The 72,089-nt window shown below is 36.2% G+C and overlaps 1 protein-coding gene across 4 annotated transcripts; it reads right to left on the reverse strand.

Annotated features, from left to right (window-relative positions):
- Window positions 1-14,704: 14,704 nt before the first annotated feature.
- Window positions 14,705-43,498, reverse strand: PWWP3B (PWWP domain containing 3B). Of its 4 annotated transcripts, none has more exons than XM_007992462.3 (4): window positions 43,404-43,498; window positions 40,663-40,790; window positions 19,481-19,666; window positions 14,705-18,430 (listed from the first exon to the last, which is right to left on the reverse strand). In XM_007992462.3, exon 4 carries the CDS (start codon window positions 18,215-18,217, stop codon window positions 16,136-16,138), a length of 2,082 nt encoding a protein of 693 aa, XP_007990653.1. In that variant the 5' UTR covers window positions 18,218-18,430; window positions 19,481-19,666; window positions 40,663-40,790; window positions 43,404-43,498; the 3' UTR covers window positions 14,705-16,135. The 4 variants fall into 4 exon arrangements, with proteins under 4 accessions (XP_007990653.1, XP_007990652.1, XP_072869593.1 ...); XM_007992461.3 differs by having other exon boundaries at window positions 43,345-43,450; XM_073013492.1 differs by lacking the exons at window positions 40,663-40,790; window positions 43,404-43,498 and adding an exon at window positions 33,841-33,920.
- Between the last annotated feature and the right edge of the window lie 28,591 nt (window positions 43,499-72,089).

Here is a 72,089-nt window from a genome sequence, read left to right on the forward strand (position 1 = left end):
AAATCTTTGTTTTTTAATCTTCTTTTTTGTTTTCCTTATTGCAATATCTGGGAACACCAGTATTATGTTAAATATATTTGGTGAGAGCAGACATCCTTGTGTAGCTCCCAAACTTAGGAGAAAAGCACTCAGTCTTCTATCATTTTATATCAGTAACCATTACAAGTTTGAGGAAGTCCCTTTTTATTTCAAGAGATTGGAAGATTTTATCACAAATGGATGTTGAATTTTGTGAAATGCTTCTTATGTATTGGTTGATATTCCCTTGTATATGTATGGATATAGTAAATTGTATTAATTGATTTTTAAATGTTTGAGCAAGTTTGGATTCTTGGGTAGTTCTTATCTTTGATAATATATTATCATTTTATAAGTCCTTTAAATAATTGCACTTGATATTTTCTTAAGGATATTTGCATCTACATTAATAAGAGTTATTGGTCTGTAGTTCTCATTTATTTTAATGTTGTCTGTATGTCTTCAATGAAATTCTGTTCTCATAAAACAAGATGTAAACTAATACTTTCTTTTCTGTTTTACAGAAATATTTCTATAGAATTAGTAATATTTATACCATAAATATTTCATAGAATTCCCCAGTGAAGATATCGGAATCTGTAGTTTTTATTGTTGGAAAGACATTTACTATGAATATAATTTCTTTAGTAAGTATAGAACTATGAAGGCTATAAATTCCTTTTCGAGTGATCTTTGGTAGTTTCTTTAAAGGAATTAGTTCATATCATTAATGTTGTTAAATTTGTTAGCATAAACTTTTAAATAATATTCCCTTATTATATTTTTAATGCCTGTAGTATCTGTAGTGATGTTACACCCTTAATTTTATAATTGGCAATTTGTTTTTTCCTTATAGTTTTTTTTTTTTTTACCTTTTAAAACAATAAGCTTGTGAATTCATTCATTTTCTTTATTGATTCTCTGCTTTTCGGTTCTTACTTTTACTTCTGCTCTACTTTTACTATTTCATCCCTCTTTTTTCTGTAGGTACAATTTGCTCTTTTTTTTCTAGTTTCTTAATGAGGAAGCTTAGATCATTGATTTGAAATCTTTATTCTTTGTTATTCTGAAAATGTAATGCTATATATTTCCCTCTAAGTATTGCTTTAGAAGCATCTCACAAAACAAGAATTGTTATGTTTCATTTTTTTCCTTTAATACATTTTCTAGTTCTCTTATGTCTTCCCCTTTGACATATTGAGTTATTTATGAGTACCACTTAATTTTGAAATGATGAGGATTGTGAAATATATTTCTATAATGTATTTCTAGTTTGATTCTGTTTTGGTCACAGTAGGTACTTTGTACAATTTTAATTATTTTAATTTTGTTGATGTTTGTTTAGTGGTAGAAATAGGGTCTATCTTGGTAAATGACGCATGTACACTTGAAAAAATGTTTATTATGCAAGTTGTTGGGTGGAGTGCTCTATAAGTATTAATCAGATCAGTTAGTTAATAGTTCTGTCTAGATCTGCTTCAAGCTTAAACTCTTTATTCTATTAATTAAGATAATCTTAAGAAAATCTCCAACTATAACTGTATATTTTCCATTTCTCATTTAATTTTTGCTTTTTGCTAAATATATTTTAAAGCTTAGTTGTTAGGCACATACCCATTTAGGATTTTTAGATCTTCTTGATCAACTTATTCTTTACTATTGTTATGTCCGTCTTTATACTTGTTAATGTTTTCTTGTTCTGAAATCTAAGTTTTCAGATGTTAATATATTCACTCTAGCATTCTTTTGCTGAGTATTTGCATGGTATGTATTTTTCATTACTTTATTAAATGGCTTTAAGTGGATATAACTGACATACAATAAACTGTATGTATTTAAATTATATAATGTAGTTTTTGACACAGGTATAAATCCATGAAACTATCAGCACACTCAAAATAGTGAATATTTCAATCATTCCCAGAAGTTTCCTCATTCGTCTTTGTATTGTCTTACTATTTCTAGTCCCTGAAACTCCTGTCTTCTTCCCCAGATACCTACACATTTTGCATTTACTGTGATGTCATATTAATATAATCATATAGTAGCTACTTTATTTTGTGTGGCTTCTTTCACTCATAATAATTATTTCGAGATTCACCTATGTTGTAATATACACCAACAATTCATTTGAATTAATCAGATATATTGATGGATGATAGTTAGCTAACTGGATACATGTAGCTATATCAAAGTTCGTATTTTATTCATCTACTTCTTAATAGACATTTGGGTTGTTCCCAATTTACAGTATTTGGCTAATTTAAGTGAAGTTGCTACGCACGTTTGTGCACAAATTTTTCCCACCAGCAGTGTATAAGAGTTCTAGTTTTTCCATATCTTCACCAGAACTTGGCATTGTCAATCCTTTAATTTTACTCATTTTGATAAGTGCACTGTGCTAATTCATTGTGGTTTTATTTTTTTATTTTATTTTATTTCTTTTTCTTTTTGTTTTTTTTATACTTTAAGTTCTAGGGTACATGTGCACAATGTGCAGGTTTGTTACATACGTATACATGTGCCACGTTGGTGTGCTGCACCCATTAACTCATCATTTACATTAAGTATATCTTCTAATGCTATCCCTCCCTCCTCCCCCCACACCCCATGACAGGCCCCGGTGTGTGATGTTCTCCTTCCTGTGTCCAAGTGGTCTCATTGTTAAATCCCCACCTATGAGTGACAACATGTGGTATTTGGTTTTCTGTCCTTGCGATAGTTTGCTCAGAATGTTGGGTTCCAGCTTCATCCATGTCCCTACAAAGGACATGAACTCATTCTTTTTTATGGCTGCATAGTATTCTATGGTGTATATGTGCCACATTTTCTTAATCCAGTCTATCATTGATGGACATTTGGGTTGGTTCCAAGTCTTTGCTATTGTGAATAGTGCCACAATAAACATATGTGTGCATGTGTCTTTATAGTAGCATGATTTATAATTCTTTGGGTATATACCCAGTAATGGGATCACTGGGTCAAATGGTATTTCTAGTTCTGGATCCTTGAGGAATCGCCACACTGTCTTCCACAATCGTTGAACTAGTTTGGTTTTAATTTGCATTTCCTTAGTAATTAATGATGTTAGGCATCTTTTGATGTGCTAACTTATTGTGTATATCTTCTTTAACAAAATGATTGTTGAAAATTTTCTCCTTTTATGTTGTGTTGTTTATCTTATTATTGAATTTTTAGATATTATTTTATGCTAGGGTTTTAATCTTCATATTGAGTTCTGAGGTTTTTAAAATATATTCTGGATATACGTCCTTTATGTGATACCTGATTAAAAAGTATTTTCTCTCTGCAGCTTGTCTTTACATTCTCTTAACCGTATCTCTTGAGGAAGATAGCTTTAATTTTTATCATGTCCAGTTTGTTTATTTTTTCTGTTTTGAATCTTGCTTTTAGTGTTACACCTAAGAAAACTTTGGCCTATCTTTTCTTCTAGATGTTGTGCAGTCTCAGGTTTTACATTTAATTTGGTGATGCATTTTGTCAAAATTTTTCATATATAGTGTGAGGTATGTATCAAAGAAGGAAAGAAAAAGGGAGATTATCTGTGCTCTCTCCGAATATTAGGCATTTGCAATTCCTTGAGCCAGAACTAGATGGCGTTCTCTGGAGTTCTCATTTTCTGTGCCACAAGGCTCACTTCTCGGTTTCCGAGTACATTACATTTGAGTTGGAGGATGCCAAAACAAGAAAACATTAAACTTGCTGCCAGTTCAGGATACTTTGAATGTGGGCGTTCTTTCCCAAATTGCCTTCTGCTATTTACATTTCAGAGTCCTTACATAACTGCTCCATGCATTCTATTCAAGTTTTATGTTGTAGTCAGCGGCAGAGATGAATGAAGTGTCTTTATTTTATATTACCTGGAATCAGAACTGATATTCTAATTTCAAAACATTTCTACCACTACTTTTATCTCACAAACACACACACAACCAACAAACCAATGCCTTCTTTCCAAAGAGAATGAAATATCAGTGTTGCGCATACCCAGAAGCCAGTAACCAAGGCTGGCATTAGATGACAGAAACCCTGGCAAGTAAAGATATGTAAAATACTCTCCATTGTTCAATGAACAGTCCCAGTAATACAATGGAAGAATTCTGTTTATCACAAATGTGCCACATAAAACTCTCCCTTGCATTAAAAACAAAACCCTCACATTTTATTATACTAAGTAGTTCAACCACGTATTTTTCAGCTGGACTCTCAATCCAGAAGCAAAATGTTTTATTATTTTATGTCAGTCCGTGCCAGTAACTCACTACAAACTTTCCAAATTTAGAGAAAGATTTTTTTAAACTTCTTATTTAATACTTCTTTGTATCCTAAAATCCCAAATAAAATTGAATGTTCCCTTTTAATACAAAGGCAGATTTATATTAAATGATATGTAAATACATCTGAAGATAATTGCTTTTGAAGTACACTTTGGGATTAGAAGTATCTCAGACTAATTGTTTCATCTTGCTCATTAAAGAATAGAACTGACAAAAGCCTCTCAAGGGAAATCCCACAGAAAGAGGAATATGCTCTCATGTCCGGTAGAGTGATTTTTATATTTCAAACTTTGTCTGAAATATCCCCCAAAGTTTCTAAAAAGTAATAATCCACAAAAATTATATTTCTCACATTTCTCTTCATGCTTATTATTTATATTTATATTAAGCCCTTCTGGAAAACTCATGAAATTTAAACTACCTTTTTTTTTTTCTTTCTGAGATTAATACAACAGAGATTTGTTAAATACTTCTGTGTTCCCTAGGTCAGAATCGACTAAAAAATAAGACTTGAGTGACAGAGAGATAGACATAAAAATGTTAACTTTATTGCTAATAATCTATACCCAAAATGCTTGCAAATACTTGCACCCTGAACTAAACAGATTTACTTATCCAGTCTCTGGCACTGCTAGAAAATCACTGCTTTCACCATCTTTCAGATGCACAGGACAGGTCCATTTTAAATTATGGCATACAGAAAACCAGAATGAATCCTCCTTGCAGACAGCCAAAAACAAAAGAAGGGTCTAATCCGGTCATATTTAATTTTTTCTCCTAAAGTTCACCAAGCACTTCAATCATTCTTCCTAAGGAAGGAAAGTTGGGAGAGAGATTAGGAGTGTTACTCTGAAATCAGTTTCCTTCAACAGTGAAACAAGCAGTAAGGACCATGGAGGATCTCCATCCTACTCTCATTCCAATGTTCCACCAGGTTTTTGCTATTTTAACACATATCTTAACCATTAATTAAGTTTTTGGTAAACCAAGTGTGTAGCTGCAACCTCCTGTCACCAGATCTAATTAGAGGTAACTTTTCTTCCTATCCAGCATATTTAAACTTTCCTACTTGTCTGTTGAGCCTTGTGTTTCTGGCACTACAGTCCTGAATTGACTGTGAACTTCATCTAGCCACTTCTCCACACTCTCAGAAGCAAGATTTCCCACATCTCTAGCAGCAGACTATCCATTTACAAGCATAGTCTTACTGTCTCTGTAGTCTCAATCTCTTGCTGTGAGTTTACTCCTTGTTCTACTTCCCATCCTATGTCCAGCTATGCTTCTCAGTGTGGTACGTTAGAGGTTCTAAGATTATAAGATCACATTTAGATAGACGAATAATAAAATGGCAACAATATGGAGATGCTCCAAATTTGGGGAAAAAAAGCTCTTTTTCCTTATGAATTTCCAATAAATAAATTCCAAAAATTAATAAAATTATTCTGCTTTTGTGTGAAATTAAGTTAAAACCCAAAAAAATCTTTTGCACCGTATCTTTTTTTCTATTTACTTTTGGCCAAAAGTTTTCCTGATGCTTGGATGGTGCTGAGCTTGCTTCAGCAGCTACATTCTGAGATGTGTTCTATTGGAATTGGATAGTGCTTTTAAGGTCTCAGAAATCACAGGAATTTTACTTTTTTCCCACATGCAAGAAAGAGCAGCATTCAAGAGATTTGACATCTATACTACTATACTACTCATTCATTCAATTCTTTCAACAAATACTTACTGGGTACCTCTTATGTGCCAGGCACTGTTCAAGGCACTATAGATGGAACAAAACAAAAGTAAAAATCTCTGTAGTCCTGAAGCTGGTATTCTAGAAAGCTCTTCGTGGGTATGAGTAAAAAAAGAGAAGCAACTTCCAGAGTTTAAGACAATTATCCTATGCCAAATTATGTTCCCAGAACATAGTACATGGTTGTTGCCAAAGACCGTAGCAGCAATTGAATGATATATGATGAAACGGGGGTACATGGGCAAAATATTGGCTTCATTATTGCCAAGTTGTTTTGATGATAAAACCTAATCAATTCAGTGTGAGATTCAATTCTAAAGTTCCAAAAAATGTTGATTCTGACAGTTTTTGCTAGCATTTGTATTGCCCCTGTGGGTTGATAGATCTTTGGAGTTCCCTACTCCACAATTTCAGTTATTCCAATAATTTTTTTTTTTTTAAACGGAGTCTCACTCTGTCACCCAGGTTGGAATGCAATGGTGTGATCTCGGCTGACTGCAACCACTGCCTCCCGGGTTCAAGCGATTCTCCTGCCTCCCGAGTAGCTGGGACTACAAGTGTGCACCACTACACCTGACTAATTTTTGTATTTTTAGTAGAGACGAGGTTTCACTGTATTGGTCAGGTTCGTCTTGAACTCCTGACCTCATGATCTGCCTCCTTCGGCCTCCCAAAGTGCTGGGATTACAGGCGTGACCCACTGTGCCCAGCCTCCAATAAATAATTTTTAAACTTCTACATCACATATTGAAATCAACATTGTAAATGTTTATAATGTATTATAATTTTTATTTGTAATTATCTTGAATGAATGTCTGTCTCTCTATTAAAACATTAACTTACTATGTGACAGGTAAGTGGGTAATGTCCCATCAAACAGGAAATGCAATATAATTTTTATTAAGGGAGTTTCTGCAAAGTGAAAGGGAAATTATGAAAGAGGTCTCATTTCCCCCATAAATCCAGGAGGATAGACTTCAACTATAATAGTCATTACTGTGAAAAAAAGAATATGTGTCAATGTCATCACAAATAAGGTGCAGTTGACTTATTCTACGAAGTAAAAATGCAGGTAGGTCTGGGTTAAGACCTTAGCATTTGTTTTCACATTCAGTTTTTTAAATAAATTAGACTTTCTAACATTTATTCTCACAAAAATCTTATTTCAAGTTAGGAAAAACAATTCATTTCAGATTTTAACTTTTTAATTGTGTGTATTTAACTATATTAATTGTCACATTTCCCCAAATGAAGGCTTTTTCTGTGAGCTATTTTCAAAATTCTAGATTCTGATCCATATACTCCTTCTAGCAGTTTGGAATGACTTACTAGTCAACATTTGTATTATTGGAACCAATTCAAACTATTCTACAAATAAGCAAGATGATAAACCTTGCTTGGTTTGGGACAAATAACTATTTGGAGCTAAAAGACTCAAAATAAAGTGCTTGCTTTTTCTACAGTTTATATTAGAATACAGGAACTCTTAAGTCAGCGTGGAGTCATAGGTCAAGAGCAGCCAGTTCATGAATACAATGATGCTAGCTGCCTTCCACATAGGAGTAGATGGTTGTATTAAGAGAATCTCCCTCAGTGTCGGTGAGGAAGACAGCCAAAAAAGGCTGTGTGTTTTAAGAAACAATTCAATTGTTGAATAATGGATACTCCCAAAAATGGAATTTCAGGAAAATGTGGATGAACGATCTTGCTGACGGCTGCCCAAATGATTTATTGCATGCTGAGATTTTATTCACACACATATAGACTGCATACAGATAATGCATCAACTATATCTTTTAATTGCAGGTTGTTTTCTTGCAAAAACTGTTGAAATTAGGGATAATATATAAGAAAGTTTCTCTGCCATTGTTTTAAATTTTCAGAAATTTTCTTAAAAAGAAAATCTAACAGTTTATATCAATGAGGTAAAAAATTCAATTAATATTTCTGAAAAAAATGCATTGAAATTTTAAATTACTGTTGCTTAATATCTGACATCAGTGCTTTTCATGTAAAAAACGTGAATTCCATATTAAAATATCAAGTGTATTTCAATGAAATATAAAATAAAATGATACTTTCTTTAAAAATATTTGAGGACTTGGTCCATTTCGTTTAAATTATTAAGTCTGTGTGGATAATGGTGTTGATAATATTTTATTATTCTTAACAACCATAGGGTTAGTAGTGATGTCTCCTGTTTTATTTCTGTTATTGATAATCTGTGACTTTTCTTTCTCTCTCCCCTTTTTTTGGTTACCCTAATGTCTTATCAAATATATTAATCTTTTCAAAGAAACACCTTTAGGTTTTACTAATTTATTCTATTTTTTCCTGTTTTTAGTTTTGTGGATTTCTGCTGTAATAATTATTTTCCTTCTTCTGCTTATTTTAGATTTAATCTACTCTACTTTCTCTAGATTCCTAAGGTGAAAAGTTAGGTTACTGATTTTAGTAGCAGGAATGGGGTGGAAATGTGTATACTTCGTCTTATCCAGAAGTGGAAAACTTACTAACTTTTAATAGTTTTCATTTATGAATGTTTAAAATGTTTATTATGTTACTATACAGTGGTACCTATTTATATTTTCTAAATTATATACATCATTATTGTTTTTCATCATTGCCTAAGTGTCCATAAAACAGAGCCTGATACAAGAGTTTGCATGCAAATAGTTTACTTGGCAAGTGGTTTTAGTAAGTCAGAGTGAGAAAAATTAGTGGCGAAATAAGGAAAGAAGAAAATTCAAACAAGGATGTGCTATTAATTTAGACATCACTACAGGCAGGTCATGCTCGATCTTATGGGATAGAAGTTGGTATCCACTTTTATTAGGATGAATAACTACTATGGGTGCAGTGCATTCAACATGGATCCAAGTAGCTGGATGGTGTCTTTGAAGGAAGGTATAGAATTGAGGGCACAGCATCAGATGTTGCTCTTGCAAAGATATACATTGAGCAGTGGCAGTAGCTTGATCACCTTTGACAAGAGTGAACCAATGCTGTTGAGCTCATGCTTAGACTTAATCCCTGCCACCAAGACAATTCATGGATTTGTGTGTCAGAAATAAGATAACTGAGGAAAGAAGTTGTTTGACATTCACGGCATGAGTCATTAGATCCACTTGGTTGTTGAGTGCCTTCTCTACAGTCAGTTCTCTTGCATGGCCATTAATATTGAGTCACAGAGATACATATGATTTGTTTCCATTCCTGTAATTCCATCTATGTGCCTTTAATCCAGATTTTCTTTTTTTTTTTTTTCAGTTTCCAGCCCTTCTCATTCCAAGACTCAGACACACCAGCCAAGTTGTTCTCCACAGTCCAGGAAACAACTTCAAGCCACTAGTCCCTTTGTAAAGTGAAGTAGCAGGTGTACTGTTCACAGCTTTGCCAACTAAGAGTTTCTCCTTTGACACTAATCTTTAGGGCTACTCCAACTGAGGCTAAAGTGTAGGAGTAGTACATTTACAGCTATCTGTAGTGCTGACATCTGTGCATTCAGCTTGATATTTTCCTCTTCCGTCAGTTGGTCATAGATGACCTCCTAACCCATGATCACAGAAGTGTTTTGAGAGGGAGCATTGTTGCAACAATGGTCAATGTCATGGCGGTTTTGTGTAATCTGCTGACGTATTGATACCTTCTCATGCTGGATCTCATATGGCATTTCCATCATGGGGTGGATTGCTGTTTACCCTGTCAGACCTTATCACTTGGTGAATCTAAATGTACAACTTATGATGGGCCACTCATGTCACTTGCTATCTCTTGATTAGGCACTCTATTTCTATTATGCCTTAATAGCATATGAGGGTATGTTTTTAAATGGCAAGTCGTTTACAGGAGATATGGGTTTTCTTCAGAACCTCAGAATTCTGTGTTATAGCACCTGTATAATGGCTAGATACTTCATCCTTAACCACCACAGATACCTTAAGCATTATCAGTTATGTTGAGTCATATGGCTTGAGTAGCAGGGCAATTGAGATGGTCTCGATCTCCTGACCTTGTGATCGCCTGCCTCTGCCTCCTAAAGTCACATCTTTTATTTTTGTATGAAAGAAGTTGTACAGCCAGCTGTCTGTACATCTAGCCCTGGAATACTACTATCTATAAGGCATTGTCACAGCTTCTGACATTTCTGTCAGTCAAGTTAGCCAGACTCCACTCTGACCTTGCTTTCCATTATGGTAATGATACCTACCATGCCCCTGAGGTTTTATGCTGTCACCTGAGCCCTACCATCCATTTTAGAATCTTATAATCTCCATTGCAGCATAGTTTACTTCCAACCATGGTTTGCAGAGGAGAGCCAACATCAAGCTTCTAAAAAATGTCAGTATTCCTCCTCATCAACACATTCCTTATCAGAATATCTTCTCTGCCCTCTTAGGGAAAGTAGTTCAGAGATAGGTCCTCTTGTCTCACTCAATAAGTCACTTCTAATACTGCCACTTCATTTCACCTTCTCACCAATTCCTCAGTACTCTGGCAAGGAAGTTTGAGTGGGCTGTCATGGTTAAGGCTTAAAGATGACACCCTAGCAGCGTATTAGGCCAGCTCCAAGTCAGTGAACTCTGAATCACAGGTATGTGATCCCATGCCAATAAGTTCTCCCCTATGATTGCATATTCTGCTCCCTTTCCTTGCTAGTTTACAATCTCAAAATCCGTTCTGACATATATTATCCTAGTTGATGCTAATGCATATTAGCCAGTTCCTGTATTTCCTTCTAAATATAAGGTATTTTCCACCTGTTTAGAGATTATATTTTGCTCCTTGTGCTGTGTAACATGTTACTTTTGTCATGGGTTGGAAGCAATTAAAAATATCAGTGCTGGATATTAACACAAGCTATTTCTTTTGAGGTAGGTGTCTTAGATGAAGTTATTGGCTTGTCTCCAGGAACAGGGAGGCTGCTCTCCAATAGCATGGGTTTAAGGGGGCTGCTTCTGCTTGGCTGTGGGTCGAGGGGATTGATTCTTACACTTGGCTATTTCCAGATTCATGGTTTTATTCTTTCCTTATCCAGGATCTCTATTTCTATGTATCTATGTATCTATGTATCTATGTATCTATCTATCTATCTATCTATCTATCTATCTATCTATCTATCATCTATATATCGATCGATCTATCTAAATCTGTAAGCATTATGTATGTGGTGTTCTTGCAGCTCTGTAGACCTGGGCCAGATTAGAAGCTGGGCCTGATATTCAGCAGTCTGCCTTATGACTAGAAAAGATGAGGGTTTCCTTAACCCAGTGGGTTAGGGTGGATAAGAAGTCAGGCTCTCCAATCAGACACACAAACCTACATTAGAGATCCAGCTTAGGGCAATCTTAGTTGCCTTAACAGCTACTCAGGCTGGAAGGGATCTGAGTCCACAGTGTGTTGGAAGCCAAATTCATCCATTTTCACATCTCAAATGCCATTCAGTGATTCATTCAAAGAGGAGAATGGATGCATGTTTGAGGCATTCCTCCCTTAACTTCAATATGCCCCAAGATAAATGACATCTTAAGAGGGATCAGGTGTCCAATCTTTACCACAAACAAAACAGACACTTGGGAACTCACAAATATGAGGAAACTTGGGCTCTGGTTTTCAAGTACAGGCAGTCTGTGCACAAAGTTAATCAATATTTCTCACTATGATGATGTTGTGCATCCTACTCATCTTAGAAATTAGATTTTCATCTGGGTCACAGAAGTAATATTTCCTTTCTATGGCACCTGAAATCTACCCTTGGAGTGGAGCTTTAGCTACATATCACTTGCTCTCTTGACTCACAATGCTATGAATGAATAAGTGAGGTAATAACACAAGTATTAGAACCAGGAGACAGAGATGGCTCCACTGAGAGAACTAAAGGTGGGTATTATATTGAAATCAGAGGGACACAACATTATTGATATGGTTTGGCTGTGTCCCCACCCAAATCTCATTTTTAATTCCCATGTGTTGTGGGAGGGACCCAGTGGGAGATAACTGAATCATGGGGGGTAGTCTTTTCCATGTTGTTCTTGTGATAGTGCAGTCTCATGAGATCTGATCATTTTATAAAGAGGAACTCCCCCCCACGAGTTCTCTCTTTGCCTGATGCCATCCATGTAAGATGTGACTTGCTCCTCTTTGCCTTCTGCCATGATTGTGAGGTCCCCCACAGCCATGTGGAATGGGAAGTCCATTAAATCTCTTTCTTTTGTAAATTGCCCAGTCTCTGGGATGTCTTTATCGGCATTGTGAAAACAGACTAATACAGTAAATTGGCACCAGTAGAGTGGGGTGTGCTTAGATACCTGAAAATGTGGAGGCAACTTTGGAACTGGGTAACACGCAGATGTTGGAACAGTTTGGAGGGCTCATAAGAAGACAGGAAAATGTGGAAAAATTTGAAACTCCCTAGACTTGTTGAGTGGTTTTGACCAAAATGATGATAATGATATGAACAATGAAATTCAGGCTGTGGTCTCAGATGGAGATAAGAAACTTGTTTGGAAATGGAGCAAAGGTGACTCTTGTTATGTTTTATCAAAGAGACTGGTGGCAATTTGCTCCAGGCCCAGAGATTTGTGGAACCTTGAACTTGAGAGGGATGATTTAGGGTATCTGGTGGAAGAAATTTCTAACCAGCAAAGCATTCAAGAGGTGACTTGGGTGCTACTGAAGGCATTCAGTTTTATAAGGGAAGCAGAGCATAAAAGTTCATAAAATTTGCAGCCAGACAATGTGATAGAAAAAAAACCCTCCATTTTCTGAGGAGAAATCCAAGCCAGCTGCAGAAATTTGCATAAGTAACGAGAAGCAGAATGTTAATCCCCAAGACAATGGGGACAATGTCTCCAGGACATGTCCTGAGGTCTTCACAGCAGCCCCTCCCATCACAGGCTCAAAGGCTTAGGGGAAAAAAGTGGTTTCAGGGGCCAGGTCCAGGATCTCCATGCTGTGTGCAGCCCAGGATCCCTGTGCAGTGTGCAGTGCTGGTGCCCTGTGTGCCAGCCACTCTAGCTATTGCTGAAAGGGGTCAATGTAGCACTCGGGCCATGGCTTCAGAGGGTGCAAACCTCAAGCCTTGGCAGCTTCCATGTGGTGTTGGGCCTGCCAGTGCACAGAAGTCAAGAATTGGGGTTTGGGACCCATTGCCTAGGTTTCAGAGGATGTATGGAAATGCCTGGATGCCCAGGCAGAAGTTTGCTGCAGGTGTGGGGCTCTCATGGAGAACTTCTGCTAGGACAGTGCAGAAGGGAAATGTGGGGTTGGAGCCCCAACACAGAGTCCCTACTGGGGCACCACCTAGTAGAGCTGTGAGAAGAGGACCACCATACTCCAGACCCCAGAATGGTAGATCCACCAACAGCTTGCACTGGGCACCCTGAAAAGCCACAGACACTCAATGCCAGCCCATAAAAACAGCCAGGAGGGAGGTTATACCCTGCAAAGCTGCAAGAGTGAAGCTGCCCAAGACCATGGGAACAAACTTCTTGCATCAATCAGCATGACCTGGGTATGAGGCATGGAGTCAGAGGAGATCACTTTGGAGACATAGGATTTGACTGCCCTGCTGGATTTCAGACTTGCATGGGGCTCATAGCCCCTTTGTTTTGGCCAAATTCTCCCATTTGGGATGGCTGTATTTACTCAATGCCTATACCCACATTGTATCTAGGAAGTAACTAACTTGCTTTTGATTTTACAGGCTCATACACAGAAGGAACTTGCTTTGTCTCAGATGAGACATTGGACTGTGGACTTCTGAGTTAATGCTGAAATGAGTTAAGACTTTGGAGGACTATTGGGAAGGCATGATTGGTTTTGCAATGTGGGGACATGAGATTTGGGATGGGCCAGGGGTGGAATGATATGGATTGGCTTTGTCCCAACACAAATCTCATCTTGAATTCCCATGTTTTATGGGAGGGACCCAATGGGAAATAATTGAATCATGGCGGGATGTCTTTCCCATGCTGTTCTTATGATAGTGAATAAGTCTCATGAATTCTGATTGTTTTATAAAGAGGAACTCCCCTGCATGAATTCTCTCTCTCTTTGCCTGCTGCCATCCATGTAAGATGTGATTTGCTCCTCCTTGCTTTCTGCCATGATTGTGAGGCCCCCACGCAGCCATGTGCAACTATAAGTCCATTAAACCTCTTTCTTTTGTAAAATGCCCAGTCTCTGGTGTATCTTTATCAGCAGTGTGAAAATGGACTAATACAATTATAGAGCAAATAAGTGTGTTTTATCCAGGGTATAAAATCCACATACAGTGTGATGATGGTTTGTTGTAAATTACTTCTTAGGGCAATGAGGAAGGTATGTGGATTGATAGAGGCTGTATGTCTAAGAAGTCTTGGTCTTTTTTAGTCGGGGTCCAGAGAGGTTTTGTGGGACATGCAGCTTATAAAATTCAGTAGGCTTTCTATTAAAGTAATACAAAATCAACATGAAAGGGAATACTTATTTAGAACGACAACTTATAGCAAGTGTTAAGATGATGGCAACTACAAGAACCAAAAATTCCAAACAAATCATATATATACATTTTGCGTGTGTGTGTGTGTGTGTGTGTGTGTTAAATCTGGAGAAACACCACTTATGTAGCTACACAGTTTCAAGTAGGATGATGTAAAAATCCAAGGTGAATAATATAATAGTTTTATTGTAAATCAAAACACCAAATTTTTGCAAACTTTACATAAACGCGTAGCCATGTGAATGTATAACAAGAGCCCAAGGGCGACCATTGTCTAACAGGTAAAAATGCAGACAGCTTCATGTTAAGCCCTTAGAATTTCCTTTCACAGCAAGTTTTTTAAATAAACTAACTTTTCTAACATTTTTTTTTCACAAAAATATATTTCAAGTTAGAATAAACAAGTCGTTGGCTTCAGACTTTTAATTGTGTATATTTAACCATACTCAGACAATTGTCATATTTAGCCAAATGGAGGCTTTTTCTGTGACCTATTTCCAAATTCTCAGATTCTGGTCCATCTACTCCTTCAAGCAGTTTGGAATGACTTGCCAGTTGGCATTTATATCATTGAAACTATTCTACAAATAAGCCATTTTGATAAAGCTTGCTTGGTTTGAGACAACTATGTATTTGGAGATAAAAGACTCAGAACAAAGTGCTTGCCTTTTCTACAGTTTATATCAAACGAGATGGGCACTTAAGCAGTCAGCCTGGATTCATATGTCTAGAGTGGCCAGGCTGTAAATACAATAAGTCTAGCTGCCTTCCACATGTGGTCAGACAGCTATATTAAGAAGACCCACTCACTGTTAGTTATGAAGATAGCCAGGAGCTTGACTGATTTAAGGAACTATTCAGCCATTGAAGGACAGACACTCCCAAAAATTGAATTTCAGGGAAGTGTAGAATGAACAATTCTGTTAAAAGCAGCCAAAATTATTTTCTGCATGCCAAGATGTTATTCACACACATAAATACTACATGCAGATAATCTTCATTTTTGAATTACAAGTTGTTTTATTGCAAAAGCAAGTGTAGTTATAATATATAGCAAAGCAAATCTATCTTTGGTTCTATACATCAGATAATTTTTTTGCAAAAATAAATAGGCATGGCAAGAAAAATAATTCAACTATGTGAGGGAAAACCCAATATTTTATAAAAATTAAGCAAGGAATATAGAAATGATGTATCTTTTAGACTTTTTTCCAATCATCTTGGTTAATATCTAACACCAGTGCAATTTTAACATTAAAATCATTGTGCACAATATATTTAACAATACAGCATAGATTCAAAAGTGTCATAAAACAAAATGGTACTTTCCCTTCTAAATCATTTAGGAATTATGCTTTCTAAAAATGTATGGGAAAGTAGAACTGCTGAAATATGTTGACAAAATTAACTTTGAAGAAGCGCAAGAAAAGGAAATAAAGATGTAATTATAACCACAGATCATAGATATCTCAAAAAAGAAGTGAACACATTATCCATTCTCCCATTTGCAGAAAATATGTATGAGAGAGAATTGTTCAGAGATTTTTTTTAACTAGTATCTATGAGAGCTCCCTGTCATGGTTTCAACTTTCAGCACATTTAGTGAGCTTCATTTGTTGGTGGTTTTCGTCTCTTTTCATATATTATTTTTGCATCAAATAATTCTCTTTCCCTGTAGCCTAGACATGGTCCTTTTAGATACTTTGCTTCAGCTGCCTCGTAATCTAACCCATCAACAGCAGAAATTGAACAAATAATTGCTTCCGGCAGAAGAACTTCTAGGATAAATTTAATTTTGTCATCTTTTATCCAAGTTGGCATTATTTGTTCTATTTGATTGTAGACTTCTTGTAAATATTTCACCACTTCATCCAACTGATCTTCATCCTCAAAGTATGTTTCAATACAGGGTGTGAACCTATTTGCATTCAAAAATGATTTCAGCCATCTGGATCCTTTAGTGCCATTTACAATGGCCAGAAGATGGTTCTCTGCTCCCTTCGCATTCACAATGAAGTCCACCAGGTTCTTGTTGGCTCGGTCCCGAGCAGCCTTCATCCGGTCAGGGAGAATTTTTTGGAAGGACATTTTCTTGGTCTGGGAAGTCACAGCCATCGGTTCCCTGGCATCTTCATTATGCAGCTTTGGAAATTTGTTCCTGAAAGTATCCTGTTTTATTTCTTTCCTAACTGGGTAACTAATATCAGCAGCATAATATTCAAGCAAAGAGCCTGTGAAAGAACCACAACCTATTCTAACTCTGTAGTCACAAATTAGTGAGATGCACCAGTCAATACTCTCACTATAATCCTCCCTGGCTTTCTCCACTAGCATTTGTTTCTCTTTACAATCAAATTTCTTTAATCTTCTAAAATTTACTCTAACGCCCTTCTTTTCAGAATTCATGTTTGCCTCAATAAAAAGCACACTTGCTTTCCTCTCTTTTCGTCTGATACTTTTTATCACTGCTGGCCAAAATGGATATTTCTGATATTTAAACCAGACTATCATTCCTGTTTCAAATGGACGTGTCTCATAATGTAAAATGAAGCGTGGAAGTTCTTCGTCTTCCTCATCATCATCTAATAGAGAAAGATTAATGCGACTTGGAAGCAATGACTTGTCAGAGGCTTGACCGTCTTCCTCAAGTTCTTCAAAATCCAGTCTCCGAAAATTTCTTTCACTATTCATAAGACGTGAATAATCCCAGACAGGGTTAGAGGCACTAAATGAAACCTGGCATTCCCTTGAACAACTCCCAGGGCATGCTGCAGCCCCCATCTCTGATTCCACAGCAGGTTGATTCTGACTGGTATCTAAGCATGGATTTGAGGGACCCTCTCCAGGATCTTCAATATTCTCTGAGAAAGCAGAGCATTCAGAGGGAACAGCCAGGGTCTCTGGGTATGTATCCTGGCTCTCTTCTTTCAAAGTTTTGGGCATAGTGAGGATATCTGATGACAAGGGTGGAGCAAACTTTTCATCTTTAACATATGCACTTTCCTCTTTTACTGCAGAATGCACAGACATAACTGCTGAGATATCAATCTTATTCTTGTTCTCTTTTTCATCATTATCTTCTGAAAGTGAATGGAAAGTCTCGCACCAGCTAGAGTTTTGTAATGACTTTGTTTCCACTTCACTTGGAATAGTATCGGCCATTGTGTGCACTTGTGATTTATCATCATACAAGGAATCATCACTCTCTGAAGATGCTAATAAGCATGCTGAGTTTTCACTTTCCTGAAGACACTCTGGTAAGTCGGCTTCATCCTTCCGGTATTTTTTATGAGGGGGCGAATCAGACTGTTTTTGTGGTACATTTTGAGACAGCATAGTGATCTCCTCTTCATCTGAAGTGCTTGCTTGACTCAAATTTGTTCTCTCATTCAGAATATCCAGTGCCACTTTTAGTGATCTTCCATAGGCAGTTTCCTCTGTAGGCAGAGCACTGTCCTCTGACTGTAGTCCTAATGAGGCAGCAATGGCTTCAATTTGAGATTTATTTAGGATTTCTGTTTCTGTGCTGTCCATTTTAATTTTTTCATCTAGTGAGAGTATTTGAACTTCTAGAGAAAATCCCATTTTCCTCTTACTGTTTGATGAAGTTTCAGATCTGGACAAAACTTTTGCTGGCCATAACTGGTCTTTCCAGTGGCATAGGACATACTCAGACTCCATTATGTTTTATATTTGTGTGCCAAGGGTTATTACCAAAGTTGAGGTGGCTGTCTTTGTAACTGCTAATGCAAGTTCTACCCAAAACAACACTCTTAACAAAGCCTCTTTCGTCTTATGACTACAAAGGGTTTACAGTTTGTGTGGCCTGTTCTCCACCTCAATTTTCCAAGGAAGCTTGAAAACGTTGTTTGAATGGGACAATACCGGAAGATACTGAAATAGGGAAAAGGAAAAGAAGAAAAGTATTAGCAAATACAATTATTTTGCCAAAACAGGAGGTGAGTAATTACAAGTGGAGAGTAGATAAAAGAACAATGCTCAGTGGGGCATGAGACAGAGGAGGCAGTATGATATAAGATTGCGGGGGCGGGGGTGGGCAAAAACCAGAAAACTTGTTTTATAATACCTCAAATTCAAGAATTTGCCCTCATTATTGAACATGCTTACTAAGAAGGGAATGTATGTACATGGAAGGAGAGGTGGGAGAGCTTGTGATGGGATGTCAGGAACTCTATTTATGTAAGTACATATTTTGGTACTTTTGTGTCCCTAATGTCATACCTATAGCAGTGGGTCTCCAAACTTAACATGTGTCAGAATCATCTGGAGGACTTATATTTCTAGGCCCCATCGTGAGAGTTTTATTCAGAAGGTTTGGCTTGTGCTCAAAAGTTTGTATTTCTAAAAAGTTCTTAAGTGCTTCTAATGCTACATGTTTAAAAATAACTCTTTGAGGAGCAGTGTTCTAGTTGAAAACACAGCTTTATGTTTTTTAAGCTGCAAGTGCTCCACTGTTCACCCAGAGCAGGCAGACAAAGACAACAGGGTCTGTATCTCCTGGACCCAGACAAAAATTCAATGACTCTTCTAAAAGCATAATTTTAGAAGGCAGAGAATCAGAATTACTGCTATGAAAACTTGTTGGATAGGATCATTACAAAGGATTGGAGAGTCAGGCCATTGGCCTGAACCTCAGGAAGACACCTGAATAGCCTCTTGGGTGATTTCTTCATAAAGGTTTAAAAAGTGAGATTCTTCTCCAAACTAGAAGTTACGACTTTTAATTATAAAGTGTCATGGCTGCAGAACAGGGAGCAAAATGAATTATACCCCAAATTATCAACCTAACATGATTCTAACAGGAAATATGACTTTTAATTTAAAATGCTAGGATGGCTGTAGAGCAGGAGGCAAATACATTATTCTCCAAGTTCTCAACATGTTTCTACCGTGAAATGTTTTGTGACATTGGAAGAGTCTTACCCACTGTCACGTGGATCCTGGTGGGTCTGGTCCTGTGGTCCAGTTGTCTTGATTCTCACTCCAACTGCTTGTCCAGAAGGGCCTTCACCAGACTCAGCACTTCTGTGGCTGTACTGTCTTCCCCGGGCTTGGCTGGAATCACATGCAGATTGCCCAGGTCATGTGCATCTCTGATATTAACCTATGCTGTTCAAAAGGAAGGCAGGGAATAAAACCAATGAAATGGGAAAGGTGTCAAGAATTTTCCCTACCTAAACTCTAACAGGTATGTAATTCTAAAACATAGGAATGAGGCAAAATTTCATCTGTGATGTAGATGCCATGTTTATTTTCCTTCTGATTTTTATAATTTGAAATGCTCTCTGGGATAAATTTATGCTATTTAGTTTATGTTGAAATCATCTCTGAAGAAAAGTATGGTGGAGTGGAGATAGACAAAAAAGAAGTAACAATTGTCTTGTGTATACTATGAGTCAGCATGTAGATTTTGTTTGAATACTCACATCAGTTATCATGTGGAAGTTTTCTTCTTTACACATACAGTTTTTTTTCAGTGGAATTGCAATTACATGCTGTCTCATAGTTTACTAATACAAAATAGATTCATTGCTTTGTCTGTCTACTTCATAACAATGGTTGGCTGGAGAAAATTTAGAAAATCTGTCATGTGCCCTCTTATGATGACAACCAGAATTACTCATGAGTTGAAGGGAACTTCACTCACTATCAGATGTAGTTTCCATCCTTATTCCATAAGGACTAAATCCAGTTAGCCAGGAGTCTTCTCAGGCTTCTAGAATTTTCTATGTTAAATTTAAGGTTTTGTTGTGTGGGATTCTAACCAGATCATAATGTCTTCAACTACAGTGTTTCCGATTATGAAAACATCCAGAAGCTTATTAAAAATTGAGAAGATGCAGAAAGATATATGCAAAATAAAGTACAACCCTAGACAAATAACTGCTAGGAATATTTTCTATATGTATTTCTAGAACATTTTTACATATAAAGATAAATGTATCTCATTTGAAAATTTGAAACCAGCCTCAGATCCCACTCAAGAGCATAGCTTGAACATCTTTCACCTCAAGATTTTCCACATAATTTGATATAAATTACTTTAAATGAGGTTTTCCCCCAAGCCTGTAGCATTTTATCTCAATATTTCTCTGAAGATGTAACAAACCCCAAATAAATATATATAAATAATTTTAAAGAGCAGAAAATGGTAAAGCCATCCCTGTCTCTACAACTATACAAGTAATCCTGTTAAAACTTTCATAGATATGTTTTTCCTGATTTGGTTGTAGTAACATACATAGGTATACTAACATACATATTTTTTCTTAAGTGAGAACATATAGTATGTGCTATTAATTTTTTTACCTTATACTGTTTCTCAGACATTTGCCAAATGCATAGTATTTCATTGTATAGATGTACCATGCCATATATTTTGAAAACTGTGTATAGAAATAAACCAAATCCTCTGTTTCTCACTCTTAAACTTAGATGATACAGAAAAATGGCTCTTCCTGACCACGCTGGTATCTGTGATCTGAAAGAATAAACTGCAGGGAGGACACATGCAGGACTGTAGTTGACATGGCAACTACACTACCCACTTGATCAGGTCCAGGAAAATTTCCACTATTGGCAGAAGATGGGGGGATATGGGAGCATGTCTTTGTGTGTCTATGTGTGTTTATGTACTTGAAACAAAATGGGTATGCTGTTTCAGCTTCGTTTTTCTTTCATGATTATAAAAATAATCACTGAGTAATCTACTCTAAAGATGCTGAAATAGGTTAAAAAATAATATTGCAATGGTGACCTGGTCACACAGAAATGCTGTTAACATGAGAGATTATTTTCTTCCAGATTTTAAAAATCACATATATACATGCATATATTATGTGAAAGTATCTTCACTCAACTACATATTTGATCCCTTTTCCATGCTCATGAACATGTGACACATACAGTCTTTTTATGTATCAATCAACTTATAGGTGTATTTCCCCCCATGTTGTCAAATACTTCTAAGTTATTTTTCTGTGCAAATTAATAAATGCCTAAACAATCAAACAATAACGGAGTGTCTAACAATATAAACAGGGAATGCCAACTCAATAAATTAGCAGGAAAAGTCATGCTGCACTGAAGCCTTAATTTAGAGGCTGTAATCTGATCACCCCTTCTCCCACTGTGGACTTGTAAATCACTGGAAGATACAAAAATTCCAGAGGATTAACTCCTTCAAAATGCCAGCAATTCTCAAAACCACACACCTTTCCCACCACTGCAAGACTGCCACTCCTATTTTTCTCATCTTTACTCTAAGATCCTGAGAAGTCACTAGAAAATAAATAGCTTTAAGACAGCCATTACCTTGAAGCTTCTTGTCAGCTGCAGCCTGGTGAAATGCAGCTCCTCCCCCAAGACTGGCCAGGCACAGCTCCTTTCCTAGAGGCTCAGAGAAGGGTCCGCCCCCTGGCTCTATGAAGAACAGAAAGCCCCTCCCTGAATCAGGGGAGGGGGAATTGCCAAGAGAAACCGCTGAAGTGTTGAACTGCAGATATGTTCCTTTTTAAAAAACTTTTGAGTGAAAGGTCAACAAGTGTGCTTAATTTCTATTCAAACCCTTAGGGTGTGTGATTTCTTGAAGAAAAGAGGCAGCAAATCACTTTATCATATAATCAAAACCCAGGTACTAATATTCCTTACATATTTTTTTCTTGCCATCTCTGGCATCTTAACCCCATAGGTGAATTTTAAATCCAGCCGGTCAAGTTCCATTAAAATAGACTGCTAACGATATTGATTTGGATTACACAAAAACTGTACATTATTTGAGGGAGACTTTATCTCTTTATAATTCTTTTTTTTATCTTTCTGTTTCCAGGACATGGTATGTCTCTACTTTTATTCAGTTCTTCTCTTAAACTCTTCAGGAAAGTTTCAGAGATCTCTTCACATATGTGATTATTTCTTGCTAGATGTTAAAATCATTGGCTTACCAGGAAAGCACTCATTTCATATGTCCTCATCAATAATCGACAATTCTGTTTCTTAAGTTTTGTTGTTTTTACTTGGGTGATTCAATGTGAGGGGAATTAATTTTTTTAGATTTACTTTATTATTTACAGGTCTGAAATATATTTTGCACATTCTGTTCATCAAAATTCTATGTTAAATTTAAGTATAGATTTCTGATTTAACTCAGAAAGTCAATTTTAATTATCACTAGTGATAATTTGGGGAATAAAGCATTTTATTTGGCCTCTGTATCATATAATATGTAGTATTACTCATATATATATAATTACAATTTTAACATTTACCTTTATATAAGCATTAATATTAAAATAAAAATATCAGTAAATCAATGAAAGCCATCTCTAGGCTGGTGTATTACTGGGGACTCTAATAGTTAAGAGTATACAATGCTTTGTGCTACAAACAACCCTTAAATCTCAGAGGTTCAATCCCCCAAAAGTTTATTTTGCTGATGTTAAGGTTCAATGTAAGGCATCACGGGGCCAAATAGGGGCAAGTTTCTCTGTTCTAAGCAGTCATTAAGAGACCCAGTCTTCTTCCATCCTGTGGCTCTACCATCTACTTGGGTCCTAAAGACCTTCATTGCATTCTTCACATCTAGCTAACAGCCTAAACAAGAGCGAAGATGGAGAGCCATATGGAAGGTTTTAGTGGTCAGGTCTGGCAAACATCACTGCTAGTTAACAGTCCACTAACCAGAATTTAGGCATGGAGCCCTAACAGGCATAGATGCTGGGGAATGTAATCTCCCGGTGACTCCAGGAGAAAAATGAGACAGAGGTTGACAAACATGTAGTGTTCTCTCTGCCACAGGAAATTTTCCCTTCCAATCTTTTATAGACTTCTGTTACTGGTTTAATGCTTTTTTTTTTTTTTTTCAATCATATATCATATTTGTAATGAATGAGACAGAAGCTTCTAGTTGCTCACCCAGGATCCACTCTTTGCATTCTTCCTCATTAGCAGAACACCAGTTGTATTGAAGGTGGCAGTTTAATCTCCTAAAATATTGTCTTTTCCAGACTCCCTCACTGCAAGCCATGGTCATGTGATGGAATTTCTTGCCAAAGAATGCAAGCAGAAATTTGCTGTAAAGATTCTAGAGAAGGCATCTCTAAAGGGGGATAAATAGCCAGTTTGGGCATTTTTTTTTCCACTTTCCCCCTTTCTCTTGCTTCCCAGAATTTGATCATGATAGAGAGAGTTCAGGCAGCCTTTCTGGACCACAAAGTGACTTCAGAAAAGGATGCAACTCACTAGGGACGTGTGACTCTAAACCACTCAATAATGGGATCACCTCATTCCAATCTCTTTAAGTTAGTGGAACGTTAAACTTCTATCTTACCAAAGTGTCTCTGTTTTCCAGTCTTTTTTTCTAGTACGAGAACAAAATAGTTGATCTTACAAAAATTACAATGAAAAGGCTGGGCACGGTGGCTCATGCCTGTAATACCAGCACTTTGGGAGGCTGAGACGGGTGGATCACGAGGTCAGGAGAACGAGACCATTCTGGCTAAGACGGTGAAACCCCATCTCTACTAAAAATACAAAAAAAAAAATTAGTCGAGCATGGTGGCGGGCGCCTGTAGTCCCAGCTACTCGGGAGGCTAAGGCAGGAGAATGGCGTGAACCCGGGAGGTGGAGCTTGCAGTGAGCCGAGATCAGGCCACTGCACTCCAGCATGGGCGACAGAGCGAGACTCTGTCTCAAAAAAAAAAAAAAAAACAAACAAAAAAAAACCCAAACAAACAAAGAAAATAATATAATTCTTATTATACAATTAATCCTTTCAATGCTTTTGAGGTATTAATATATAATCTAAAGAGGATTATCAGGTCAATATATATATGGCTTTATTTAAATGATGAGATTTATTTTACTATATATTTTATAATGTAATATTTTTCATTCTGTCTTCATTTCACATGTTTAAAAAAACAAATGCATACAGAGTATGATAATTATGTTAAAATTTTTTTTTGCTTTATTTTGGATATTTTCTAGATTGCACATAATTCAGGAAATGCTATACTATGGCACCATTTTCAAAATGAAATGCAAAGGAAAAGATTAATTCCATGAATAATATTTTCTATTTCACCAATTTGTAGAAGGAGGTGGAGAAAAATGATAACCAATAATAGCAAATGCTAATATTGTACTATTAATATTTTTATGATAAAGATAGATATCATTACAGATATAATGATATCTAATACCTATACAAGTTTTCTATATGCCAGGCAATGTTCTCAAGCACTCGACATATGATCTTATTTAATAATTAGATGGTTATTTCCTGGAAGAGAGAGCCATAACCAACTCACTCTGTATAACAACATTAGCATTATTATTAATAATGACAACAATGATAAAAGCCAAAAGTGTTTTCTTACCGTGGGGAATATATAAGGGGTGGGTCACCTAGGGTGTGTTTATAATACCTTATTATTTCATTTATATGACATTTTCAAAAAGACAAAAGTATAGCTGTGGTGAAAAGATCAGTGTTGCCAGGTGTTACAGGTGGGGAAGGGCGTGGCTATAAAAGGACAGGCCAAGGAAGTTGTGAGGGTGATGAAACTTCTTTGACTGTGGTGGTGGTTATATGAATCTTTATAAATGTTAAAATCCAGAGAACTGTATACAAAAAATGGTCAAGTATAGTGTATCATACTTTAAAGTATAATTTTAATGTATAGCAATTCAAATAAAAATTTAAACGAAAAATTGTAGTAATAACCATTATATAAAAAGCAAGTCTTTGCAAGTATGCCTTAGAAAGCATCTGCTTCTTCCTAAAGCATACTTAATAACAAAAAATCCCCAAATAACACCCATACACATATTTTTTCAAAAGCACCAATTGCACTTCCACTTAGGATATAAAAAGCTGTAAGAGAAAGTCATTCATAACTTAATAATGATAAATCTCTAGACAACCTACAAAATCATAACTTTCCTTGAGCCTATCAGGGAACTGAGTTAAAGTGAATTCCAAAGGGTGACCAGCCCCTTTAAAGAAAGACAAAACATATGAACCTTTGTCCAAGCATGGAGACAGAAGTGACTGTCATACAAGCCGAAATTTTAATGAACTTTTAAAAGTAAAGCATGGGTTAGCTTTGTCAGTTTGGAATATCTGGAACCCCAGACACTTACACACTTATTACCAAGTTCTTTTTCACAGTCTTTAACCAGAAGCTCAGAAAAATTACTCGGGACAAAGGAGGAGACCTAAAAGAGTCCACGTCACTGGTTCTGGTATGCAGAAGGTAATCAGCTGTTGCTGGGGGACAGACATACAACCCCACAAAACTCTTCTGTCATGAGAAGCAAAGCCTTAAGACACTAGAGGAGAAGCAGCAAACCCTCTCCTGAACCCAGGCAAAAATCTCTTGCTTCTGGTGGAGGGGTAGAAGCAAAACTTACTTGCCTGGGAGGGAGAGATAGGAAATCCCCTAATTTCCAGGACAAAGGCAGAGATCCATTGCTGCTCCGGGAGAAGTAGAAGGGAAAAACCCCTGCCCTGGAGGAAACCCTCTGTAACCCAGTTCTTACATGAATGAAAAGCAGTGTTCACCTATTGCTGAGAAAGAGGCAAGAAGATATATCTGACCAAAGACCAACCACATATACAAATCAGAGGTTAGCTGCCATGGGGAGAGGAAAGAATGCTGAGAAAGGCTTACCCTAAAGGTCCATGTTCATAGAGCCCCGCTAAGACTGTGGCTAGACAGGACAACAGACAGTAGTTCCTACCTCACCATGAGCCTAGCACCTGATAATAACAGCAGTGAGCTGCTGTCATGTGAACAAGAGTAAGAAGAGAGACCCTCCGCTGGTGGCACAAGTATGAAGAGACTACTGAAAATTTAGAGTAGAGAATCATTGAAAAAAATCCTGTAGCACTCCAGGCTCCAACTGAAGCACAAATAATATAAGTTATGCAAGCCAGATGACAATTGAGTGAGGAAAGGAGGAAAAACTCTCCAACATATTTTATAATACCAGCATTAAGCTGATACCCACTAACAAATAAAGAAAACTTCAGATCAATATCTCTCATAAACATAGACACAGAAGTCCTTAACGAAATGCTATTAATCAAAGCTGATGATAAAGAAAAAGAATAATACATTATGACCAAATGGAGTTTATCCTGGGAATGTATGGATGGTTCAACATTTGCAAATCAATCAATCAATATTATTCACCATATCAACAGATTAAAATGGAGAAAAAAAATCTCAATTTTTACAGAAAAAGCATGAACAACATTCTACAAATAATGATAAAAGACATTTAGCATAGTAAGAGTTTAATGGATCTTCCTCAACCTGATTAAAGGCATCTACAAAAAAATAAATAAATAAAATAAAAAACCTATGATTAACATATAGTGAAACACGGAATGCTTTTTCCCTAAAATCAGAAACAAGGCAAGGATGTTTGCTTCCACTGCTTTTATTCAGCATACATTGGTGATCCTAGCCAATACAATAAGGCCTGAAAAATAAATAAATTGCATATGGATTGGAAGGGAAGAAGTAAAATTGCATTTACAGACAAGATGATCTATGTAGAAAATCCCAATAGATATACCAAAAAAAAAGCTATGAAACTATGAAACCTAATAAATAAGATTAGCAATAATGCCAGACATAAAGCCAATATAAAATAATTTATTTTATTTCTACATAATACAATTTGGAATTTCAAGTTTTAAAAAGTACCATTTGTAATATCATCAAAAACTGGGAAATACTAAGGGAGGATAACTATGTACAAGATTTGTATGCTGACGACTTCAACACACTGATGACATAAATTAAATAAGACCTAAATAAATAGAAAAATATACCATGTTCTTTGACAGAATAATTGAAATACTAATTTTTAGGATGTTGTATCTCCCCAACATTCCTGTAGAATTATTGCAATCTCAATAAAAATCCCAGTAGGTTTTTCATAGAAATTGAGAAGTGAACTCCAAAATGTACGTGGAAAAAGCAAAGGAACCACAACAGCCAGACAAATTTTGAGAAAAAAATACAAAAGTTAGAAGATTCATACTACCTGATTTCAAGACTATGGTAATTAAGAGAGTTTGTTATTGACATAGGACTGACCTATAGATCAATAGAATCCAAACAGGCCATCAAATATGACCAACAGATTTTGGACAAAGGTAATTAAATGAAGAAATGGTAGTCTTTTCAACAAATGGTACTGGAACAACTGGACATCATATGCCAAAATATTCTTCTTTTCCCCTCAGCTAAGAAGATATACAAAATTACTCAAAATGGGTTAGTGATCTGAATATAAAATCAAAAATTATAACTTGTAAAAAAAAAGTAGAAAATCTTTGACATTTTGGTCTAGGCAAAGATTTATTAGGATTTAAAAAGCATGGACCATAAAAAATTAATAAATTGAACTTGAAAACAACTTCTTTTCAAAAAATAAAATGAAAAGGAAACCCAGAGTGGGAGACAATACTTGCAAAACACCTATGTAATGAAAGACTTTTATCCAGAATATATAAAGAACTCTCCAAATTCAAAAATAAGATTATTATTGAATAACCAAATAAAAATAGACAATTTAAATAGACACGTCATCAGAAAAGACATATGAATGGCAAGTGAACACATGAATATATGCTCAACACCATTAGTAATTGAGGATATGCAAGTAAAACCACAATGAGACACCACTAACACCTTTATAAGAATAGCTAATATTAAAAATAAAATAAAATCCTGACAGTATGGACTTCTAGCAATGATGTGTAGCAATTGGAACTCTCATACACTGCTGGTGGAAATGTAAAATGTCACGGCTACTTTAGAAAACAATTTGACAATTTCTAATGTAGTTAAGCACACACCTATCATAAAAACAAGAAATCCCACTCCTAAGTATTTACTCAAGAGACATGAAAACTTGTGTACACACAAAGACCTATTGTAGAATGTTTAACAACTTTAATCATAATTGCCAAAAACTACAAATCTACTGGTGACTGGATACTCAAATTGCAGAACATCCATATGATAGAATACCTCTCGGCTACATTAAGAAATAAACTACTGATATATGCAACAACATTGGTGAATATTTTAAAAATATGCTAAGTGAAAGAAGCCAGATGTAAAAGGCTATATACTTTATGGTTCCGTTTGTATGACATTCTGGAAAACTAAAAACTATAGGGACAGAAATCAAATCAGTGGTTGTCAGGAACTGACAGAGATAGGGATTGACTACAATGGGGCAGGAGGGAACATTTTGGAGTAAAGGAAAGGTTATACAGATTGTCTGTATTGGTAGTTACATGATGGTATATGTTTCTCAAAGCTCATCAAACCGTAAATCTAAAAGAGTGACTTTAACTCTATGTAAACTATACCTCTTTAAACCCCAGTCTTAAAAAGTCATCCAATCAGAATATGACAATATAAGACATTTGTATTTTACTGTGAGAGTAATCTGGATACATATAGGGATTTTGATTTGTACTTTGAATCAATGATTGCCAAAGAAGACTGTGGGTTCCACAAGATATGTGTAAAAATACCCTCTGTAGTGTAGAAATAATATGTTAAAAATGTAAATTATTTTGATATATTTTATTAATTTTTATTAACTTCTATTTCTGAATTGCTTTAAAGCATGGGGGGCATCTACAACATGTGACTTTTGATGCAGTTATATAACTTTTTAAAAATACATGTCTTCACTAATTATCTCTTTCATTGAGAGTTAGCACAGGACATATGTCAAGAAACCAGATGACATCAGCATTATACAGTACATGAAATTTATCCCCACTGGCAGAGCCTCTAACCACACTGAAGTTCTCACATGCCACTAAACCATATGAGTGGAAAGAGAGGAAGGAAGGAAGGAAGGAAATAGGGAGGAAGAAAGAAGTGGAAAACAAAATGCTACAATCTGGAGATAATGATCTAGTTAAGAATATGTACCCAGTTAAAAGCAGAAGCTGAGTAACATATGACAGGGAAACAGAGTGGTTATAGAATAAATAAAAGTCATTATTTTAGTGCATAAGGCCCATACAACAAGCATAAACAGTCCAGTTAGAACACTCCCAAAGACAATGAGGCGGCCACGGACATTGGTAAAGCAAGGAATCTTAGACATTTCATAGATAATCAAAATATTCAATGACCTCCCCAAGGCAGAAGCACAGACAAGTAACAACTGAATCTCACTGTAAAAAAAGAGTTCAATCTTATTAATGTCAACTGGCTGAATATCAGCCCACCTGAAGAGGAAGAACATCAGGAAAACCTTAGTAATAATGAGCATCCCAAGTTTAGAAAATGGTAAGCCAGATATAGTGATTCACTGCCAGGGTGAAAGAGACTCCATAATCCCTGGTAAAATGTATATGAATAAAAAGAAAAATTACCAGCTAGTGACTTAGAGGGATAAAGGGATAAACCTGCCACACTGGAGATTTTATACTTCCCAGGTAATGTGTAGATATTCCCAGGCAAAACTTACACATGCCAATAAATAAAACTATTAGGAGTCAAGACAGGATGATGGAAAGGGAAACATTTTTTAAAGGAATAAAATGGAAACAAGTTTGATGAGGGCCTCACAATCCCATCATTACAGTGCATAGACAAACAAAGCTCTACTGCACGCTGCATATTCCAGTAAACAGACTAAACTGCAGTGTTCTTCCTGGCATAAACAAGCAAGAAGGAAAATCCATCTGGGGTTTGCCCTGGGGAATTTAAAGTAAAAAGGAGTCCTCTCTTAACTCCACCATTCTCTGAGATACCCATAGAAAAAGAGCCAGGACAGGACAAAAATTATTCCTGCCACTGAGAGATGAAGCCAGCTGGACTTCCTGGTTCAAGTGGGGACTTGGATAACTTTTCTGTCTAGCTAGAGCACTGTAAACGCACCAATCAATGCTCTGTGTCTAGATAGAGGATTGTAAATGCACCAATCAGCACTCTATAAAAATGCACCAATCAGCGCTCTGTGTCTAGCTAAAGGATTGTAAATGCACCAATCAGCACTCTGTAAAAATGCACCAATCAGCACTCTGTGTCTAGTTAAAGGATTGTAAACACACCAATCAGCACTCTGTAAAATGGACCAATCAGCAGGACATGGGCGGGGACAAATAAGGGAATAAAAGCTGGCCACCCCAGCCAGCAGCAGCAACCTGCTCAGGTCCCCTTCCATGCTGTGGAAGCTTTGTTCTTTCACTCTTCACAATAAATTGCTGCTGCTCACTCTTTGGGTCCATGCCACCTTTAAGAGCTGTAACACTCACCAGGAAGGTCTGCAGCTTCATTCTTGAAGTCAGTGAGACCAAGAACCCATCAGAAGGAACCAACTCTGGACACACCACCACTCTAAATAAAAGTACTTATCAGTTCTTTAGTAAGGAGATATGAGACACTGTTAAAGATTCAGTGTCTAAACCTCAGAGTTCCTCAGGCAAGTATTATGGCAAAGTTCTTACGTATTACAAATTCACAAACAGATATAGAGACATGGGTTTAGGACCGAGTTCTGACTTTACTAGCAGACTGGAGGGACAACTAGTGCTACCAAATATCAAAATATTTTAGAATAATTTTTTAAAGTTCAGTGACAATTTAAGTGTGAAGCAAGAGGTAGATATGGACATATAAAAGAAGGGGACAAGAAAAAAGTTTCAAATAAACCATAGATCTGAATTATTATCTGGATACAGGTTAGAAATCAGTCAGTGAACTTTCAATCATCTAACAAAAATTCTTACGTCACTAGTCTGTGTTTGTCTGGTTTAACCAGAAATGCAGTGGTTTTAGAGGCCTCTATTGCTTTAGGGCTACTAAATAGTTTTCTTCTTCTGTGGCTTGTTCATGCCTCCCTGAAAACTGACAAGGAAGCTTGAATAAGTAATTTCAAATAGGCAATACTAGAGGGTATACATTTAAAGGAAAGGCAAAGAAAAAAGAATAAGCAAATGAATTTCTTCTCTCAAAGGAGTAGGAAGATGGACAATGGAAATGGAGAAGACAAAAGATGAATAAATACTGGGCACAAGACAAATAAACATATTGTGGTTGGGGGAAAATATTTAAAAATCTAAGAAAAGAAGAGTAGTTCTATAATGCCCCAGTTTGTAGCCCTTATTATAGTTATTACATCTAAGGAATGAATGTATGTGTGTATGAGAGGGTGGTGGGAGATGTCCAGGGAAAGCTGGGGAATATGTTGGGGACACTATTCCTATTAATGAATATTTTTGTACTTTGGAGACTCTTAAGGCTTATTCTAGAGGAATCCTCTTTCGACTCTTCTAAGCTAACAGTGCTGCCCTGTATACCCAATGCAGCCAGACACAGATACTGGGGGTCTGCACCCCCTGGACTAATCCAGACAACAACGACCTTATTAAGAGAATAAGCTTAGAAGTCAGAGACTCAGAATGGTTGCCATGGCCACCCATTGGAAAGGATTGTTTTTAAGGATTTTTTGAGAGTCAGGCAGACGGCTGGGACATCCAAGTCTTCCATAATTAGACATCATTATGACTGGTTGCATACTTTTCCTACAGGAGTTTAGCATATATAATTCTTTCCCAACATTAGAATCTGTAGTTTTTAATTTAAAATGTTATGGCTACTGAGCCAGAGTGAAATCAGTTGTATCCCATATTCTCAACTTAGAATGTTTTTACCATGAAATGCTTTGTGAAATTGGAAAAGCCTTACCCACTGTCACACAGATAGTAGTGTGTCTGGCACTGAGATTCAGCTATCTTAATTCTTACTCCAACTGCTTGTCTGACAGGGCCCTTACCCTGCTTGGCACTTTTGTGGTTCCACTGTTTTTCTGAGGCTCACCTGGCATCACATGCAGATTTCCCATGACAAGTGCATCTCTGATAAAGGCAGGCAGAGAATCAAACCAATGGAATGGAAAAGGTGTAAATAAATTTCCCTGCCTAAACTTTAACAGGTATGTCATTCCAAAACACAGGAATGAGGTGAAATCTCATCTGTGATGTAGATGCCATCTATTTTCACTTCATGTTCTTACAATATGAAATGCTCTCTTTGTCAGTTATGTTATTTGGTTCATGCTAAGATAATATCATTCAGGAAAATTACAAGGTGGAAAAAGGAGAGGAGGGAAAGGACAATTGACTTGTGTCTACTATGGGGCAGATTATGTAGCAGCATTTTTTTAAGATTTCTGTTTAAGACCTCACATCAGTTCTTGAGTGAGGCTTTTCTTCTAGACATATACAATTTTTTGAGTGGAATTTGAATCACACTCTACGTGCTGTCTCACAGTCTGATAATAAAATACATTTCATTGTTTTGTTTGCTCACTTCATAAAAATAGTTGTCTGGAGAAAATTTAGGATATCTTGCAAGCGCCATCTTGTGATGAGAAACAGAACTGTTACTACAACATCCTTTTGGGAGAACGGTGGGAACTACATCCTGCCAGCAAGCAGCTTTCTCAGGCTTCTAGAATATACCATGCTCAAATTTAGTTTTGTTAAGCATTATGTAACAAACGGAATCCGAATCTCTTCACCTACAATGGTCGGATTGTAGAAATATAATTGCATGGTTACTGAAAATTGAAAATATGAGTAAGATATATAAAAAGAAAGTATAATTCTGGAAAGATATTATTTCCTGTATATCTTTCCATATTTTTTCTTTACATAAACATATGAATGCATATGATTTCAAATCAGCTTTTTGTACTGCTTAAGCTCATGGTTTAAACATTTTTGCATACTAATAAGTATTTTCAATGTGATTTTTTTAGTGAATCACTTCAGATGCAATTTTCCCCCAACTTTGCAACATTTTACCTCAATCTTTTTTCCGATTTTGTTTTTGAAAAAGACTAAATATGTATTAAGAATTTTTTTTAAAATAGTGATAGTAAAGCCTGCCCTATCTCTTCAACTGAACAAATAATTCCATTAGCAGGCTGGTTTATATTTTTTCTGATTTGGTTACACATATATTAATGTAGTCTTTTATGTTTAAATGACATAATATGGTGCTTACCATTCTGCAGTTTGCTCTTTTTACTTCTCAGACATCTTTTCAAGTCACTACAAGTTCATACTTTCATTTGTCAGCTATATAACATGCCATTGTATGGATGCACCATAGTACATAATACTTTTAAAACTGTTCATAGAAATAAACCAAATCCTATCCGTTTCTCACTCTTAAACTTAGATGATATAGAAAAGTGGCTCTTGCCGACCATGGCTGTACCTGTGGACTGAAAGGACGGGCTGCAGGGAGGACACATGCAGGGCTGTAGTTTACACAGCAACCAGGCTACCCACTTGATCAGGTCCAGGAAAAATTCCCTATTGGCAAAAGACAAGGGAGTATGGGAGCGTGTCTGCGGTGTCTATGTGTGTCCACGCATTTGAAACAAAATGAGTAAACTCTTTTGGCTTTATTTTGCTCTTATTATAAAAATGAGCACGAATAAAAACAATTCTAAAAATGCTGAAACTAGTGAAAAGTAGATTTTAAAAAAACTTCCATAATCTGAACACTCAGAGATGAACACTCAGAGATGCTGACTTTAACTCGGCAGTCTAGTTCCCTTCCTAAGGAAAACTAATACACATCTTTACAAGTGTTATCACTCGACGGCATATCTGAATCCCTTTCCATGTTCACGTACATTTATATTTGTGTCCCTATATGTCATTCTCTTTGTGTGTTTACATTTTTCTATCATTTTTTTTGCGTAGAATAATGCGTTTAAGTCAAAATATAATAAAATCTGTAACAAAGGTAGAAATATGTAATGCCACGTAAAAAAATTAACAGGAACAGCACGTCTCACCGAAGTCTTAATTTAGAAGCTGTAATCTGATCGCCCACTCCCACACGGAGGACTTTAAAAATATCGGGCGAAACAAAAATTCCAGAGGATTAATTCCGTTCCAATAACAGCAGTTCAAACAAAACCATATTCCATTCCCACCTCTGTCAGGCAACAATCTCTATTTCTTTTTTTTTTTTTTTTCTTTTACTTTAACACCAAGGCCCGAAGAAATTCCCAGAAAATAACTGGCTTTGAGACAGCCATTACCTTGAAGCTTCTTGTCAGCTGCAGCCTCTTGAAATGCTGCCCCTCCCCCAATACCGGCCGAGTACAGCTCCCTTCGGAGCGGCTCCGACGAGGCTCCGCCCCCTCCCAGTGATGGGAATAGCAGGGGGCCTTTCCCTCAAAGGGTGGAGAATCACCAAGTTAAACTGAAATTCCCTTAAAGCGAAAAGATTATCATTTTTAAAGCAATTGAAAGCGGAATGGCAACATGTGTCTGTGTAATTTACATTCAAACTACAAGAGTGGGTGATTTTCTGCGGTAAAAAGAAAGGTAGAAATGCCTTTATCGTAAAGACTCAGTAAAGAACATCTTTTACGTATTTTTCTTGCCAATTTTGGCAACTTATTTCTAAAAACGATTTCAAGATCCAACTGGTCAAGCTCTATTAAAAAACCCCTCTACATTCTTATTTGTACTGCAATGAATTAATACATTATTTTGGGGATAAACAATTCCCTGAAATTTTAATTCTCCTGGCCCTGGCTCATGATGTATGTCTCCCTTTTTATTCAGGTCTTCTCATTCATCTTTCAGAAAGTTTCATCGTTTTTTCAACTAAAGTCATTTCTAAATATAAAACATCAACAAAAATCCTTAAGGAGATATGTATGTATCTGAATATCCTGAAATTAGAAACAAAAAAATTCTTATTGGTAAAAACACAATAAGCCAAATTTGAAAATATAGAACAAACTTGAAAAAAACTGTTTTCAATGCAAAAATATTGCTAAAGTAGCTCTTACATATTAATAAGAAATAAATGGTAGAGTAAACATGGGCAAAAGACATAAATAGACCATTCACAATGTTCTGAGAGAATAATTTTTCCCCACTCCTAATATTTACTTCCTTGAGAGCAAGCTCATATGGTGCCACCACAGGAATCTCTGTCCTTTCCTGTACAGCTACAAACCTCTAGGTTATTTGGGTAGGTTTGCTTAAATTTGGAGTTCTGTTATCACGACTGTAATCCCAGCACTTTGGAAGACCTAGGTGGCAGATTATTTAAGGCCAGCAGTTCGAGACCAGCCTGGCCAACATGGTGAAACCCCAACTCTACTAAAAATACAAAAATTAGCCAGGTGTGGTGGTGGGTGCCTGTAATCCCAGCTAATCAGAGGGCTGAGGTGGGAGAAAGACTTGAACCCGGGAGGCGGAGGTTGCAGTGAGCTGAGATCGTGCCACTGCACTATAGCCTGTGCAACAGAATGAGACTCCATCTCAAATAAAATAAAATAAAGTAATAATTAATAAATAAGCCCATTTGATTCTCACAATAATCAATACCCTGCAACTTCCTCTTCCCCTTGTACTAATGTTGACATTTTGGCTTCCATCTGCAACTCCATTTGTTTTATATCTGTCTATCCAGTTTGTTCAGTGGAGAAAGGGAGGTGCTATATATCGGGACTCCTCAAAACCCAAATATTCAAAATAAAGATGAAAACTAATACATAAAAGATATTCACCTTCCCTAATAATCAAAGAGATGCAAATAGAAAACAGCAATAAGATGGCATTTTTCTACCTAAATTAACTGACAAAGAAGCAAATAAATGATACAACTAATAGAGATCCAGGAAACAAGGAAATGGGCACTCTTGCTAATGACCATGGTCACAAAACTAGGAAGAGGGTGAGACAAAATCAGAGCCAAAGTCTAACTCCAAAACAGGAGGTATGCCCTCTCTCCACCATTATTCACTCCCTCCTGGGCTTGGAATCCTGTCTCTTTGGTAGAACCAAAGATGATGTCACTCACTTTCAAACTGTGAGGAAATTGGTGAATATAACTCCAGCGTGGCCGAGTGTGGGGGGCTCACTCCTGTAATCCCAGCACTTTGGGAGGCCGATGGGGGCAGATCACGAGGTCAGGAGACCGAGACCACGATGAAACCCCGTCTCTACTAAAAATACAAAAAATTAGCCAGGCGCCGTGGAGGGCGCCTGTAGTCCCAGCTACTCAGGAGGCTGAGGCAGGAGAATGGCATGAACCCGGGAGGCCGAGTTTGCAGTGAGCCAAGATCGCGCCACTGCACTCCAGCCTGGGTGACAGAGCGAGACTCTGTTTCAAATAAATAAATAAATAAATAAATAAATAAAAGAAAGAAAGAAATAACCCCAGCATGAGTATTGCTTAGTCTCACGTCTCTGTGAACATATCAGTGAACTACAACCATCTTCGGCAACTACCATACTTACTATCCTTGACCTCTTTCTATCTCTTACATCCATCTACATTCCCACACAAATTAAAATGTATTTTCATGTACTATGCTTTTTTTCTTTTCTTTTCTTTCTTTTTTTTTTTTTTTTTTTTTTTTTGACAGTCTTGCTCTTTCACTCAGGCTGTGGTGCAGTGGCACAATCTCGGCTCACTCTGCCTCCTGGGTTCAAGTGAATCTCTTGCTTCAGCCTCCTGAGTAGCTGAGATTACAGGCATGTGCCACCACACCCAGCTAATTTTTGTACTTTTAGTAGAGATGGGGTTTTGCCATGTTGGCCAGGCCAGTCTCAAACTCTTGACTTCAGGTGATCTGTCTGCCTCAGCCTCCCAAAATGCTACGATTACAAGGTGTGAGCCACCACTCCCGGCCTGCACTATGCTTTTGCACTGACCGTATCTGCATGATAGCATTCACTTGGCCTTAGATCAGTTATGAGAAGTCTCTTATGTGTTATAGGGCCTGGCAGCAACTTCCCTTTCAGATACGGTGATTCCTGGATAGGGGGTTGAAAATCATTCATTATACAGAGAAGTGCCATTTTCATTCTACCCTCATTAACAATCGACAATTCCTTGCTCCTGTGCTTTGCGATTTGCAGCTGCCAATTCAGTATGGGAAAGTTGCATTTTTATCCTCTTTTGCTGGGCTTTTTTATTCGCAACATACTCATGAAATTAAGCTTTAAATTTAGACTTTTATTGCCTTTAACGTTCAGGTGTTATTTCCCAGGAAGCATTAAAACCTACACATTGCTAATGGATAATGATTCTGAGGTTTAGGTCTCTTAAGATAATGTTATAAAAAATCATAAAACTAGGTAAAGTTGGTGAGGCCCTCATAGCCCCATTTATTATCACAGTGAGTGGGTAAACACATCTCCTGCCACATTCTCGCTATTTAGGTTAGAGACACAGAGCTGCATTTGACACATCTCTTCCTGTAATGATGAAATGGAAAAAAAGAAAACTGTCTGTGTTGGGGACTCTAAAGAAAGAAGCCGTCATTCTTTCAGAGACTCATAACAGAAGGGTCAGCCTGGGTCGAAATTTTCCTGGTAACCAAATTTAAAATGACACAGAGTTCTTTGGTCAGATACGGATTTCTGTTGGCAGGACCCAGTGTTTAGCTTTTAAGAGTTTATCACCAAGGCATTATGACAGGGTTATGTTTCTTAAGTTTTCAGACAGACAGCCAAAAAATCAGACAGTGCAGGTTTGAAACCTTTATTAGCTCAGTGGAGAGAAAACTTTCCAATCCTTGACAACAATGCTAGGTTGTCATCTCCCATATCCTAGATAGCATAGTCAGCAAGGATGCATGGGTCACCTGTATCTCTATATTAACCTAGATTGTCCAAATATTAAATATTAAGCCATTAATATATTTAAAAATATAATAATAAAAAGAGTTTTAGCTACCTACTTGTCTAGAAAAGCCGTTTTTTGTTTGTTTTTGTTTCTGTTTTTGTTTTTTAAGAAGGCTCATTCTATTGCTCTGGGGATAGTAAACGTTTCTGGTCTGTTGTAGCCTCTTTTATCCCCCTGAACCTTCACAAAGTAGCTTGAATAAAGTATTTTCAATGGGTGATAATTGGATTGCATTAAAACATGGCAAAGAAGAAAAGAGATCACATAAAAAATTTACTTTCGTAAGTAGGACGAAGGTAGACGATGAGAATATAGACAAGATACAAGTCAGAAGAATGAATAATGGGTATCAGATAGGTGGTTTTAGATATGTGGAATATATTTGGGGGGGTACAAAAAAGAGAAGTATAACACAAACACAATATCCCATCGTTATTTTCTCTGTTGTGTAATAAAAAGGGAATTGTGTGGGAAGAGCTTTGGCGGTAACGGGGACATTGTTTTTGTTCTTGGATAATTTGACCTTTTGCAACTCTCTGAGTTATCATAAGTGAATGCTGGGTTCTAATCTTTTCTAAGCTGCCACTACTGCTCTGTCTCTCCAAGGTAACCAAAGGAGAGCTCACGGACACAATGAGGCTCAGCATCAACAATCTCACTGAGAGCACAACGTTACGAGGCACAGATTTGTGACGGTTGCTGGGAAAGAATTAAGTTTGTCAAACCACTACAAAATATTAAGAGAATATAGTCATGTGGTGCATAGTGACATTTCAGTCAATGACAAACTGCATATATGATGATGTTCCTGTAAGATTATACTAAAGCTGCAAAATTCCCGTTGCCTAGTGATGTTGGTCACAGCCATTGTAACACTGAAGCACAACTCATGACTCACCTGTTTGTGGTGATGCTGGTATAAACAACCTACTACACTGATAGTGGCATAAAAGTATAGCACATACAATTATATGATGTACCTAATACTTGATAATGATAATAAATGACTGCTATTGGTTTATGTACTTCCTATACTATACTTTTTAATCTTATTTTAGTATATTCCTTCTACTTAGAAAAAAAAGTGTTAACTGTCAAATAGCCAAAGAGCAGGTCTTTCAGTGGGTATTCCAGAAAAGGGCATTGTTATTCTAGGAGACAACATCACCATGAGTGTTACTGTCCCTGAAGACCTTCCAGTGGGACGAGATGTGTAAATGGAGGACAGTGACGTTGATGATCTTGACCCTGCGTAGGCCTAGGCTAATGTGTGTGTTGGTGTTTAACAAAAAAAAGTTTGAAAACAAAAAAAAATTAAAAATTTTCAAAAATAGAAAATAAGCTTATAGAACAAGGATATAAAGAAATAAATTTTATTTTATTTTTTTACTGCTGTACAATGTGTTAGTGTTTTAAGGTATTATTTAAAAAGTGTTAAAAGATTTAAAAATTTAAGCATTTATAAAGTAAAATGTTACCATAAGCTAAGGTTAATTTATCATTAAAGAAAGAAAATTTGTTTTAATAAATTTACTGTAGCCTAAGTGTTCAAGTCTGCAGTAGTGTACATAATGTTCTAGGTCTTCACTTTCACTCACCACTCACTCACTGACTCACCCAAAGTAACTTCCAGTCCTGCAAGCTCCATTCATGGTAATTCCCCTATACAGGTATGCTGTTTTTTGTCTTTTATGTCATATTTTTACTGTAACTTTTCTATATTTAGATATGTTTGGATATACAAATACTATTGTGTTGCAACTGCCTACAGTATTCAGTACAGTAACATGGTACATAGGGTTGTGGTATAGAAACAATAGGCTATAACATATAGCCTAAGTGTGTAGTAGGCGATACCATCTAAGTTCATGCAAGTACACTCTGTAATGTTCTCAGATAAAATCGCCTGTTGAAGCATTTCTCATAATATGTCCCTGTCGTTAAGCCATGCATGACTGTACAGGTGATTCAAGAAGGTCGTGAGACCTTAAGCAGGTTCTAAGAAACCTTTAAAACTATGTTATCTAGTTTATGGTATGACAACCTAACATAGTTGTCAAGGACTACAGAGTCAGGCCTCAGGGAGACATCTGAATAGCCTCTTGCATGATTTCTTCATAGTGGTATAATATATAAGATTCTTTCCGAAAACTAGAAGTTATGACTTTTAATTACAAACATGATAGCTGTAGAACAGGAAACAAAATGAAGTATACCCCAAATTCTCAACCTATCATGATCCTTACATGAAATGTGGCTTTTAATTTAAAATGCTATGATGGCTGTAGAGCAGGAAGCAAAATACATTGTTCTCCAAGTTCTCAACATGTTTATACCGTGAAATGTTTTGTGAAATGGGAAGAGTCTTACCCACTGTCACGTGGATCCTGGTGGGTCTGGTCCTGTGGTCCGTCTTGAGTCTCACTCCAACTGCTTGTCCAGCAGGGTCTTTACCTGGCTTGGCACTTCTGTGGTTGAACTGTCCTTCTGGGGCTCGGCTGGCAGGGAATCAAACCAATGAAATGGAAAAGGTGTAAATAAATTTCCCTACCTAAACTCTAATAAGCATGTCATTCCAAAACACAGGAATGAGGCGAAATCTCATCTGCAATGTAGATGCCATCTGTTTTCCTTCATGTTATTACAATATGAAATGCTCTCTGGGTCAGTTATGTTATTTCATTCATGCTAAAATAATATCCTTCAGGAAAATTATGAGGTGGAGAAAAGAGAGAAGGGAAAGAACAATTGACTTGTTTCTACTATGGGCCAGACTTTATGTAGCATTTTTTATGATTTCTGTGTGAGTCTTTATGTCAGTTATTGGTGGGGATTTTTCTTCTAGATATTTACAATATTTTGAATGGAATTTCAATCACACTCTACATGCTGTCTCATAGTCGGCTAATACAAAACACATTTCACTGCTTTGTCCACTTCATAAAAATATTTGCCTGGACAAAGCTTAGGAAACCTGGCAAGCACCATCTTGTGACCAGAACTAGAACTGCAGACACTCAGGCTTCTAGAATTTTTCATTCTCAGTTGAAGAGTTCTGTGCATGTGTTATACAAAAGTGGGATCATAATGTTTTCGTTTTAATATTTTTCATTATAATATATCTCATGCATATTGTATATATATTTCTACATCTTTTGGATTTCCAAAGAAGAAAGGAAATCTCCACAACAATGGTCAAAATGTAACGGTTTGCTCTGTATATGTCTAGATTTTTTTCTGTAGATACTTATCAATGTGGAAGCTTTTTGAAACTAGACCCTTTATTCCTCCAGTAATATATTTGAACATCTTTCCATATCAATAATTATTTTCCATATCATCTTTTTGTGAATTGCTTTACAAAATTTTTTCCACATTTCTAAAATTTTGTTTTTCTCTTGATGAAAATTATTCAGGCTTGCTCTTTTCAAAATGAAATTTTTAAAATGGGGAAATGTAACAGATAGAAGGTTAAAATATTCTATTAATTGGAGATATGTGTGGAGATATAAGAACAATTGTATCTCCAATTAATAAAGTGGTATGTATATTTACAGATTTTTATTGCATACGCTGTACTAATGCATGCACATTTTGTTTTTGGTAAACAAATAGGAGTACATGATACAGGCCATTCTTCAATTTGCTTATTTTTAGAAACCACCTTGGACATTTATTCTAATCATTACATTTAGAGTTAGCTCATTCCTTTTACAGCTGCGTAGTATTCAACATTATAGATATACTATACTATATTATATGACTATATCACAATATGTTTAAAACATTTTATGAATTATTCCTCAGGAGTATAAAGATAAATATGTTCTGCTTGAATCAGAGTCTGGACTATAGCCTCAATAGTTAAATTGCAAGAAAAGCACAAGCAATCAGGTAATGAGCCTTCTCAGACCCACAGAAAAATCCTACTGCAGCTAAAGACAATGGAATGTGTGTGTAGCTATTTGCTCAAGTGTCTGTAACAAAAGTGATTATTCCCTTTTCAGCTCCACTATCATTTCCAAAAGAATCTAAAAGCACATAAAAATCTAAAGATGAAAATACACATCATCAGTACTCAAACTGAGTTGTTCATGGCGTACATTTGAGTCTAATCCTTTTAATTTTTTTCCTCATCACGTACATGTTTGAATATACTATTTGAAATTACATTTATTTAGCCACATATTTGGACACCTTTCCCTGTCTATATGAGTTTACACTATTTTGGGGAAAGTAGCTTTTCCCCCATGATTTTAAGTTCTCATCTCAGTTTCTATGCTGACATAGGAACTGCATGCTAAGTAAAATGTGGAAGAAAGAAGTGGAAAATTTCCTCCTTTTTCCCCTAACATCCTTTTTTATCAGGCATCCTTTATTACTAAGTATATTGTTTGTTGTGTTTTATTATATTAAGGTATGTCTGTTATTGTTATGATCTTTTAGATTTTTTCTATTGCAGTACAAATAGGAATGTACAATTCTCTTGACAGATAAGTAGAAGTACAGACAAAGATCATATTTTGCACATTATTTAAAAAGCTATTATATTAAGTTATTGTGTATCCCTTGACTAATAACCAAACTACTAATTCTCAGAGATACTCAAATTTGTACAGTTATTCATTACTTTAAATTACTAACATACTCCACCAAAACAGTAAGATTTGTTAGAAACACAATCAACACATTCAAAGTAATATAAAAAACCAACATACCCAACCAACAATTTAATTTTCCATTTAAGACTATTATAACCTTTTTCAAAATAAGGAAAATTAACCTCCCAAGTTTTGTTTCATCATTTATCTCAGCCACCACTGCCTTTTGATGGAAACATAAAATGCTCTATTAAAAAGTTAGCTTTTGCTACCTCTTTAAGAATATTTTTCCGCAGGTGTAATGTTGATTACCACCTCTCCGACTGTGGACTTTTAAGATAATCTGAAGGTACACAAAACACAGATATTAATTCCCTCACAGAAACAAGGACTCTCACAAAACGACACTCCTTTCCAGTTATTCCTAAGCAGCACTCTCTTTTTTTCTCACCTTTATTCCAAATCTTCGAGAACTCTCTGAAAATAACTAGCATTTACGACAGCCATTACCTCCAAGCTTCTCCACGGAAGCCTCCGAAGCTTGTGTGTAATGCTGCTCCTCCCCGAAGACAGGCTGGGCGCAGCTTGCTTCCAAGCTCCTAGAGGATGCTCCGCCCCCTCTCCGTGATGGGGAAAGCACGAGGTTCTTCCTTCTTTTAGGAGAAAAATGACCAACTTAAACCGAAATACAGTTAAAGGGAAGAAATGTTCCTCTTAAAGTACTTTAAAGTGTAATGGTAACCTATGTCTGTTCAATTTCCATTCAACCCCCTAGGATAGGTGTTTTCATGGGAAAAAAGAAGCAGCAGCAGCAAATCTTTTTTTCATACAATAAAGTTGTGGTTAAAATGTTCCTTACATGTATTTTTTCTGATCCTCTTTTGTACTTTATTTCTGGGAAATTTAAGACCTACTGGCCAAACTTCACACACACACACACACACACACACACACACACACACACACAAATACGCTAAGTATTTTAATTTGGATTACAGTGAATTAATACTTTATTTTAGGTAGAATTAATTCTTTACAATTTTGAATCTGAACCTGGGACATAATATATCTCTCCTTTCATTCAAGTTTCTTATACTTCTTTCCTTAGGTCATTTCCAAAGAAAAATCCTCAAACAAAATGTGATTATACTGAAATCGGAAAAAAAAAAAAAAAAAAGTATTAAGAGTAAAATCACCATAGGCCAAATTAAAAAATCAGTCGCAAACTTAGGAGTGCTTTTCAAGTGCTTTTGATTGCCCAAATGATTGCATAAACAAAAATATACCCAAGCTAGTTCTTACATTTCAATAATTAAGAAATGAACAACAAAGTAGAGAAAGGGGCAAAGAATACAAGCAGAGAATTCCCAACGTCCTTACCTACTCCTGATATTTACTTCACTGTGAAGAAAGCTAAAAGCAGCATAATTTGAGGACTCTCTGCCTCTTCTTCATTTCACTCTCACAAGCAAAGTCCTGCAATTTATGTTCCCCTCTTAATAAAACTGACAATTTTGGTTTCATCTGCTATTCAACTTATTTTTACCACATTTTCTTCATTGTTTTTAATATATGACAATTGTAAACTTTTTGCACCCACAAAATTACCTCAAAATGTATAATAATGCAAAAATGGATAGAAATGCATTTTTGGGCAAGTAAGAAAATTTTGATGAGCTCTTATAGAAGTAAAAGGAACTGGTGGTCAGTGCCTCCTCCTGAGGCTCTTTTACCTACAAAGTATTTTGATCTCTCCCAGATTAATGTCTGTCTAGTTTGGTCTTGAAATGTCTCATATGATTTGTTTGTACAATTGACAAAAATTATATACATTCAAGATGAGTAATGTGATGATTTGATATATGTGTACACTGTGAAATAATCACCACAATCAAGCCAATTAGCATATCCATCACCTCACATAGTTACCATTTCGTGTGAGATGAGAACGCTTTAGATCTACTTTCTTAGCAAATTTCAAATATACATTACATATTATTAACTACAGTTTTTTCATGTACCTTTTGACCGTTTGTACGTTTTCTTTGGAAAAATTACTACCCAGGTCCTTTGCTCATTTTTAAAATCAGGTTACTTGCTAGTTTTTTCTTGACATTGCATTTTATAAGTTTCTTGTTGTGGGTATTAATTTTATAAGTTTCTAATTGTGGATATTGACTCCTTATTGGATGCATGGTTTGCAAATATTTTCTCCCATTCCATGAGTTACCTTTTCATTCTGTTGACTATTTTCTTTGCTGTGCAGAAACTTTAGTTTGATGTAGTCCCACTTGTTTATTCATGTGATTTCTAATAGCAAGTTATCTCAAGAGCTCTGATATAATTTCAAAGCCCAAAGCTTCTTAATATTGCAATTCTATAAAAACCACTTCTGTTCATGAAAAATTCTGCAAAATTTGGGACAAATTCTGCTAATGTGTAACAAGGACATAATACTAAGAATAATTGTTTATTGAAATACAGCAACATCAAGAACAGAGAACTGATAAACTGTGTTCTATAAAGTCACAAGACCTTGAGAAATATTGCTATTCAGAATGAAAAGACTCTAAAGAGTTGCTTTTTTATTATTGTTGACATTAGTTTTATTTTCTTTGGTATTAAAAAGTGCTCTAAAAAAACAATGGTTGTGGAACATAAACATACCAAAATACAAAATAGTGAAAATACCAAATATTGGTAAGGATAAGGAGCAATTGGAAGGTTCATACACTTTTTACAGAAATGTAAGTTGGAACTCACATTTTGGGAACTGTTTTGGCACGATTTGCCTAAAGTTGAGCATTATAGAGGTTAAGAGAGAATCATTTAGTGCTTTAAGTAGCAGACTGGAATATCTAAATTGGTAATAGAGAAATGGTCTCCACAGAGACCTATGGGTACCCAGATGATGCAGTGGGACATAGAAAGTAAATGTTTAAAATTCAATTTCTTTCATTTTGATTTATTTTATAAGCTTCCACTTTGTAAATATGTTAAATGTAGATAAATACTGTAATGTATTATATATTTTTTAAAAATATCGAACAATTGGGAGATGTCAATTTTTTTTTTTTTACAGTGGTGATAAAAATATATGTGGACATCTCTGCTTTATGGCACTCACATCCCACATAGGCTTCCCACTTGTCCTTTCCCAAGCCATTTGCATGGTTTGGGATTATTTTCTCATAAAAAGACTAATTAAGCTGAACTTGCTAAATTTTCTGTGTACTGTTTTCACTGCTCAGGTAAGCTAACGTTACTCCCATTAAATGTTTAAGGTAATAATGAGAAACTGAATTATAGTAAGCCATGTCTTTGCAAAACTATTGGTTCTCTCAAACTTCAGGTAAAGCCACAAAATATGTGGGTATACAGTAATTCTATTTGGACTATGTAAGTGTTTTCACTGTAATATTGTAAAGCCAAAATTCTTTGTTTTAAGTTCAAGGGTACATGTGCAGGATGTGCAGGTTTATTACATAGGTAAACATGTGCCATGGTGGTTTGCTGCACCTGTCAACCTATCACCTAGGTACTAAGCCTGGCTTGCATGAAACCAAAATTCTAATACCAACAGTGATTGTATTTTTCTTTAATGTCAACCTAAATTTAACTTCTTAGTTCTGTAATTGACTTTGAGACCTTGAAAATAATGAATAAATTTTTTTGGATATCTGGACAATTCCTAAGAAAATCAGAATTCATAAACACAAAGCACCAAACGTACCAATTTCCAATTAACAATTTTTATTTAGATTCTTACGTATAAAAGTATTCGTATAAAGCTCAAAATAAAATAGTAAAATCAATATTGTATATGTATCCTCTACTAATATGTTGAGAGGTTAATTGTATTTTAAAGTTCATATTTACACCTTTCTATGATATGTATTCATGTGTGTGTATTTGGGTCTGTGTTTAAATATACACATATGATGGTACATTAATTTAAATAAGAGTAGTTTAGGAACAATAAAGAGGATTAAATAACTAAAATGAATAATGATTTTAGAATATGTAATCTGACCTCACAATGAGGTTATATAAATTTATTATTATCATTTTATTTATTTATTTATTGAGACAGAGTTTCCCTCTGTCACTCAGGCTGGAGTGCAATGGTGCTTTCTCAGCACACTGCAACCTCCGCCTCCCTGGCTCAAGTCCTCAGCCTCCCGAGTAGCTGGGATTATAGGCATGCACCATCATGCCCGGTGTTTTGTATTTTCAGTAGAGACGGGGTTTCGCCATGTTGACCAGGCTCGTCTCTAACTCCCAACCTCTAGTGAGTCACCTGCCTTGGCCTCCCAAAGTGCTGGGATTACAGACTTGAGCCACCATGCCCGGCATAAACCTATTATTTATATTTCACATATTCTATCATGATGGCGAAAGGTTTAATATGCCTCACCTTCATGTACATTTTCAATCCACACAAGGTTATTCGTACCCTTTTGTGCTACCTCTTGTGCTCACAGACTCTTAATTTCAGGAAGAGCTAAATTTTTATTTATTGTTGTGCTTCTTGCTGCTATGTTTATTTTAAATATTGCATTGTCACTATAGCTAATGAGGTATCCATGGATAAAACTGTTTCTTTCTGTTAGGTGTCTATTTTCTAATTTTCATTAAGCAGCTGATTTCCTCTAGTAGTCTATTTAGTTATTTTCTTCCCCCGAATTTTATCCTAAATTGATTAATTAATTATCAATTTACTTTTTGTAGAGACGGGGTCTCACTATGTCAACCAGGCTGGTCTGAGACTACTGGCCTCAGACAATCCTCCCTCCTCAGCCTCCCAAAGTTCTGGGATTAGAGGCATGAGCCACCATGCCTGGCCTAAACCTAAATTGTCTTTAACCCTAAATTGTCCCATTGTCTTATACACCCAAATCATCTTTGGCAGTTTTCAGATGGCTAGAAAATAATACAAAAGGCATACTCCCTCACCTAATAAAATAAGGAATGAAAATATACTTAGGTATATTTGGCATGCTATTTTAGAAGTAGATTTACAGTGTTAGAAGAGCTACTATCTTTTTTTACACACACATTTTGGAAAAACTGCCAAATCAAAAAAAGAAAATCAGCCTCTCTTAGATTAATTTTGTATAGGTAAAGGGCTATTGATATAAATGTTTCACTGTATGTTTTTCAGATAGATATAAGCATGCTCTTATTCATGTGTACATGCTGACACAATAACATTTTACAAATTGATGTACATTATAAGATTTCATTCCTAGGTTCTTATTCCTTGCTTTTTAGTGATAACTGTGGTCCACACTTTATAGGAAGATTTATAAAGCCCTACAGATTTGCCAATCACAGTCCATAAAACATAGACCGACTGACTTACACTTACTTATGATAATTATTACCTAAGTTCTCAAGAAAAGGTCATGGTTAGGTCCATATATGTATTATACCCTATAGGGAAATCCATGCTCTTCTATCTGATATATTCAATCACGCTACTAAATTAACCCAAACCTGTCAGTCTTGCATCTTTCATTGTGACAGTCACAAGGGCATGTGTCACAAACTACAGGTCAAAGATTGGGTATTATGAAATACAGGTCTAAGAAAGTTAGCCTTAGAGCCGCAATGAAATGCACTGTACGAAGGACCCAAAATTCAAAATTTCCCAGAGTATGTCAGCCCAGAAGCAGGGACTTCAGGAGGTAGACCATGATTCCAAAACAAGTGGAACAAGAATTTGTTACATGAGACTAGGGGAGGGCTGAATGAAAGGAGGGAAAAATCTAATTATGATTATTTTCACGGGGGTGTTTTAGATGCTGTGTTTATAGGTATTCTCTATTCTGATGGTTTTATGCCATAGTCTTTTTTTTTTCTTTCTCCCTCTCCTTTTCCTTCTCTTTCTCCTCCTCCTCCTCTTCCTTTCATATTTTAACTCTCCACATCACAGCATACCAGAAATATCTCACTCTTTAAAGTAAATTTCTTGATCTTTATTCTCTAACTTTGGAGAAAGTAAGTTCATAAAATTGGTAAAGAACATTTCCGGAGTAACTGGGACTTTTTAAAATAGAGCTTTGGATTTTTTCACAATCTTCAGAGAAACAGTTATCAGGGCTTCATAGTTTCTCACCATGAAAGGGTTGGCAACAATATAACAAGGAGGTGTGGGTATGTTCAGTAACACATAATGCACTTATGTAAATATATCAAGATATGTAAATAAAATACTCTAAAAGCCAAGGTGAATTGACAAATTAATTTGTTACCATTAAGATTGATTTACTTGGTTATTTAATTTGGAAATTGCTCCAAGATGTTGGAAACTGAGTTAAATGATTAATATAAACAAGTACAAACCTTGCTGATAATCATGGTTCTAATAACAGTGTATAAAGTAAGACTATGTCTAAGTTTCACTAGATTAAAAAATTAAAACAAACACTTAATCAAGCAATATGTTAAAATGTGAATGATTATTGTCTTTTGGGAGAGGATACCAAAAAAAGAGAGAGTCAAAAGGAAAAAAAAAAAATATTGCCAAGCTAAGAAATAGGCAAACTATATATTCTACATATTTATTTTCAGATTGAAAGAAAATCACTGGTAATAACTCGCATTTTGGTGCTCTGCTTCCTATCTCTATTGACTTGATTTCATGCCTTCTTGTTAGATGTCCCTATTCTACACTGTTGCTGGAGGATGAAAACTTTTAATCTCAAGCAGATAAATTCTGAACGTTTGCTGCTTAAATACAAATGTTTTTTGTTTGTTTTCTGACTGATAGCATGTACTGAAGGTGCTTTTTATTTTCTGACTGATGGTCAGCATGAACTGTACTACCACAAGCTTCCTTTGTAACAACTGGAAAGGACATTAAGTCTTTTAAGACTTTATGAAAGGACACTTTCTTCATTATTATGAAAACCTACTTGTTTATGTAAGCATTCTTAGTTTCCAAATTTTTAATCATTCGATTTCAAAGCCCTTTCTCACCTGGCACGCTCTCTTTTACATGTTTCTGTTGTTTTGCTGGTTCCCTTGCTGGTAAATTAACAAAATTTGACACATGGTAGAAATAAATTTGTCCAAAGCAAATTTGTATCAGGTGATATACAAAGTATATAACAATTCCGAAGGCATAGACTTTCACCTATCTAACACTGGCTATGAACAAACAATATGTAAGAATGCCAGCCAGCTGCGGTAGCTCACGCCTGTAATCCCAGCACTTTAGGAGGCCAAGGCGTGCGGATCACAAGGTCAGGAGTTAAAGACCAGCCTGGCCAATATGGCGAAACCTGGTCTCTACTAAAAATACAAAAATTAGCCAGGCGTGGTGGTGCGCACCTGTAGTCCCAGCTACTCAGGAGGCTGAGGCAGAAGAATTGCTTGAACCCGGGAAGGGGAGGTTGCAGTGGGCCGAGATGGCGCCACTGCACTCCAGTCTGAGCGACAGAGTGAGATTCCGTCTCGGAAAAAAAAAAAAAAAATTCTACTGGCTGAGTGTCTGGCCACCTTAAGCACAAGAGCAAGAAAAGAATGTACTGGAGTTGAGCTTCTGGATACTGAGAAAGGCAAACTAGTCAATGACTGCTAGGGCCAAAGGAGCCTGAGAAATCTCCTGGAAAATGTGTGGGAACAGGGTGGAGAGGGAAGAAGTGCTTCCAGTGCTCCAGTGAAGAGAGATGAGCTCCCACAAAAATCTGCTGACCCACAGGAATATAAGTTTGAGTTTGCCATATTTGGGAATTTTTGTGTTTCTGAGTCAATATGTAAAACCTGCACATTGCCAATGGCTAATAATAATATGAGTTAGACTGCTTAGGTTAATATTATACTAAGATTTTAAAACAAACTGCTAAGGTTTCTGAAGACCTGACAACTGCATCATCACAGTGTACACGTAATTACAAACAAACAGTCCTAGCTCTTGCCACACTCTGAGATCACATGTTAGAGAGACAGAGCTTTAGTGAGACACAACTCTTCTTGGGATTGACAAGCAAAGAGCAGGACCTTCTGCGATCAATCTTGGTGATTCTAAAGCTAGAAAGAGCCATCTTATTCTCTAGGGGATCCATAAAAGAAGGGCCATCTGGACCAGAATTATTCCTGTATCTACTCTGCGTGAAGGTCATTATCATTTTCTAGTGAGGATATTTGGAGACTGTTCACAAGTTGAGCTGTTTAGCTTTAATAAATTGTCAGGGATGCGTATACCCAGATGGTTACATTTTTGATTTATCAATATTACAGGCAGTCTGATAGATAAGAATTTATTTCCCAGCTCTACCACTTGTCATGTCATCTTAAGTTTCTTAATTTCTGTGCACCTCAGTTTCCTCATCTATAAAATGTGAATAATTTTAATATCTAACTCTAGCATTGATAGAACTAATCAAAACAATACTGTAGTTCACCTGAAATAAAAACATGTTGGAATTTCCAGGAAACTTTTGAAAAATAAGTGTAAGTAGGGAAAACTAACACTGCCATATATAAAGCCATATAAGCGAAATTACAATAATTAAAAGTCTTTAGTACTACTAACCCTACCTAGGCATGGAGCAAGCAACTAATGAAGACACAGCAAGAATGGAAGAAAGGGAAAAAGAAATTCAAATGAATCGTGGAGCATCTGAAGATATACATGGTCTGTTGATATACAGTCATGCATTGCTCAATGACAGGAATACATCCTGAGAAATGCATCATTAGGCAATTTCTTAGTTGTGTGAACATTATAAAGTGTACTTACACAAACCTAGATGGTATAGCCTAACATACTCCTATGCTATAAACCTGTACAGCATGTTACTGTATCCTATAGGCAGTTGTAACACAATGGTAAGTATTTGTGTATGTAAACATAACTAAACATATAAAAAGTACTTTTAAATAAAGTATAAAAGACAAAATGTGGTATATCTATATAGGGCATATACCGTGAATGGTGCTTTCAGGACTGGAAGTTGCTCTTGGCGAGTCAGTGAGTGAGTGGTGAGTGACTGTGAAGGCCTAGGACATTACCGTACACTACTGTAGATTTTATAAACACTGGAAACTTAAACTAAACTAAAATTATTTTTCTTCAGTAATAAATTAAACTTAGCTTACTATAACTGTTTTACTTTATAAACTTTTTAATTTTTTAACTTCTGATTATTTTGTAATAACATTTAGCTTGAAACACAAACACATTGTATAGTTGTACAAAAATACTTTCTTCTTTTATATCCTGATTCTATAAGCTCTTTCCTATTTTTAAAACTTTTTTTTTTTAATTTTACTTTTAAAACCTTTTAAAAATAACTAAAACACACGCACATTAGCCTAGGCCTATACAGGGTCAAGATCATCAATTTCACTATCATCCAGCTCCACAACTTGTTTCACTGGAAGGTCTTCAGGGGCAGTAACAGGCATGGAACTGTCATCTCCTATGATAACAAGCCTTCTTCTGGAATACCTCCTGTAGGAACTGCCTGAGGCTGTTTTACAGTTAACTTTTTAAATAAGTTGAAGAAATACACTCTAAAATAACAATAAAATGTATAGTAAATGCATAAATGAATAGCATAGTCATAATTATTATTATCAAATATTATGTACTGCACATAATTGTATGTGTTAAATTGTGCTTTTATACAACTGGCAGTGCAGTAGGTTTGTTTTCACCAGCATCACCACAAGCAGATGAATAATGGTACTACAGCTACTGTGGACTTCACTCAGCCATGGGAAATTTTTAGTTCCATTATAATCTGTGGGACCACTGTTGCATATGTTGTTTGTCGTCGACCAAACCATCGTTACTCAGTGCATGACTTTACATAAATATACACTAGAAATCTATCATAAATTATTTATATCCTTGGAAAATCCTTGTGATATTGACATGTTTTAAATTCCTGGTTCTCTACTAACATGAGGCTTTTAATATGGCTCCTTTGTTTTAGGATTACTGATATCAACTTTGGTACCCTCATCTTTTCCTCCTAAAACTCCAAAGAGGTTTAATCACTTGTTTTGAGTGCGCAATACTTGAAGATACTGGATTAAGTCCAAGACAGAAAAGGAGAATCAGAAAAAAAAAAGTTTTATATCAGAAAAAGAATCTTGTCAATAAAGATGCAGTAGAGATATGAGAATAAAAAGAGTGGGGATCATACAGAGGAGATCTCATACATGGAATATATGTTAAAAAAGAACTATAAGAGTACTGTCATAACACCTTAAGACCAACATATTCTTATTATTGTTCATTTATTTTAAGTTGTGAGTATATTTGTACTCATATGTCACAGCAACACTGACGTTACAGAAGCCCACAAGCTCAAAGTCACCTGCCACTTTTGTCATCAGAGCCAAAGCCCATGAGTGCCATGAAGCTATAGGGATCAAAGTTAACAAGTGCTGTGCTTCCAAGTCTGCTAGAACTCCCACTGCCTCTTTCAGAGCCAGAGCTAGGAGCACACTGCTGCGTAGGCTGCCAGACCATCTGTGACACCACAGCCAGGACCATTCTGCCTGAGCAGGAACCCAGGAGACTACATTTCTACTGGGGAACCCACAATCCTGCTGAGGAGTCTACCTCCCCACTCCTACTACTGCAGTTATAGGAAACTTACATTGCCAAAAAAAAGAGAGAGAGAAAAAAGAACAATGGCTTTTCTCCTTCTTCCACCTTCTCAATCTCTTACCAGTTTCTCCCATTTACATAATCTAACAGATATCAAGGTAGCAAGGGAGTCTGGGCGAAGTAGTCTATGAGCTTCCATCACATAATACAGAAGAACGGAAAAAGAACTGAGAGAATCAGATACAATAGGATTATAATGTTTTTATTGTCAATATTTCTCTGTAAAATAATTATATATGTTCATAGAAAATATAAAAATGCAAAAATACAAGATATATAAGGAAGACAGTATAACACACCAGAGATGCCTACTGTTAATGTTTGTGGTTTTTATCCTTAATAAATTTTCACACATATATGTGAATATTATTTGATACAACGGTTTTTAAATTCAATGATTTATTTAAATATTTTTGTATCAAAAGTATTATTTTCATCATTTAAAGATTATTTTGACAAGACATTCTTTATATTTCTAAAATATCTCATTTTTCTGGTAGCAAAACTAATGCAAATTTTTTAAGAAAAATCGAACCAGGAGAATGTTATAATATAGATGTTGATATAATCCTGTATCTCCATCACCCCCGGTCTCTGCCTGCTTATCCAGATATGTTCTATTAATTATTGGCATATATTTTCTAGATTTCTTTTACACATTATTCAAAAACAAGTATTCTGCTTTGAAAATGGGGCCATATGATGATACATTCCATTCTGCATTTTGCCTTTTTAAAAACATAACATGACATTTCTATATCACTACATATATAGCAACTTCATAGTTTTAGAAACAACATATCGTAAAATCTTGTGGATAGGCTGTCTACTATGGTTTGAAATTATGTTCCTCCAGAATTCATATGTTGGAACCTAAACCCTAAGGTGATGGTATTAAGAGGTGGGGCATTTAGGGAAGAGATTAAGTCAGAAGTTCTCTGCCCTTGTGAATGGGATTGATGCCCTTAAAAAAGAGGCTTCAGTAAACTGCCTGGCCCTTCCACATCTTCTGCCATGTGAGGACACAGTGTTTCTCCCTTTTGCCCCTTCTGCCATGTGAAGATGCAGCAAGAAGGTGCAAGCCCTCATCAGACAGTGAGTCTGCTGGCACCTTGATCTTGGGCTTCCTAGCCTCCAGAACTGTGGGAAATATTTATATTATTTATCAATTACCCAGTCTAAGGAGTTTCTGCTATAGCAGCAGGAAAGGACTAAGATACCTTACTTACTGTTTAATAACCTGCTTTTTCTTTAAACTGCTTTACTGATGTATAATTGACCTAAAATAAACCACATGTATTTAAATTAGATAACTTAATATGTTTTGACATATGTACAAATTGTTAAACTGTCACCACAATTAGCATAATGCCTTTTCCTTGCACCTCTTTTTAATCACCTCCCCACTCAGTCCCTATCCCTAGTCAACCACTAATCTGCTTTCTGTCACTATAGATTTGTTTTTCTAGAATTTTATATACACACACTTGTGCAGTGAGCCATGTTCTTTATCAACTTCTTTTACTCAGAATAATTATTTTGAGATTCATTCTTCTTGTTATATGTATCAATAGTTTATTCCTTCTTATTGCTGATTAGTAGTCCATTGAATTTGCACACAACAGTTTTTTTAGCCACTCACCTATTAATGGGCATTTTGGTTGTTTCCAGTTTGGGGCTGTTACAAATAAAGCTGCTACAAAATTCATGTAATAGCCTTTGTGCAGTCATATTTTTTCTTTTGCATAAATACCTAATGGTGGAATGATGGGATCATATAGTAGATGTATGCTTAACATTTTAAGAAACTGCCAAGCTGTTCCAAAGTGACTGCATCATTTTACATTCCCATCAAAAATATATGAGAGTTCAGATCTCCACATTTTCACCAACACTAGGTATACACAATTTTTAACTGGTCTATTAAGCGTGCAGTTGCTTCCTTATTATGATGTTAAACAACTTTCATGTTCTTATTTGCCATTCATTTATCTTACTGAGTGAAGTGTCAATTCAGATATTTTCCCTATTTTTATTTGGTCATTTGTTTTCTTGTTATTTAATTTTGAGAGTTCTGTGTACATTCTGTATAGAAGTCCTTTATCAGATACATATTATTTTAAAAATTTTTCTTGCAGTTTATGAAGTCTTTTCATCATCGTATAGCTCTTCAAAGAGCACAACTTTTAAATTTTGATGAAGTCTGATTTATTATTTTATTCCCTTAAGGATTATGCTATGCCGTCATATATAAGAAGTCTCTGCCTAACTGAAAGCCATCAAGGTTTTCTTCTTTTTGTTTTCAATGTTTTGTGGTTTTATATTTCACATTTAGTTCTATGATTTATTTTAATTTTTTGAACACAATGTGAGATTTTTATGTGTATATTCAATTGTTCCTGTGCCACTTGTTGAAAAGAATGTTTCTTCCTCTGGATTGCCTTTGCATCTTTGTAAAATATCATATCAATTGTTCATGTATGTGTAATGTATTTCTGAACTCTCTTCTATTTCATTGCTCTACTGTTTATTTTTACGATAGCACTACACTATTTTGATTAATATACCTTTGCAAGACATCAGGAAGTATGTTCTCCAACTTTGTTCCTTATCAAAGTTGTTTTGGCTGTTCAACTTTCTTTGCATTTTCATGTGAATTTTAGAATCTCCTAGTTAATTTCTACAGAGAGACTGCTGGGATATTGATTGAAATTGTTGTCAGTCTAGTGATCAATTTAAGTGGAATTGAGACCTTAAAAATTGAGTGTCCTGATACTTAAACACTAATTATGTCTCTAAAATCTATATTGTTGTATATCAATATAGTCATTCCAGCTTCCTTTTGATTACTGTTATCATGGTATATTGTTTCCATCCTTTCACTTTTACTTTTTGGTGTGTCTTAATGACTGCAGTGGGTTTCTTTCGATCAGCCTATAGTTTAGTCTTGCTTTTTTACCCAACCTTACATTTGGGTTGTTTAGACTGTTTATATTAGATATGGTTGTTGATGTGATTGGGTTAAAACCGACCATCTTGCTATTGTTTGTTTGTTTGTTTTATTTTAAGCTATGGGATACATGTGCAGAACGTGTAGGTTTGTTACATAGGTATACGTGTGCCATGGTGGTTTGCTGAACCTATCAACCTGTCATCTAGGTTTTAAGCCCCACATGCATTAGGTATTTGTCCTAATGCTCTCCCTCCCCTTGCTCCCACACCCTGACAGGCCCTGGTGTGTGATGTTCCTCTCCCTGCATCCATGTGTTCTCATTGTTCAACTCCCACTTATGAGTGAGAACATGCGGTGTTTGGTTTTCTGTTCCTGTGTTAGTTTGCTGAGAATTATGGCTTCCAGCTTCATCCATGTCCCTACAAAGGACATGAACTCATTCTTTTTTTATGGAAGGATAGTATTCCATTGTGTGTATGTGCCACATTTTCTTTATCCAGTCTATCATTGATGGGCATTTGGATTGGTTCCAAGTCTTTGCTATTGTGAATAGTGCTGCAATAAACATATATGTGCCTGTGTCTTTATAGTAAAATGATTTATAATCCTTTGGGTATATACCCAGTAATGGGATTGCTGGGTCAAATGGTATTTCTGGTTCTAAATCCTTGAGGAATCACCACACTGTCTTCCAAAATGGTTGAACTAATTTACACTCCCACCAACAGTGTAAAAGTGTTCCTGGTTTTCCACAGCCTTGCCAGCATCAGTTGTTTCCTGCCTTTTTAATAACTACTATCCTGACTGGCATGATATGGTATCTCATTGTGGTTTTGATTTGCATTTCTCTAATGACCAGTGATGTTGAGCTTTTTTTCTTACGTTTGTTGGCCACATAAATGTCTTCTTTTGAGAAGTGTCTGTTCGTATCCCTTGCCCACTTTTTGATCAAGTTGTTTGTTTTTTTTCTTGTAAATTTGTGTAAGTTCCTTGTAGATTCTGGATATTAGATCTTCGTCAGATGGGCAGCTTGCAAAAATTTTCCCCCATTCTGTAGGTTGCCTGTTCATTCTAATGATAGTTTCTTTTGCTGTGCAGAAGCTGTTTAATTTGATTAGAACCCATTTGTCAATTTTGGCTTTCGTTGCAATTGCTTTTGGTGTTTTAGTCATGAATTATTTGCCCACGCTTATGTCCTGAATGGTATTGCCTAGGTTTTCTTCTAGGATTGTTATGGTTTTGGGTTTTACATTTAAGTCATTAATCCATCTTGAGTTACCTTTTGTATAAGGTGTAAGGAGGGAGTCCACTTTCTGTTTTCTGTATATGGTTATCCAGTTATCCCAGCCCCATTTATTAAATAGGGAGTCCTTTCTCCATTGCTTGTTTTTGTCCGGTTTGCTGAAGATCAGATGGTTGAAGATGTGTGGTGTTATTTCTGAGGTCTCTGTTCTGTTCCATTGGTCTGTATATCTGTTTTGGTACCAACACTATGCTGTTTTGGTTACTGTATTCTTGTAGTATAATTTGAAGTCAGGTAGCGTGATACCTACAGTTTTGTTCTTTTTTGCTTAGAATTGTCTTGGCTAAATGGGCTCTTATTTATTTATTTATTTATTGGTTTCATATGAAATTTAAAGTAGTTTTTTTTTTTTCTAATTCTGCGAAGAAAGTCAATAGTAGCTTCCTGGGATTAGCACTGAATCTATAAATTACTTTGGGCAGTATGACCATTTTCACAATATTGATTCTTCCTATCCATGAGCAGGGAATGTTTTTCCATTTGTTTGTGTCCTCTTTTATTTCCCTTAGCAGTGGTTTGCAGTTCTCTTTGAAGAGGTTCTTCATGTCCCTTGTAAGTTGTACTCCTAGGTATTTTATTGTCTTTGTAGCAATTGTGAATAGGAGTTCACTCATGATTTGGCTCTCTGCTTGTCTATCGTTGGTGTATGGGAATGCTTGTGATTTTTGCACATTGATTTTGTATCCTGAGACTTTGCTGAAGTTGCTTATCAGCTTAAGGAGTTTTTGCACTGAGACGAAAGGATGCCCTCTCTCACCACGCCTATTCAACATAGTATTGGAAGTTCTGGTCAGGGCAATCAGGCAAGAGAAAGAAATGAAGGGTATTCAAGGAGGAAGAGAGGAAGGAGAAATTGTCTCTGTTTGCCAATGACATGATTGTATATTTTGCTAATTGTTTTCTATTTGCCCCATCTTCTCTTTGTTCCTCTTTTCCTCTTGTTCTGCCTTCTTTTGAATTAATTGGCTATGTTTCATGATTCCATTTTAAATATGTCTTTAACTTATGACAGTGTATCTTCAAGTTATATCATATAATTTCATGCCTTAAGAATCTTTCCATGGTATACTTTTATTTCTCCACCCCCAAACTTTGTGCTATTGTTGTCATACATTTTACTTATACATATGTTTTAAATTCCACAATGTCTTGATAGCATTTAAACAGTCAATTTTGAAGACATTTAAGAAAAAATCTGTTTGATTTATTCATGTGGTTACCATCTCCAGTACACTTACGTTACTTTGTGTAGCCAGATTTTATCTGAAATCATATTCTGTTTCCCTGAAGGACTTCCTGTAACCTATCTTGTAGCAGAATTTTGATGGCGACAACCACTTTCAGCTTTATATGTCTGAAAGCCTATGTATTTCCCATTTCATTTTGAAAGCTATTTTCACTGAGTTAGGTATTCAGGTTAATTTTTTCTTAAAGATGTAGTTACAATGTCATTTAACTTGCATTGTTTCCAATGAGAAATTGGAGATCATCTTTCCTTGGTACTCCGCACACAATGTGCTTTGTTTTCTTGCTTTTGAAATTTACTTCCATCACTAGTTTTGAGCAATTTGATGATGACATAACTTACTAAATTATCCCTCAATCTATTAATCATTCTTTTCTTCTTTTTTTCTCTCTTTGATCATTTTGGATAGATAGTTCTATTGCTCTGCTGTCAAGGTCACTAATCTTTTTATCTGTACTTCATAATCTGCTGTTAATCCAATCTAATGTATCTTCAATCCCACAAACTGTAGTTTTCTTCTATTGAAGTTGGATTTGGACCTTTTTATATCATTCATGGGTATCCTTGACAGATCCAATTGTTTCTCTAGTTTTTGGCACATCTTAATTCATTTTCCAGCACTTACAACAGAATACCTGAAACTGGATAATTTATAAAGGAAAGAAACTTATTTCTTGCAGTTCTAGAGGCTGAGAAGTACAAGGTTGAGAGGCTGCATCTGGCGAAAACTTCCTTCTTGGTAGGGACTCTTCACAGTCCCAAGTTGGTACAGAGCATCACATACTAAGCATGCTAACAGGGTCACTTAGGTCTCTCTTTCTCTACTTAAAGTGACCTTTTTAGGTGCTCAATATTGAATTGCTATAAATCTTCTTGTGGTTTGTTCTGAAATGTGGTTATGGTTTTTTAAAAGAGTTTGATCCTCTCAGATCCTATTTTTAAACTCTTCTTTAAAATTGAAACCAAAGCAGGCTTTAATCTAGAACTAACTTGCCCTACACTTGCAAAACTTTCTGAGTATTCTTACTGGATGCCTGTAAATTCTGAGGTTTCCCACTCTAACTCATGGGAACAGAAATATTCCTTGTTCTGTTTGAGCTGTGGGAACAGATCTTTTCCTTCCCTCCCTTCCTTCCTTCCTTCCTTCCTTCCTTCCTTCCTTCCTTCCTTCCTTCCTTCCTTCCTTCCTCCTTCCCTCCCTCCCTCCCTCCTTTCTTTCTTTCTTTTTTCCTTCTTTCCTTCCTTCCTTCCTTCCTTCCTTCCTTCCTTCCTTCCTTCCTTCCTTCCTTCCTTCCTTCCTTCCTTCCTTCCTTCCTTCCTTCCTTTTCCTTCCTTCCTTCTTTCCCTCCTTCTTTTTTTTTTTTTTGTCTTACTCTGTTTTCCAGGCTGGACTACAGTCACGAGATCATGGCTCACTACAGCCTCAGCTTCCCTGGCTCAAGCGATCCTCCAGCCTCAATCTCCTGAATAGGTGGGACTACAGGCGCACACCACCAAGGCTGGGTAATTTTTCTTTTTTTTTTTTCTTTCTCTCTCCTTTTTTTTTTTTTTTTTTTAAGAGGCAGAGTTTCACCATGTTTCCCAGGCTGGTCTCGAGCTCATGGGCTCAAGCGATCTGCCCACCTCCATATCCAAAGTGCTGGAATTACAGGCATGAGCCACTGCGCCTGGGCCTATGTGATTCTTTCCTCTGCCAGGGGGAACATGCTCACACACACTTACTGATCATTACTCAGCTAAAGACTATAATAAGAGTATGGCAGATATGTGGAATTGTCTCTTTGCAGTTAGCTCTTCCCCAAAACTCTGCTCTCCCAACTCTAGCCTTTCACATCTGATACTGTCTTCTTGACTCGGGGAGATTACTAGGATCTACTTGGGTACCTGTCTGCCATACAGGCCTGAAAACTTTCCAGACTGTAAGTTGGAGTAATCTTAAGGCTCACATAATTTATTTCCTATATCTCAAGGATTGATGTCTTTTTTTATCCAATAGCCAATGTCTTAAAAAGCATTTATTCATATTTTTTCAGTTTTTATAGGTGTTTCAGGAGAAAGGGTACACCAAGTCACTATTATTCAATTCTTATCCAAAGTGTAAGTTGCCACATACTTTTTTTAAGTAAACTTTTTGATTTCAAGATAATGGTAGGTTCACATGCAGTTGTAAGAAATCTTATGCACCCACTACCCAGTTTTCCAAATGGTAACATCTTACAAAAATATAGTACAATATTGCAGTCATGATATTGACATTTGATACTGCCAAAATAGATATCAGTTCCATCAGTACAAAGATCCCTCATGATGTCCCTTTTATAGCTATGCCCAACTTGCTCTCCCATCCCATTCCCGACTCCCTGACCATGGGCAATCATGAAATTGTTCTGAATTTTTGCTAATTTGGTCATTTCAAGAATGTTATGTAAATGGAATTATACAGTTTATAATATTTTAGGATTGGCTTCTTTTTCAGTCAGTACAGTTCCCTGGAGATTCATCCAAGATTTTGTGTATATCAATAGTTATTTCTTTTTTATTTGCAAGTAATATTTCATAGTGGGGGTATGCTACATTTGTTAAACATTTGCCCATTGAAGGGTATCTGGGTTATTTTCAATTTTTGGTATGTTATATATTTGGCATGTTAATTCGTTAAGTAAAGATGCTATAAAGCATGTACAGATGATTTTGTTAATATAAGTCTTCTCTGAGACAAATTCCCAGGAGTATAATTGACGGGTTATGTTAGTTGAATATTTAGTGTTATAAAAACTGCCAAACTTTTCCAGAGTGGCAATACCATTTTACATTCCTGGTAGCAATATATCTAGTTTCTCTGCATCCTCACCAGCATTTGGTACTATTGCTTAAAAAAATTAGCCATTCTGATATACAGATAATGATATCACATTGCGGTTTTAATTTGCATTTCTCCAGTGATCAATCTTTTCATATGCTTATTTGCCATTTCAAATCCTATTCAGTGAAATACCTGCTTATTTTCTAATTGGATTGCTTCTTTGTTACTATTAAACTTTGAGAGTCCTTAATATATTCTAAATATTAGTCCACTATCATATGGGTGTGTGCAAATATATTCTTGTAGTATATAGTTTATTCTTTCACCCTCTTAACATGTCTTTGTCAGAATCAAAGTGTTTAATTTTGACAAGTTCGAATTTTTTGCTCTTTGTTTTCATGGATAGCGGCATTGGTTTCAAGTCTAACAATTGCTTAGCGCTAAATACTGAAGATTTTTTCCTAAAAGTTGTATAGATTTACATGTCAGACTTAAGATCATGATGCACTTTGAGTTAATTTTTATATAAGGTGTGAAGTTTAAGGTGGATTTTGCTTCTTTGCCTATGGATGTCCAATAGCTCCAGGACCCTTTGTTGAAAAAGATTATCCTTCTCCACTTAAATTGCTTTTGCTTATCAAAACTTGATTGAGCATATTTGTTTGGGACTGTTTCTGGGTTCTCCATTCTGTCCCATTGATCTTTGTGTCTATGTCATTGCAAATACCACATTTTGATTGTTTTGATTACTGTACTGTATATTAAGTACTAATGTCAGTAGAGTAATTCAGCTACTTTAGTTCCCTTGCCTTTCCATACAAATTTAAAAATAAGCTTGTCTATGCCTGCAAAAACATGCTGGGATTTTGATAGGAAATCAATTAAATCTAAGATCCATTTGGGGATAACTGATATCTTTATTGAGACTTTCAATCCATGAACACAAATTTCCAATACTTTCTAAGCTTTCAGGTCTTCTTTGATTTCTTTAAACAGCATTTTGTAATCCTCAGCATACGGAATCTACACATGTTCTGTTAAATACATACCTATATATTTCATTTACTTTGGAGGGGTTGTAAATGATGTTGGCTTTTAAAATTTTTGGTCTCTGCATGATTGTTGTTAGCATGTAGAAATATTATTGTTTTGCATGTTGATCTTTTATCTTGAAACATTGCCAAACTCACTGATTAGTTCTAGGAGTTTTAGTAGACTAATTGGAAATTTCTACTTAGATAATTATGCTATCCGCAAACAAGGCCAGTTTTATTTCTTTCTTTGCAATATGTATGTCTTTTGTATCTTTTCCTTACTTCATTGCAGTAGCTAGAATTTCCAGTACTATGTTGAATAAGAATGGTGAGAACAGACACCCTTGGCTTGTCCCTAATCTTGGAGCAAAAGCATTGTCTTTCACCACCAAATATGATGTTAGTTATAAGTTTTTTATAGATCTCTTTATCAAATTAGAGTAATTTCCTTGTATTACAATTTGCGAATTTATTAAGATGGGTTTTATCAAATGCATTTTTGCATTGATTGATAAGATCATATGATTTTTCTTCTTTTGTTTATTGATATGGTAAATTATATTGATTAATTTTCAAATGTTGAATGAGCCCTGTATAATTTGAATAAATTCCACTTGATCATTTTTAATAAAGCTTTTTTACGTATTGTTCGATTCAGTTTGCTAATATTGTATTGAGAATTTTTGCACCTAAGTTCATGAGAAATATTGGTTTGTGTTTTCTGTGTCTTCTGTGTTTAGTTTTTATAGTAGGGTAATACTAGTTATATAAAAGCAACTAGAATGTATTTTCCTCCTTTTCTTTTTTGAGAAAATATTGTGTAATATTGTTTTTAATTCTTCATTAAGTGTTTGATTAAATTATCCAGCTTGGCTTAGATATTTCTTTTTCTTGTATCATTTAACCCTATTTTATTGAAATTTAAAATACACAGCCTTTATTTTCTATTTTTTTTTTTTAACTTTTAAGTTTAGGGATACATGTGTATGTTTGTCATATAGGTAAACTTGTGTCATAGAGGTTTGTTGTACCAATTATTTCATCACCCAAGTATTAAGCCTAGTATCCATTAGCTATTTTTCTTGATTTTCTCCCCCACTCAACCTTCACCTTCTGGTAGGTCCTGGTGTCTGTTGTTCCCCTCTATGTGCCCATGTGTTCTCATCATTTAGCACCCACTTAGAAGCGAGAACATGTGTTCCTTGGTTTTCTGTTCCTTCATTAGTTTACTAAGGATAATAACCTCCATTATCCTTAGTAATTGTCCTCTAGCTCCATCCATGTTCCTGCAAAGGACATGATTTTTTGGTGTCTGCATAGTATTGCACGGTGCATATGTACCACATTTTCTTTATCCAGTCTACCATTAATGGGCATTTAGATTGATTCTATGTCTTTGCTAGTATGAATAGTGCTGTAATCAACATACATGTGCATGTGTCTTTATGACAGAATGATTTATATTCCTTTGGTTATATACCCAAAAATGAGATTGCTGGGTTGAATGGCAATTCTGTTTTTAGCTCCTTGAAGAATAATTATATTACTTTCCACAATGGTTGAACTAATTTATGCTCCCATCAGCAATGTATAATTTCTTTTTCTCCAAAACTGTGCCAGCATCTGTTATTTTTTGACTTTTTAACAATAGCCATGCTAACTTGTGTGAGATGGTGTCTCATGGTTTTGATTTGCATTTCTCTAATGACTGGAGATAATTGAGCTTTTCTTTATAGGCTTCTTGGCTGCATGTATGTCTTCTTTTGAAAGTGTTCATGTCTTTTGACCACTTTTTAATGGGTTGTTTAGTTTTTGCTTGTAAGTTTGTTTAGGTTTTTTGCTGGTCACATTTTATTTACCAACTAAATATTTGGTAAATAAAAAATTAATGTTATGTTTTCATATACAATCACCATTATAAAAGATAAATGATCTTAAGGCAGCACAGTTCTGTGGGGAAAAGCCATGACTGTGAAGTCAGTTCCACCTGAGTTTGAATGCAAGTGCTAACATTTATTCATTTATAAACTTGGAAGATTTCCTAACACTCTCAGCCTTCAGTTTCCTCCTCTGCAAAATGAATGTGATAATAAGCTCCCAAATGTTATGTTTAGGTTCAAACAAAATAATGGATGTAAAATTCCTGGTATTTACAGGGTGCTCAATACATATTAGTCTATTTCCATTTGCTGATAAATTTGTCTTTTTTTTTATTATTGTTTTAACTTTTATTTTAAGTTCAGGGATACATGTGCTGGTTTGGTAAACTTGTGTCATAGGGGTTTGTTGTATAGATTATTTCGTCACCCAGGTAATGGTGGTGTAGTTTCAGCAATGCAGCAAGATGTAGCAGTCTACTTGTCTGAGATAATGCCCAGAGTTCTTTGTCCTACCTCCAAGAAGATTAAGGAGTACAGACACAAAGGTGAGGTTAGAGTAAAAGTTTAATAAATGAAAGAAGAAAGCTCTCTTCCAGCAGAGAGGGGGCGGCCAAAAGGGGCACCTCCTATGAGGCTGTGGTCCAGTGTTGTTATGGACTGGGAAGGGGAAGGAATGTGCTTATTCTGCAGGCTGTCTTAGAGAACAGTGTGATCAGCTTAGCACATGCCCTTGGTCTGGGACCAATCAGGCACTGAAATGATGATTCATAGATGCTGCTTAGCTTGACCCAGGACCTATCAGAAGTTGAAGTGAAAGCTTGGCCTGGGACCTTGGCCCGGGACCAATCAGGTGCTGAAGTGATGATTCTTAGAAGCTGGAACACACTGAGCCCACTGTGCCCATGCCCACAAAGGAAGAAACATTTTTCCTGGGAGCCCACTGACTATACAAAGGACAAAGGCATTTCTGTGTCAGGCCTTGTTCCCTTATCTGAGTGAGCTGGAGGTTTGTGCAAGTTTTTATCCAAATAGGCCAGAAGTTTTTCTATCTGTGCAGCCATGGTCACGTCTCCAGGCACAACACCCTGTGCTAGTTCTCTTATCAGTGCCTGCAGCTTAAATTTTTTCCCAGGCTGCTTTTTATGTCATGTGGGGAAGAAGCACTGACCCAAGGGCTGGAGGCTCTCCAGGGACCCTTCCTTTGTTATCTACCTAAGGCAAGCTAACTAACTCCTTTCCATAAGCCTAGCACCCATAAGTTATTTTTCTCGAATCTCTCCTTCCTCCCATTCTCCACCCTCCAGTAGGTCCCAGTGCCTGTTGTTCCCATCTATGTGTCCATGTGTTCTCACCATTTAGCTCTCACTTATAAGTGAGAACATGTGGTATTTGGTTTTTTGTTCCTATGTTAGTTTGCTAAGAACAATGGCCTTCAGCTCCATCGGTGTTTCTGCAAAGGATATGATTTCAATCTTTTTAATGTCTGCATAGTATTCCATTGTGTGTATGTACCCCATATTCTTTATCTGGTCTAATGGATGAAGAATTAAGGGACATTTAGGTGGATTCAATGTCTTTGCTACTATGAATAGTGCTGCAATGGACATACACATGCATTCGTCTTTATGATAGAATGATTTATATTCCTTGGGTTATATACCCATGTATTAGTCTGTTTTCATGCTGCTGATAAAGATCTACCCAAGACTGGGTAATTTATAAAGAAAAGGAGGTTTAATGGATTCACAGTTCCATGTGGCTGGGGAGGCCTCACAATCATTGAGGAAGGCAAAAGGCACGTCTTACGTGGTGGCAGGCAAGAGAGAATGAGAATCAAGTGAAAGGGATTTCCCCTTATAAAACCATTAGATCTCATGAGAATTATTGACTACCACGAGAACAGTATAGGGGAAACAGGCCCCATGATTCAATTATCTCCCACTGGGTCCCTCCCACAACACTTGGGAATTATGGGAGCTACAATTCAAGATGAGATTTGGGTGGGGACACAGTCAAACCATATCAACACAGTAATGAGACTACAAACACAGGTCGATTGGCAGTTCTGTTTTTAGTTCTTTGAGGAATTGCCACACTGTTTTCCACAATAATTGAAATAAATTACATTCCCATCAACAATGTATAGGTATTCCTTTCTCTCTAACCACACCAGCATCTGTTATTTTTTTTGACTTTTAGTAATAGCCATTCTGACTGGTGTCAGATGGTATTTATTTGTGGTTTTGATTTGCCTTTCTCTAATGATCAGTGATGTTAAGCGTTTTTTCATATGCTTCCTTGTTGACCACCTGTATGTTTTCTTTTGAAAAGTGTGTATTCATGTCCCTTGTCCACTTTTTAATGGGGTTGTTTGTTTTTCTTGTAAATTTGTTTAAGTTCCTTTTAGATACTGGATATTAAACCTCTGTCAGATGCATAGTTTGCAGAAATGTTCTCTCATTCTGTAAGTTGTCTGTTCACTCTGTTGATAGCTTCCTTTGCTGTGCAGAAGCTCTTTAGTTTAATTAGGTCTCATTTGTCAATTTTTGCTTTTGTTGCAATTGCTTTTGGTGTCTTCCTCATGAAATCTTTGCCTGTTCCTATGTCCAGAATGGCATTGCCTAGGTTGTGTTCCAGGGTTTTTATGGTTTTGGTTTTACATTTAAGGGTTTGATCTATCTTGAGTTGATTTTTGTATATGGTGAAAGTAAAGGGTTCCGTTTCTATCTTCTGCATATGGCTTGCCAGTTATCGCAGCACCATTTGTTGAATGAAGAGTCAATTTCCTATTGCTTGCTTTTGTCAGCTTTGTCAAAGATCATATGGTTGTAGGTGTGAGGCCTTATTTCTGGGCTCTCTATTTGTTTCATTGGTCTATATGTCTGTTTTTGTACCAGTACCATGCTATATTGGTTACTGTAGCCCTGTAATGTAATTGGAAATTGGGTAATGTGATGCCTCCAAATTTGTTCTTTTTGCTTAGATTGCCTTAGCTATTCAGAATTTTTTTTGCTTCTGTATTAATTTTAAAATAGATTTCTGTAGTTCTATGAAGAATGTCATTGGTAGTTTGATAGGAATATTATTGAATCTGTAAACTGCTTTGGGCAGTATGGCCTTTATAACAGTATTGATCCTTCCTGTCCATGACCATGGAATGTTTTTTCATTTATTTATGTCATTTCTGATTTCCCTGAGCAGTGTTTTGTAGTTCTCATGGTAGAGATCTTTCACCTTTATTGTTAGCTGTGTTTCTAGGAATTTTATTCTTTTTGGCAATTGTTAATGGGATTGCATTGCTGATTTGGCTCTTGACTTGACTTTTGTTGATGTGTAGGAATGCTACTGATTTTTGTGTGTTGATTTTTAATCCTGAGACTTTGCTGAAGTTGTTTATCAGCTAATGAGCTTTGGGGAGCAAGATATAGAATCATTTTATTTGAAAACAGGGACAGTTTGATTTCCTCTCTTCCTATTTGCATGGCTTTTATTTCTTTCTCTTGACTGATTATTCTGGCCAAGACTTCCAATACTATGTTAAGTAGGAGTGATGAGAGAGGGTGTCCTTGTTTTGTGCCAGTTTTGAAGAGTAATCCTTCCAGCTTTTGCCCATTCAATATGATGTTGGCTGTGGGTTTATCATAGATATCTCTTATTATTTGAGGTAGATTCCTTCCATACCTAGTTTATTGAGAGTTTTTAACATGAAGAGGTGCTGAATTTAATGAGAGCCTTTCCTGTATCCATTAAAATAATCATGTGGCTTTTGTCTTTAGTTCTGTTTATGTGATTAATCACATTTATTGATGAGCCCATGTTGCAACTACCTTGTATCCCAAGGATGAAGCTTACTTGATTATGGTGCATTAGCTTTTTGATGTGCTGCTGCATTCAGTTTGCAGTATTTTGTTGAGGATTTTTGTATTGATGTTCATCAAAGATATTCGCATGGTTTTCTTCTGTCTTGTGTCTCTGCCAGGTTTTGGTATCAGGATGATGCTGGCTTCATAGAATAGTTGGGGAGAAGTCCTTCCCCCTCAATTTTTAAAAATAGTTTCAGTAAGAATGGTACCAGCTCTTCTTTGTACATCTGGTAGAAATCGGCTGTGAATCCATCCAGTCCTGGGCTTTTTTTTTTTTTATTATTTATTTTTTTATTTTTTTTTGGGCGACTGACTACTTATTACTGGTTCAATTACAGAGGTTGTAATTGATATGTTCGGGGATTCAATTTGTTTCTGGTTCTGTCTTGGAAGGGTGTATGTGTCCAGGAATTTATCAATTTCTTTTAGGATTTTTAGTTTGTGTGCATAGAGGTGATAATAGTATTCTCTGATGGTTAGCTATATTTCTGTGGAGTTAGTTGTAATATCCCCTTTGTCCTTTTTAATTGTGTTTATTTGGATCTTTTCTCTTTATTAGTGTAGCTAGTGGTCTATTCATTTTTTTTTTTGAAAAGACAACTCCTGGACACATTGATCTTTTTATTGGTTTTTTGTGTCTCAATCTTCTTCATTTCAGCTCTGATTTTGGCTATTTCTTGTCTTCTGCTAACTTTGGGGTTGGTTTTCTCCTGGTTCTATAGTTATTTTAGTTTTGATGTTAGGTTGTTAAATTGAGATCTTTCTAACTTTTTGACGTGGGTGCTTAGTGCTATAAATTTCCCTCTTAACACTGCCTTAGCTGTGTCCTAGAGATTCTGGTATGTTATATCTTTGTTCTCATTACTTTCAAACAACTTATTGATTTCTGCCTTAATTTCGTGATTTACCCAAAAGTCATTCAGGAGCTCGTTGTTTAATTTCCATGCAATTGTATGGTTTTGAATGATTTTCCTAGTCTTGATTTGTAATTTCATTGTGCTGTGGTCTAAGAGAGTGGTTGTTATGATTTCAGTTCTTTTGCATTTGCTGAGAAATATTTTATGTCTAACTGTGTGGTCAGTTTTAGAGTATGTGCCATGTGACTGTGTGAAGAATGTATACCCTGTGGTTTTGGGGTGGAGAGTTTTGTAGATGTCTATCGGTCCATTTGACCCAGTGCTGAGTCCAGGTTCCAAATATCTTTGTTAATGTTTGCTTTGATGATCTGTCTAATACTGTCAGTGGTGTGTTGAAGTCTCCTACTATGATTGTGTGGGAGTCTAAGTATCTTTGAAAGTCTCTAAGAACTTGCTTTATGAATCTGGGTGCTCTTGTGTGGGGTACATACATATTTAGGATAGTGAGTTCATATTGTTCAATTGAACCCTTTACCATTATGTAATGTTCTTCTTTGTCTTTTTGATTTTTGTTGCTTTAAAGTAGTTTTGCCTGAAGTTAGGATTGTAACACCTGCTTTTTTTCTGATTTCTCTTTGCTCAATAGACTTTTCTCCGTCCCCTTATTTTGAGCCTATGGGTGCCATTGTATGTAAGAAGGGTCTTTGGAAGACAGCATGACATTGGGTTTTGCTTCTTCATCCAACTTGCCACTGTGTGCCTTTCAACTGGGGGCATTTAATGCATTTACTTTCAAGGTTAGTATTTTATAGTGCAGATTTGATCCTGTCATGATGTTAGCTGATTGTTCTGCAGACCTGCTTGTTTGGTTGCTTTATAGTGTTACTGGTCTGTTTGCCTACGTGTGTTTTTGAAGTGTCTGGTAATGATCGTTCCTTTCCATATTTAGTGCTTCCTTTAGCAGTTCTTGTAAGGTGGGTCTGCATTTCCTCAGCATTTTCTTGTCTGAAAAGGATCTTATTTCTCCTTTGCTTATGAAGCTTGGTTTGACGAGATATGAAATTCTTGTTTAGAATTTCTTTTCTTTAAGAATGTTGAATACAGGTCCCCAATTTCTTCTTGCTTGTAGGGTTTCTGCTGAGAAGTTCGCTCTTAGGCTGGTAGGCTTCCCTTTGTAGGTGCCCTCTCCTTTCTCTTTAGCTGCCTTTAACATTTTTTTCTTTCGTAAAGACCTTGAACAATTTGATAATTACATTACTTCGGGCTCATCTTCTTGTGAAGTATCTTACCAGGGTTCTCTGCATTTCCTGAATTTGAATGTCGGCCTCTCTAGGTAGGTTGGGGGAAATTCTCATGGATGATATCCTGAAATATGTTTACAAGTTGTTTCCATTCTCCCCGTTTCCTTCAGGGACAACAATGAGTCACAGATTTCATCTCTTTACATAATCTGATATGTCTCAGAGGTTCTGTTCATTCCTTTTTATTCTTCTTTCTCTATTCTTGTCTATTTTATTTCAGAAAGCCAGTCTGAAAGCTCTAAGATTCTTTCTTCAGCTTAGTCTATTCTGCTATTAATACTTGAGATTGCATTATGAAATTCTCGTAGTGTGTTCTTCAGCTCTATCAGGTCAGTTACATTATTTTCTATATTGGCTATTTTGTCTGTCTGTTCCCATATCATTTTATTGTGATTCTTAACTTCCTTGGCTTGGGTTTCAATGTACTCTTGCATCTCAATGATCTTCATTCCTATTTATATTCTGAATTCTATTCCTTTCATTTCAGCCATCTCAGCCTGATTCAGAATCCTTGCTGGAGAACTAGGGTGGTTATGTGGAGGAAAGAAGGCATTCTAGCTTTTTAAGTTATCAGAATTCTTGTAGTGATTCTTTCTCATCTTTGAGAGTTGAAGTTCCTTTAATCTTTGAAGTTACTGTCCTTTGGATTTTTTTTTTCTTTTATCCTATTTGATGACCTTGAGGGTTTGATTGTGGTATAAGGTGGGTCCAAATGTTTACTGGCTTTGTTACTGGAAGATTTTAGGGGGCCAAGGCTCATCTCCCAACGACTGGACTGCATCCCCTAACACTGGGGGACTTGTATCAGGTCCCAAGTCTGTTGTCTGGCTCCCCAAATTTAGGAACCCACTGCACTGGCAGGGGGCTGAGTGCTCCTGGACTGCTTGTTACTACACTGCAATGTGTGTTGCCAGACAAAGCGTTTCATAGGGCACTGGCAGCAGCATCCATCCTTATTCACACATGCCAGAAGCAGTGTCTATAGCAGTGCTACTGGGGGCATGCTTGTTGGCTGTGGCAGGGGCAAGTGGGTGCTGGCCTCCGTGCAGGCATTCACAACAGTGGAGGCAGGATGTTCAGGGGGGTAAGGAAGCTCCCACTGGTGACTGTGTGCACAGATGCACTGGTGGTGGTGGTGGTGTTAGCATAGGGGCTGGGAGCTGGCAGGTGCAGGTCTGTGTGCACCCTCTGTGAACGTTCAGGGTTCACCAGACCACTCAGGGTGAGGGAGGATCCGCTGTTCTCCATGACTAGTTTCACTCCACCAGCAGTGTTGGCACAGGGGTAAGGCATTGGCATGGGCAGGGCTGGTGGACTCTGTGC

This window comes from Chlorocebus sabaeus, chromosome X, assembly GCF_047675955.1.
Source record: "Chlorocebus sabaeus isolate Y175 chromosome X, mChlSab1.0.hap1, whole genome shotgun sequence".
Classification (NCBI taxonomy): domain Eukaryota; kingdom Metazoa; phylum Chordata; class Mammalia; order Primates; family Cercopithecidae; genus Chlorocebus; species Chlorocebus sabaeus.

What these genes read in the sequence shown, in the direction of transcription:
- PWWP3B (XM_007992462.3), bottom strand. Translation starts at nt 18,217, where the DNA reads ATGGAGTCTGAGTATGTCCTATGCCACTGGAAAGACCAGTTATGGCCA.